Source organism: Cyanistes caeruleus, chromosome 12 (assembly GCF_971803275.1).
Source record: "Cyanistes caeruleus chromosome 12, bCyaCae1.hap1.1, whole genome shotgun sequence".
In the NCBI taxonomy this organism is placed as follows: domain Eukaryota; kingdom Metazoa; phylum Chordata; class Aves; order Passeriformes; family Paridae; genus Cyanistes; species Cyanistes caeruleus.
In genome coordinates, this window is record NC_141712.1 from 17,657,553 (window position 1) to 17,729,002 (window position 71,450).

Consider the following 71,450-nt stretch of genomic DNA (forward strand, 5'->3'; position numbering starts at 1 on the left):
GCTATTTTATGTATTTGCTTAGCAGGAATTTTTGCAGATGATCAGTTAATTCATTGTAACAGGATGGCTTTTGGGCTAGACCAACATAACATTTATATTTTCAAATGAGGCCTTTCTGTCCCTGCAGAGGAGAATTCATGGCCCTGCAATCACCCAGCAGCTACCAATGATGAGTGATGGACAATAATGGAGTCTGCTTTCCAGTCTCCAGGACTTTCTCTCAGCCCTTTCAGAGTTTGACAACACTGCTGGCATCTCTGGGAGAGGCAGCCCATGAGATGGAGACAGGAGCAGCGTGTTAGGGGTGTGATTATTGCTTGTGAAATGAAGCAAATTCTCCATCTTCCTAACTGGCAGATGTATGGGCACATTTTTCATCAAAGCAGTTACTTAAAATGTTCTATTTTTCTGTTAAAGCCTCTGTGAGACAAAACCATGCATGTAGAAAAGCCAGTTGTTCCCCTTGTAATGGAAATTAACTGAATTATGACCATTCATGTGTGAGAGATTCATGCTGAAACCCTCAGCTGGAAGGATCTGCAGACCAACGTGGTTTCCTTGGTCTACATTAACACCCTCTGAGGTGGTTTGTGTGAAAAACCTCATCTTGGCAAAGGAGATAACTTTTGACCCCCACCAGCCCTCAGAAAAATGCAATAGAGGAAACACGAAAAGCAAGATTTGGCCTCTTCTTCACTGAGAAAAAGCCAAGAAGTGTCCAGCACAGCTGCTCCCTTCTGTAGTGCCATGGGGAAAAGTTCCTGCTGGAGCTGCAGGCTCATCCTTTGGCTGGATGGACAACACCCAGCTGCACATGGTGGATGTTGAGGATACAAATCCAGAAAGACACGTAGCCACAGCTTTGATATCTGCAATTACATAAGGAAGACAATGAATGTCAAGCATGAGTGAGTTCTGCCACTATGAATATGTTTAGAGGTGTGAATATTATTACCAGTCTTGGATTAGGGCAGCCTGCATCTATCAAATTCCCTTTGGAAATGAAAGGCAAGAGCCAGACACTTGGCTCAGAGCTCAGTAGGCTCTGACCTCATGTAAAAGTTTAAGATGAAGACTAATTCCATTTAAAACACCTCAACTGCTTTATTACTTTAGGAGTCTATCTTTATTTATATGTATAGTTTGTATGTTAGACATCCTTGTAATAATGTCCTTGTAATAATATAATATAATATAATATAATATAATATAATATAATATAATATAATATAATATAATATAATATAATATAATATAATATAATATAATATAATATAATATAATATAATATAATATAATATAATATAATATAATATAATATAATATAATATAATATAATATAATAACCTTAATTTTTTATACAGTGTACCAGAGAGCTGATTATAGAAGGGACCAGACACTTGACTTTCACCTCAAATAGGGCACCCAATGCTTTTATTTCCCCAAGCAAATATTGCAGCATCTAATGCTCCATTAAAGCAGGGAGGGAGAGATATTTGATGAGGCCTCTCAGGAGAGTCAGGATGAGAGAAGGATTTCAGTATTCAATTTAATGCTGTCAGCAGTTTAAATTTATATAAAAGTGAGTGCAATTACAGTGAGGATCTTCTGGAAAAATCTCAGCCAGCTCTGGCTCCTGCCAAGGCTGGGAAGTGGCGTTTCAGTGTCCAGGTGGACAGCAGTGTCCTTTCCAAGGACATTCCCATTTCCACACTCCCCCTGTGGTTGTTGTGTTCCCCATCCCAGCTGGCCCAAGCTGGGCTCTGCCCTTTGTGGCTCCTGGGGACAGGTGAGGGCACCTTGTGGCCATTACCCACAGCTCTCACTGCAGTTTATTGCCCCACCTGGAAATAGCCCTGATGATCTGGTAAGGCACTGAACAGACTCCAGCAAGGCTTGAGGCTCAAGATCAGCCTTTCCTTACCTTTAGCATTCCCTGGCTGAGCTTTGCCCTGTGCTGGCCTTGGGCACTCCTGGGGAGCTCGTGGTTGCAAAGGCTTGGCTGTAAAATGTGCATGAAGAAAAAGGAGAGTGATGCAGGGTTGTGAGCTGGGATGAGAATTTGAAAGACGTGGAAGAAATTCTCAATATCAGATAGGTTTTAGGGAGAAGAACTGAGAAAAGCTGAGCATCAAAGTACCAGGTAAAATGGGTTTTACTCCTCCTGGGTCAGAAAACATCTGTATTTATAAACTGGACCCCAAAGTTCCCTGGCACTGACCCTGAGCCAGTTCACATAAGGGAAATTCTCTGGTCAAGGAGCATGGATGGGTCTCCTCACCTGTACAGAGACAGGTCCATGGAATTTCAGGAGGGTTTCCATCAGGACTGGGATCTGCCTGCTTGACTTTTGGCTTCTTCCTGTCAAAATGAGGGTTCTGTGGGAAGAAAAGATCAGTAAGATTCAGACAGGAGCACAAACTTTCTCTTTGTACTGATTTGGATCTGCCCAGATGAGTCTGATGAGAGCAGGTTCTCCTTTCCCTTCAGCATCTTGTGGCTTGGGTTGTCTCTTGTGAGGTCACATATGGGCCACTGATGGGATGATAAAAAGCCAAATTTTGATATGGCAGTGGAGCTGTGTAATGGGTTATCACAGACATCTTAGTTTCATCTGATTTATTATCCCTGCTAATTATCCCAATAAATCAGTGTTTGAATGGAGCTTGGCATTGACACTAAATGTGAAGGACTGGAACTACTGTCGGGGAGCTAACAGGGAAGATCCAGCTGTAGATGTCAGGGAATGAATCAGACTTGACAAAATGCAAACAAAATTGGAAGATACAAAAGCAATATGAAATACTCTGAGAGGCTGGAGCTCCCTATGTGTTAATACTTCATAGTCATCACTCTGCCAAGAGCATCTTCACCATCAACATCATCTGCAGGCGATTCCTGTGGGTGAAGACCAAAGGATTCACACTGCTGGCCCAATACTTTCTTATATTCTATGAAATTTGCTGTAATAAAAACCACATGGAAATCACACAGAGCAAGGGAAGCAAAGGCAGCACTGAAGCTCCTGAGCTTCAGACTGGGGTAAGCAGGTTGCAGGCGCAGCTTACTGTGCTGAAATCTTGCTGTTCTTCAGAAACAGTGTCAAAACCTTCTCAGACTGAATGCATGCAAGCTTTCCTTCCCCACATTTCCAAACAAATAGTAATCTAATGACTGGGAGAAGAAAACTGCATCACCCGAGTACATCCAGCAAGCTACTGAAACAAAACCATTTTGGTGACAGCCTGAGCAGGCCCCTGCAGGCAGCAGCAAACAAGTGAAAATGTGAAGCAGCCTCTGCTCTAACAACAGCCAGGTTTGCACTGCTGCTGGCCTTGCTGGCTCGCTCCAGCTCTCACGCTCCACCCTTCGGGGTGTTTCTTTTCCTTTTTTTTTTTTTTTTTTCCAGCTTTTGCAATCTGACAGAGGCGGGTGAAAGCAAGTTGAAGGAAAGGACATTGCCCTGAAAAGCAGCTGGAAAGCAGTCCTCAAACCCTGTCTGTGCTAAGCAGAGGACAGCCAGCCACGCCACTTGCTTTAGCCTAGAACCACCCCAAGCCCTGGAGGTACACTGGCGCTTGAACTGATTTTCCAGGTAAGTCTTTTTCTTAACCCCTGGATCTTGGTAGCTGAGTGCTCTCTAACCAGGAAGTTAAATCTGGCTGGGGACAAAGCACAGCAGAAATGGTGTAAGGGCAGAGCAGGGAGCTCAGCTGCTCGGCGTTGTAGATACGCTGGTTTATTTACTCAGTTGTGAGCCTCAAGCAACTTGGGCATTTGTGCCATCTGCCTCATTTCAGCAATCCCCATTAAAACAGCCCTCTAAACACCCTCAAGGGATGGACAGACAGACAAACCCACACCGACATCTTCACTCTAAGTAAAATGTTCTGCTTGCTGTGGCAGAGGGAAAGGAAGGGAGAAAAAGGGAAAAAACATCTCATTGCTGGTGATGCTGGTTTAAAATTCACACAACAAGAACTAAGCTTGTGCCAAGTTTTCAGAAATGAATAGAACTGTAGTTCTGGGAAAATCCTGGGAACAGCCAAAAGCTGAACAAAGAGAACCTCCTGACTCTGATGCTCTTAACCCCGTCGTGGATGACTCAGGCCTGCTCGGATGTTGAGACACGGTGGTGGCCATGATGCAATAGTCAAAGTTTTGTAAAGGTATCCCAAAGGTTGTGTGGGGACCCAAACCATGGCCCCCTCTGCTTCTGCCAGGATATTACACCAAATGGGAATTTTTCATGTTCATTGTTTTGTTTATGTACTGACAAAATTCCCATACAATTTTGGGTACACCATTTTTCGTCAGATTGGGAATACTGTCCTGTTGAACAGTTGGATATTTTTGTTTTGATTTTACTTTGGGAGTTGCATACAGAAACCTGAGAGCATTTTTGGACCTCTCAGGTCAATAGTGAGAACAACATTGCTCCATACTTACAGATGTCTGAAATTTTGCAGTGCCTGGGGAGAAATAACAAAAGTATTTGGCTCCATCAAAATCCCATCAAGGGCTGGGAGGGCTCGAGCTGCTTTCCACCCCTGTGTTTGTGAAATAGCCTTGCACTGAGCCCTGTGCCATCCCAGAGGAGGGCAATGCCTTCTCCCTCACCCACAGGCAGCCACCCACCAGTGGGAAGACCACGAGCAGAAGGAGCAACTGCATCCCAAAAAATGATCTCAGAAAATGCGAGGCCTTTGAACCTTGTGGTTTAGGCCCAAACCTTGGTTTCCTCTTGGTGCTGGAGGAGGGTTGTGATTAGCAGGACTGGGGAGCTAAGCTGTGCTGTGGGGAAGCAGCTCACAGCAGATACAGCAAAAAACCTCCCACAGCCTTTTCTGCCTTAAAAAAGCCTTCTGCACTCCAGGTCACATCTGTTACTGCCGAGTAACACAGAGAGCAGAAGCAGGAGACCAGCTCATGCCTGGCTGCCTAAATAATGAACAAAACCCCATGGAAGGATAGATTTGCTTCAGGTTTGGTTGCAGAAGAGGCTCTGGATCGCACTGTAAGAGTAGGAGGGTTTGTTTTCTGCTTCTGCATTGCTGAGTCAAACCAGGAGCAAAGCAGTTCAGATCTGGAGAGTCTCAGTTCCTATAATTTCTAGCAGGGAAACATCGCTGCTATTGCTTTCGTTCCTTCCTACAGAGATTTGTAGTTTTGCTGGGCAGGAACTCTGCTGAAATGTGCTTACCACAGCTGGAGCCTCTCATCACAGCTGTAAAAGAAGCAAATAAAAATAACATTTGTACTCATCAGCAGTGTCCCATTGGCTTCTCTCAGCACTATTACTCAGCTGCCTTTGATACAGACATTAGTCAAATCCTGCTCTTCTTCCAAGCACCCCATTATAAGGGATGGGGAACAGCCTTCCACCAGTTCTGACACAGCCTATTATTTTTTCCCACCCTTCTCTCAGAGGCAGCATGGACATCAAGGAGTATTTTGCCAGAATTTCTTACTGGGGCTCCCACAATAAGCCAGACCTGGCTACCATGTCAGCTATTTTCCAGCACCACATCCAAGCTGTCCCTTTTGAAAACCTCAGCATCCACTGCGGAGAAAGCATTGAGCTGAACCTGGAAGCGACCTACAACAAGATTGTGAGGAATAATCGTGGGGGCTGGTGCATGGAAAACAACTACCTTCTGTCTTGGGTCCTGAAAACTCTTGGCTACAACGTCACCCTTCTGGGATCAAAAGTTTATGTCCCAGAGCTCGACAGCTACCCAGATGAAATTGATCATCTGCTGCTACAAGTGGAGCTTGAGGGAAAATCCTACATTGTGGATGGGGGGTTTGGGATGGCCTACCAGCTGTGGCAGCCAATGGAGCTGATTTCAGGGAGAGATCAGCCTCAGACTCCCGGGGTGTTTCGTTTTCAGGAGGAGAGTGGGACCTGGTACCTTGAGAAGGTGAAAAGGAAGCAGTTGGTTCTCAACCAAAGCACCTCGACTCCCCAAAATGTGGAAAATGAAGCTTGCCGTCGGATTTATCTCTTTACCCTTCAGCCACGAGACATTGAGGAGTTCAGGGGCTGCAATGCCCACCTGCAGACAGCTCCTGACTCGCTCTTTGTGACCAAGTCCATCTGCAGCCTGCAGACTGCCGACGGCATCCGGGCACTGGTGGGGTGGAAACTCACTGAGATAAAGTACAATTATAGGGACAATACGGATCTTGTGGAAATCAGAACCCTTGCAGATGAAGAAATAGAGAAAACACTGAAGGAGAAATTCAATATAACACTAGACAAGAAATTTGTACCTGTCAATACGAGCAGGTTGTCTCTGTTCTAACTCACTGCCTGAATTACAGTTCAATTCAGTGGCATTACAGGCAATTCTTCCCTCTCTTTCTGACAAGCATCCAAAGGTTAATCTTTCTCCTTCCACCTACACCAGTGTAAGGCAGAACATACTAGCATGGATCTGAAAAATAAATGGATTTTCACAACTATTCCTGCATTTCTTTTTAGGTTGGGTACAAATAATTTCTGCCTAGCTCAATCAAATCATTGCCCTTCTGTTTGTGCTTAGTGGGAAGCAGACTCAGCCCATTCCCTACTCCTTTAGTCTCTTAAAAGCTTTTCTAAATGCACCCAGTGTAGCTGGGCAGAATGATGGAGCTGTATATCTTTGTCTTTATTACCTGGTGCTTCCACCTGGGGAAAATCATACCTGCCTCTTAAATGAATACTATATTATTTTGGGAATATAATAGCCAAAAACCCACAAAGACGTCCTGTGCTGAGTTTCTCCAGTTAAGCCACAAGCCTGTTCTTTTTGCTCTCACATCCACAACACCCTCTCACGTGGCAGTCAGGCCAATCTCACACCTGTGCAAACTCACCATGTGAGTGCTTGAGGACAGGTTATTTACCATTTAGAACTGATGATAAGAAATGTGTTGTTTCAGACTTTGCACAGCTCCTGGTCTCTCGGTGACATAACCAAAGAGCAGCATTTCTCTGAACTGAAAGCATCTCCTGAGCATTTTGTTTGCTCGCACTCAGCAGCAGACTGCTGGGAATACACATTCCTCTCAGCAGACTCTACTCCGGGTGTCATTGCACCTTAATTATTATGGCTGAACCCAAACACATGCACAGAATGATTTTTCTGAAACATATCTGTTCTACTCAGGATGTGTTTGCAGTGATATTAATTATACTGATATAAGGAGAAACTATGAATCTTAATCACATACCTAACGGCTAAGATTTCTAGTAGGAGAAATTACTCAAATGTGACCATTTTGCCCTTTGAGAAGATGCTTGATGTTCCTTTATGTACAAATCTTGGAAGCATTACAACTATGCACTTATAATTAAGCAAATTATATTAGTGAATTACAATTAAATAAAAAATCAAGCACTGTGAACTAGAATTATTCAGATGTTTTTTTCCCCCTAAATTACAGCATGTATTCCCAAAGTAAAAAGAAAAAGTTATTAATCACTGAAATTGTCCTGATTATTTGTATATGCTAATATTTTCCAGCTAAGTCTTTTAAAAACACAATAATTCACTGAACCTTTTTCACTTTCTATGCAGCACGTGCAGCTTTCTAGAACTAGCAGTTTAAATTTAATAAAAGCTGCTATTCTGCATGTTCAAAATGTATTTCTTAGAGACACAGCAAGCTCCTGACACGCCTGTCTTCCCAGAGTCGAATTCACTTACATGTGCTTGGCTGCAGGGGTGCAATAGTTCTTTATAGCACATGAGGCCCTCCCATCCTATGAGAAAATGAAATGTGGTTGTAAAAGAAAGAGAGGCTTCTTATGGTGTGGACCAGCAGCTTGCAATACAAATGCTCAGAAGAAATTGTCCCAGGATCTGGCTTGTTTATGACCTGTGTTTTTCTGTGGCTCCCAAATTTGTGTGAGAGCTGATGGAGCTAAACTCAGTGGGACAGCAGGGATGAAGCATTGGGATGCAGGTGAAAATCCAGGCAGGTCTTGCAAAGCTGTGGGGCAGGAGAAGATCCACACACAGCCAAGAATCTCCATCCTTTGTGGGAACAAACATAGGAAACACCTAAAAAGGGCTGTGCCCACTCCTCTCTCCCTGTGTCAGGGTGTTTCCTGGACTTTGTGGGGTTCCATAGGCTGAGGGGAATGAGTCCAGAGCTGTAAAATCAGACCTTTAAGATCAGAGTAGGGTGTTATGTCCACTGCCCCTGAGATGCTGTGTGTGGAGGGCAGGAACAGGGAAAGCCGCTTTTCCTCCTGCTGACTTATTTTCTGGAGCATGTGCCCAGGAGCTGCCCCTGCACAGCCCAGCTCAGTGCTCCTGCTCACCTACAGAGGCACAGTGTACTGCTGACCAATGCAATGAAACTTGCTGTTGGAAGGGAACAAAAAAAGGGAAAAAAATAAAGAGATTTTCATTTCAGATTGCAATAGTTCATTTTTTCCTTATCACTAATTTTGGAGGCAAATACTTAAAGGCACAGCAGGTTCAGGGAGCTCAGAGTTCTCTTGAGAGTCCATCTTTCCTTTTGAAGGACAGGGCTTCTCTTTGAACCCAGGGGAATTTAGACAGCTATGTGCCTTGGCAGATCTGACCTTGCTGCTTTGCAGGGGCTGGTGTCAGCCATGAGGAACAGCTCAGTGTGGTGTGATTAGTTCAACAGCTGCCATCCCCACCAATAAATCAGTGCCTTCCTGCCCTGGATTACACTCTGTCTATCATAAGTCACTTCCTACAGGGATCCAGACCACATCAGTGTCAACAAAGTAAAATCTGCATCATTTTTGCATGACTGCATTGCTGCTTTAGCATTGGAGCACCCACCAAGGTGCCCCAGACACTGAAGCCTCTGGATGACCTGCAGGGTTGAGGCTGGGTCTATAGGTTATAACCACTTAGAAAAATTGCTTATGATACCCATGCTTTTCACTCCTGCAGGGCTTCAGCTGTCATTCTGTGATGTGGAAGGTTAAAATCTCCTCAATATTATAAGCAGGTTGGGGACTGGATCATTTTCAGGCCTTCTGTGCAGCACCTAACACAACAAATTGCATGACAGGATGTGACAAATTTCCACACATATGCCAATACAAATAAACCAATAGAATTTAAACTGCTATAAAAGAAGAAACTCTTTCCCCTCTTTGGCTGCTCTGCTGGAGGATAAGGCTTCCCTGCCAGGCAGTAAAGGCAGCCTGGACCTTTAAGAGCAGCAGTTGCCAGTGCAGCTCTTCCTGGGAACTTTGGAACAGCCCAGGGTGAAAGCCTGAGCTGACTGCCTGCGAGGTAAGCACTGCATGCCTGATCTTTAACTTCATCCTGAAGCTTTGGGTCAGCCCCTTTGGGAAAGCCCACCCCTGTGAGTCTGCATACCCTGTGCACAGCACTGCAGGTGTTTTAGCAAAGCATAAACTACAGGAACCACAGGGCTGGTTGTGAGCGAGCATTGCAAGGGCATTTTCCAAGCGCAACATCGAGTGTTTGAGAGTTAAACTAACCCTTTACGCCGAGCCAGAGTGTATGAAAAATGCAGCTATTGACTCACAGTGTAACTCAGAATCAAACAAACAGTGTAGGCATGTGCAAGAGGACCCAGCCTTGGAAATCCCTCATGATTTTTAGCAGAGGAGAACTGATCCTAATATTCAGCCTAACTACAAAAGGACCCAGCGATCCCGGGGGACACGTGCAGACAGGCAGAACTAACATCTGAATCTCACTACCCACGGAGCCACAGGAACGCTGAGCAAAGCTCAGCTGCTGCAGGGGCAGGAGCAAACAAGGCTGAGAGCCGGACTGGGGCTCGGGATATTTGGCAACTCAGTTTTGGAATGCAAAGTGTCCCCGGGGAGAGAGCTTGCTCACTGCTGCAGCCTCATCGCTCGCGCAGAGGGAACGGCTGTGCCAAGGAAAAATCTGCCTCCAGGACAGCGAGGGAGTAAACACTGATTTATGTGGATGCTCCCTAATGTCAATGATGTTGTAGTGCAGCTTTATTATACTTAAACCTCTTTAAGTATTCATTGAGATCAGAGCACATTTTGTCAGCCACCGCAAGGCTGACTCTGAAAAAGACTTTAAATTGATGGGGCCAGAGAAGGGGCAGCTGGGGAAACTGAGGCATGGGCAGGGAATTTCCCAAAAGGTTTTCCCAATTATTTTCCCGAGGCCTCATTGCCAGTGCCCCATGGGGGCTCTCCAAGGCTGGATGAGGGGAGCTGGTTTTAACTTGTGCTTTCCCCATGTCATGGGGACACCCAGACCTGGGTGCAAAATTGTTGAAAGTGGGAATAGAAAGAAAAAATGAGGCAGAGGATGAGGATGAGCCTTGCCAGTGAACATGTGTGCTGTGTGTTGGGAAGGAAATGGCTTTCTACAACTGTTTCCAAGGAGATCCTGCCAGAGATGAGTGCCCTTGTCCTAAAAAAGAGATGGAAAAAAAATCATGAAATGCAGTATCAAAGAGACATTACTGTTTTTTCATGTAGACTCTTTGGGTCCTTTTGAAGTGAAAATGTTTATTTCTTGTTCCCTTATTGGGATAATTCTCTATTCTATCACATTTTCCTGAGGGTCTGCATTAGTCTGAATGTTGGTACTAGTACCAGCAGCAACACAATCAAGTCATGTGAGTTGTGCTGCTGGCATCAAGACTGAGGTTAAAGTCGAGAGATTAGGCCATTGGATCTGCTCATGGGATGGGGGCACTTCCACCTATGGACTTGAGGTGGGATTTTCACAAGTTTCTGCCATGGACATAGGGTCAAACCCCTGGGGGAAAACACTTGGACTAAAACTGAGAATATTCAGTGGAAGGTAAGTTTGTCCCATCTCATCCACATCAAAAGGTTTTTGGAAAATCCTCCCAGGGAACATTCAACCAGTTGAAGGAAGCAAGAAATCCTCAGACTTTTCGGAAATTAACACAGGCCTTAAGAGATTGTGAATTGCTCTGAACAACAAATATCCTTGCATGGAAAAAAGCCAAATTAAATCTAAACTAAAGGCAAAATAAATCCATGCAGAGAGAAGATGAGACACTGAATTAGAAGTCTTACAGGGAGCCTTTTTTTATCTTGGCCACACAACCAGTGCCAATGACAGTGTCTTTCTGCTAATGAAAGGGGATCAGAGATACAAATACACAAAATATTTCCAATAATTTGATCTGAAACTAAAGCCTTTAGTTTGTAAAAGATGGTCAAAGAAACCAAAAGATTATGAATATGCCTTGTATGTACTTTTAGATCAATTCCTTTTATCCTTAGGTTAGAAAAATTAAAGTCCCTTCCTTTCACAGACAAAGCCCTGTCTAAACTCCCCAGGGAAATTTAAGAGATTAAGAAAACAACTATCTACTTCACATGGAAACCTGTCTGAAATGGTGGCACACTGAGATGTTAATCCCAGTTAACTGAATCCATGAATGCAAAACCTTCCAGTTAAATTACCTGTGGGATAAAGAAAGAATTGCTTACCTGGTATGGTAAAAGAAACAGTTAAGATCCTACTGTGACTTTTATGCTGGTATGGTGTGGCAGCTTTTCTGCAAACATGTTATTTCTTGATTTTCAAAAACTTTTGTCATGTGGGATCCTCCTCTGTGGCCAGATTCTGTAATGGCATGTGCTGTATCTTCCCATGGGAAAAACATCCACCTGGTTTGAAGGCAGCCCCTGAGAGAGGGAAAGCATTATTGCCACCTGTTCCTGTCCTTTTCTCTTTTTAAAGAAATACTTAAAATTCTTTGAGATCCTCAATAAAATGGCCCAGACTACATTTGCAGGCTGGTTAACTTGTGCTACAGAAACAGGAGTGAACCCCTTGACAGCTGCACAGCAGTAACTGGCTACTTTTCTGCTCACACAGGCAAAATGAACATTCAGGAGTATTTTGGAAGAATATCTTACAGCAAGCCCCATAAGGATGCAGACTTGCAGACCCTGACAGCCATCTTCCAGCATCACATCCAGACCATTCCTTTTGAGAACCTCAGCATGCATTGTGGGGAGGCCATCAAACTGGATTTGCAATCTACTTACGATAAGATTGTGAGAAAGAAACGTGGTGGATGGTGCCTGGAAACCAACCACCTCCTCTTCTGGGCCTTGCAAGAATTAGGGTATGATGTCTGTATTCTTGGTGCAAACAGTTATGAGCCAGCAGAGAAGGGATACACTGCTGAGATAAACCATATCCTGCTGAAGGTGGTGATCAAGGGAGATTCCTACATAGCAGATGCTGGGTTTGGTGGTGCCTATCAGATGTGGCAGCCACTGATGCTGATTTCTGGAAAGGACCAACCCCAGGTCCCTGGCATTTTCCACTTCATGGAAGACAACGGCATCTGGTACTTTGAGAAAGTCAAAAGGAAGCATTATATTCCTGAGCACAGTAAGAGTGACTTCCCTGATACTCCAGAACTGGGGAACATCCGAAAAATATACAGATTTACTCTTGAGCCACGGCATATAGATGATTTCCAGGAATTAAATGCCTACCTCCAAGTGTCTCCAGATAACATCCTTTGGAAGAAGTCAATCTGCACTCTCCAAACTACCAATGGGTTCCTTGCCTTGGTTGGATGGACCTTCAGTGAGATGAAATACAACTACACAGAGGACACGGACCTGGTGAACATCACAACCCTTACAGATGAAGAGGTTGAGAAGACACTGAAAGATAAATTCAATATAGTACTGGAGAACAAACTAGTACCAGTAAATGTTCGTGGCTTGCCACCTAATTTAGTGGATAAGATCTAACTGTAACACTGTGCTAGATAGATCTTTAAATAGCCAGGAGAAAAATTCTAAAATTAACATTAATTACAATAATTGCATTTTTAACTCGAGCTAGTCATCAAGCTTGGTAAATTCTAGTACATTGCTAATTAACTGCATATATCAATTGCATATTTTTTATTAAATCTCTCCTTCTTTAGAAACCAAGACATCTTACTAGCTCAGTTCGGCTCATATGGAAATTGCTTTTTGACTACTTAACTTTTTGTTCACCTTCTCAAGAACTCATTTTATTGCAGATATATTTTGTGGTAAATGAGGCCAAAATGATGCAGAAGGAGAGGTTGTGTTACCATTTTACATGAAAGACCTCTAACCTTTTTTGACATTATTTCCCATCTTCTCAGCAACTTTTACAAATTATTCACTTCCCTTAACAGTCTTAAAGCTGAGCTGAATTTGGGTTTTAAAGACTTTGTAGTAAAAAGAAAGGTTAAGACTTTCTCAAAACAAGCCACCATTAGGTGCTGAGTAACAGATGAAAAGTTGAAGGACTTGAGCCCTGTTGCCTGTTCAGAAATTGACTTAAAGTAAGATATTTATCCAAGGGTACCTAAGCCCTCCCCAAATCTCTCTAATTTTGAGTACCCACCTTTTCTGAGTCTGATTTATCTGTGTCTCTGAATTCAAAATCAAACCTGTGGAAGATGAGATGATTCAACACTTCTTAAAAATCAGGCTTTTGGTATCAAAACTGGAAAAAAAAGCTAGGTCAATCTTTGCAAAATATAATCTAAACTTTTGGGACCAAGCCTTCATGTGATGTTAAGAGGACATGACAGCATTATAGATAAAAGTCTTTGTATTTACTACAAACAGTATTCTGCACAAAACCTGCCTTAAAAAGTGTGGATGCAAAAGAAAGCCCTGGGAAGTGAGGACACGTCACCAGTGTGGTTTCACAGCAGGATATCCATAACACAGAAGCCTTTTAGCTGATGATACCTGTGGTACTGTACAGGGTGTGCCATGAAAGAGGGCCACAGAAGAACATCAGCCAAGGAAAAGACTTTGATACTTGCTTTAGTTAACCACACAGACCTATGGGGTACCTGATGGTTCCCCAGGTGCAGTCTAATGTGCTCTCTGCCTGTCCCAAAGAGGCCTCCTCTGATGTTCCACCTCCATCAAATGAAGGGGAGGCAGACTTGACTGGGGGAGAATTAAACAAAAAGGCCACGTTTTAGAGCAGAAATGCAAAGAAATATTTGCCATGGCATTCATTAGGTGTGTCCACAATAACTCTCTGCTGCAGCTGAGGAGTTGAACAGACTGAAAAAGTTCCTGTTAGGGCAAAGAAAGGTCATTTGTGCATCCATGGAGCTCAGAGACACAGCCTGCAACACCTTGGCACCTCAGTGTACCCATCAGGGCACAGATGAACATCCTCCACTGCAAAGTGCTGGCTTGCAAAATAGCAGTATTTAATTTAAAAAAGCTACAACGTCATTGGCAACATCCTACTGTAATTATTTTATTCAGAAAACGAGTTCATTCTGGTCTTAACTAGGTGAAGGCATAAACATCTACTAATAAAGAAGAAACAAAGTTTAATTTGCTCACGGATCAGCGAAGTCCAAAAATGTGAATTCATTTTGGGTGGACTCTGCCCTTTCTTGGAATTTAAGATTCAGGAGCGAGGGCCAGCGGAGCTTAGAAAGACAGCCCTCACAATCTGTATCCACTCCTGGCTTCACTGACTGCTGCCCCTGTAATAAACCACTCAGAAACTGAATACCTCAATAAATAAAAAGGGATCTCATAAGAGGTAAGTTTATTTTCTTAAAAAGTCCCTCCAAAGAAAGATACAAAAAACCTGGTTTCTTTATGATGGTAAAGGTCATGGACAATAATGTAAGCAACATTCTGCAGGAGAAGTGTTCTAAAAATGTATGGATATAGAGCTAAAATATCACCTGCTAAACAGGGGCTCTTAAAGAGGGCAAAAAAGTGATATGAAATTTCAATTCTTCTACCTTTCACACTTCAGGAGAAGCCTCACTTCACTATAAAATATATTCTTTTGTTTAAGAACAATAGTAGATATGAATTTAGAACTGCAACTTCTTGTTGGAAGTCATGCTTTTAGATACTTATATTTTTTTAAAAGTATTGCAAGTGCAAAGGAAGAAAAAGTTCAGTCTAATAATCAATAGATTCTGCTTTAAGGGAATAAAATTACAGCTCTTTAAAAACAACTTAAAAAAAAATTATAGACTCTGGGCTGTGCAACCCAGAAAGTCCATGTGCTGATATATTAGGATAAAGGAAGACAAATAACATATTTTCAACAGTGGAATTGCTGATACTATGTATAGTCCTGGTAAGGAATAATTTTGTATGAACACCTTCATTTGCACCTTTAAAATTCTTCTGCTGATGTTTTTCTCCGCATAAATCATAGTCACATTTGTGGGACGACTTTTTCAGTACCTGCCTTTTCATCTGGTCTGCTCACATTTCAAAAGAACAGTGGCTTTCATCTCCTGCAGTCCAGATCTAATGCTGATCAAGCATATTATGGAGCTGCAGAAAGAAATTACAAATAATACAAACTTGAGAACCAGCTCTGTACTGGATGTGATCCTTTTAGCATTCACAGTAGGATCAGATATACTCAGATTCTGCAAATCAAAAGTGCTGGGATTTTATGTTACACTTAACAAATCTCACATTGAATGTATCCTCCAACAATACACGTAGATATCACTGGAAGCTAAATTCCTCCCTGTAGCAGGTAATGTGCAGTTTTTGCTGGTGCTCTCCATTCACCTGGGACAGCTGTCTCTACACCAGGAATATGCACAGCATGAATCTGCCACTGAGAACTGTCCTGAGAAATTCTAGTTTGCAGTAAACATTCAACAGTTCACTGCTGAGTTTAAGGATTGGTGAATTTTGAGAATATTTGGGACCAGAGAGAGTAAAGCAGCCCCTGTTCATTTTTAGGGTGGCCTGTGAGACAGAGGGCACAGGAGAGAATGGAGGTGTGCTCCTTGTCTTTTAGGCCACTCACCTCCATTCAGATCCATTACTCCAACACCAAAATGAGTTTCTACAACACCCAGAGGAGACACAAGACTCAGTGGTCTGTGACTCTTTCAAAAGTCAGCGTTTTCTCACTTGCAGTTATCTGAATAAAGCTTGTCACTTTACTTTTCATGTTAACTTTTTGTCAGTGGTTGAAGACTACATGTACTGAACGAGTGATTCATTTACTGTCACGTCCATCAGTGGCAGACTCATGAAAAGAGCATGAGAATCCTGGCTCAGACTGTCCACCCTCCCACTGGCAGGTGAGACTGCCTCCCCCAGTGACAGTCCTGTCACTGAACAGCAGCTTTAGACCATTTCTCATGAACCCTTGTACACACTCCCCAGCATGATCTTACCTTTCTTCTTAACCCCGCTGCTACAATGCAAATACAGCAATCCCCATCTCGCAGCCGCCTCGCATGAAACTGAAATGGCATCAGCTGTTTGCCAGAGGGATGACTCTAAGACAAAAGCAAACCCTCACGTGCACTGCTCTTTGCTCAGGGAACCATTTGATAGGAATACCTGTTTCCTTTAAAATCTGTTCTGATGAGGTTGAGTAGATTAAAGAATCTTTGCTGGCAGAGCTAGGGCAGCTTTTCACAGCATCATAAATCACTGATGTAAAGAAACCAAAACACAATTCCTTCCTTTACAGGTGAGATGAACCTTGAAGAGTATTTTGCAAGAACTGGCTATAAAGGCTCCACTGAAAAACAAGATTTGGAAACCTTAACTGATATATTCCAGCACCACATCCGTGCCGTTCCCTTCGAAAACCTCAGCATCCACTGCGGGGAGAAAATTACTTTGGAGTTGGAGCACGTTTACAACAAGATTGTGCAGAGGAAGCGGGGTGGCTGGTGCATGGAAAACAACCAGCTGCTGGGCTGGGTGCTGAAGGGCCTGGGGTACGACACCAGCTTCCTGGGGGCGTACGTGTTCAACCCCCACCAGAACGCCTACGCCACCCTCATGACCCACCTCGTAGTGAAGGTCGTCATCGATGGCAAAGCCTACATCGTTGATGGAGGCTTCGGGGTGTCCTACCAGATGTGGCAGCCCATGGAGCTTGTGTCAGGGAAAGACCAGCCCCAGGTTCCCGGCGTCTTCCGCTTCACGGAAAAGAACGGTGTCTGGTACCTGGAGAAAATGAGACGGAAACAATACATCCCCAATCAGAGCTTCTCCAACTCTGACCTGCTGGAGAAAAACGAGTGTCGGAAAGTTTATATGTTCAGCCTTGAGCCACAGACAGTGGAAGATTTCCGTTTCCAGTGCACATACCTCCAGACCTCTCCAGATTCCCTCTTCACAAAGAAGTCCATCTGTGCCCTCCAGACCACCCATGGATTCCGAGCACTAATTGGGTGGACGTTCACTGAAACCACGTACAACTACAAAGAAAACATGGATCTGGTAGAATTTGTAGCTCTCGAAGATGAAGAGGTGGAAAAAACCCTCAAAGAGAAATTCAACATCACCCTTGAGAAAAAACTTGTCCCCATTAATATTAAAGGATCTTACACAATCTAGATGGCCAGGAAAACCTACAGTAATGCTACGTGTGTACAGCACCTTCCACTGTCTGTGCAATCCCTACTGCAAGGTTATGGGATTCTTTTGCAGGTGACTGAAGGATATATACATTAATATGAGATTAATGTGAATTTCACTTTGGGAAAAATCAGGAATTTAAGACTCTCAAGTCAGGTAAAATGATTTGCTGGGAGATGACTGCTGTTCAATTTTTGGCACAAATGTAGGATTTGATTTGAATCTGGTTACAAGCTTGGGTAAGAAATATGGCTTGGGAATTTTGGACTGCCTGTAGCACATGAGTATGGATTATTAATTGTGATATGCTGCCAACACATTTTCTAAGGTTATTATAGGGAGACAAGTCATCTGTGAGCATTTAGACAATGAAGTACACATTTGAAACTTCATTTTTCACAAGATCCAACCACTCAGAGCCCATCTCATTCCTCTACCCTTAATATAAGTAAAACATTGTCATCTTGGAAAGGAGCATTAGGAGGCATAATTCTTTCACCATCATCCTTAGACAAACCATAGTACAAAATGAAAATCATCATCATGTGCATCCCTCCGGCCATTGCTGCAGTAAACTGCCCCAAGTAATTTTTGGTATGTAGCTATTCTTCTGGTGATGAAAATTCTATATATTGCAGTGTTTTTGTGGCTGATGGGCTCTAAGGAGATAACTGCCTAGCTTTGTTCCTGAGATATAATCATCCTATAAACTGTGACTGGTACTTAAATGTCACAGCTGGCTTAGATTTACTTTTGTCCCAAAAGGGGTGGAAATTCTGTACTTTGAGGACTGCATTCTATTTGTATATGAAGCTAAGCCCACTATACCCTTAATTTTGTCCTGCAAACATGAGTGTCCATATGGCTGTCCTGAGTGGACACGCAGCACAGGAACTTTAATGCCATTAGTGTTCATCTGTATCAAAGTGAAAAAAAACAAAACAAAAACAAGGAGCCAGCCAAATCCAAAGGAACCCTTTTCTTTTTTCACAATCATGTTTCCCCATTTTTCAGAAAATGTTGTTCCTTCTACCATGCTTCTCTGCAAAAAGCCCAACCAAGGAAACCACTAAGAAAGGGGAAACATTCTTAAAAGCATCAAAAAATATCTGAAATGCTGAAAAACACTCTTTCTCCCCAGTCCATAATAAGCCTGAGTATTGGTCAAATGTTGATTCCTCCCACTGAATAGTCTTTTTACTCAAAAACATCATTTGATCATTAATCTCACAAATGCTGTAAGTGTATACCTGATAATAAATAAAAGGAAAATAAAGATATTACGAGTTGTTTTAGGTACAGCTGGCCCTGGCTGCACTGACACCTGCACACACCATCTGCCAGGTGAGGGCTGTTCACTCATTCTGCTGATCTGCTGGCCAACCCTTCCCACCTCAGACTTCTTAGGATCACAGGATCACTGAGGTTAGACAAGTCCTTGAGATCATTGAGCTCAACAACCAACCCAACATCACAACCATGTTCACCATTAAACTCTGTTCTCAGGTGCCACTTTCAGGGATGGTGACTCCATCACTGCCCTTGACAGTCTTCCAGTCCTTTCCAACCCTGTGAAAAAATTTTCATAGCATCTAATCAAAACCTTCCCTGACATAATTGCACCAGCAGTGGTGTTGGAGATGGTGAGTTCCTACAGGTACCTGGATGAAGAGGTTGTAGCTGAGGAAGATGATCACTGAAGAGGCCTAGGAGTCATCAGCAGCTCTGGACTGGCTGTGGTGTGTGCCAGCTCTTTGTGTGACCGGCTGTGGTGGCAGTCATGGCCTGGGTACACAGGGATAAGGAATTGAGAGCCAAGCAAGAGGTGACAGGGGACACTGAAAGATCTTACTGAGGCCAGAACACAGCTTTTCTGTTAATGGAATTATGGAATTTGTTCAGTAATTTGTTTTCAGCTTATTCCCTCATATTAATATCCCATTAAGGGTTTTTACCCCTTTCTAAATAGTTGATCATGATAAGGTGCTCCCCAAGACCTCAGGGAACATTACAAGCTTCAAAACACTGACCACCTTCACTCCATCTGATGGGATTCTCATCTACCCAGCTCACCAAACCACATTTCTCCATCTGTGCCATCAACCACAGCTGTTTTCTTGTCTTGAGGAGAGCCATTAACAGAGTGGCTATTTTGCTTCCCAATTTCCCTAGAGGTTTTCCTGCTGTTACTCCCAGATAATTGCTTGGATTTTGGTATGCAAGGGTTTCTTGGGCAGTTATGGGCTTCTATCAGCATTTAACTGGGCCTGCAGTGATGGGACTCACCCAGCTACCCTTTCTACTGTTGGTTCTTACCAAAGATCTACAGAGCTGCTGGTGACTGACACTCCAACCATGCCCCTGACTCCCATCTGTTAATAACCACTCTCTAAGAGGGATTTTTCATCTCAACCTGACAATAGTAAGCAGATCCTCACTGAGACACATGAAATCACAGGAAGAAATGTCAACACATACAGCAAAGGAACAGTTTCACAGTTTAACTAAAACTCCCCAAAAGCTGATGAAAGCAGTTTATTGAGGTGTGAATGCCAGGTCCAAAATGCCTGAGAGGTTTGAGAAGAGAATGGTGTAAAACCAAACAAAACCAAACAGACCCTGAGGCCTCATGCTGGGGCTCCATTAGCAAGGCAGTATTGTAGAAGCTGATGTTCTCCCAGCCTGAAAAGAAAACAAACCACCAAGTCCTTAAAGCATCAGCTCTCACAGAAACTTGAATTCACATGCAGTAGGGAACTGTGGGATGTCTGCCATCCTTCCCTACCACGATGCTTTATTAGCACTCTCAGAGAAAGGTTTAATGAGAGCCTAAGTGATTTTGCTGTTTTAGTTGTGGACTGTTGTTCAAATGAAGCAAAACAAATGCTGAGAAACCGCCCCCCCTCCACCCCCAGACACATCCAATTCCAAATACAATTTAAAAGTATGGTATTCCAATCAAGAGAAAGACAAGACAATTTCTTTTAAAGTCTGAATGCTGGATGAAGTCCCAGAATCCCAGCCCAGCTGCCCATTACACACACAAGCAATGCCCAATGGCAACGACAGCCACTCGTGGTTGTAGCATTGCATAATGGAGTGTCTCATTAGAGACACAGAGCACAAGAAACACGGTTCAAACTCCACAGCACCACTGAACATCCTGCCCCTCCCCAGGAACCAAAGTTTAATCAGCTCAAGCATTACTAAATTCACACCGGATGGCTCACTTCAGTTGGACTCTGGTCCTGGGCTTTTTAAGATCCAATACTAAGCAGAATAGAAGTAAAAGAGAAACATCAGCAAGAAAGATGAAGGTTCAATACTTCCATATTTTCAAGCCCAGCAGTTATTACAAAAAAAGCACCACCACCCCGACAAAGAGAGGGACCAAACTTCACATGACAAGGGACAGATGTGAGCTGTCAGAGAGCACCACCTCCATCCACAGGCACCTCAGGGTCACAGGTACAAACACTGCTGGTGTCTGGTAACACTTCACCAGTTTCATTTTGCAGGCAGCCATTTTCTGTAATAAAAACACTACTTACCCAACTTGCTTCTGTTTTCAAAGAAGAAACACTTTTCATTTAGAAACATGACCACGTGGGAAAGTCCTACAGCTTAGGAGCTTGCACATAAAATGTACTGGAGCTTTTGTCAGAGCCAAGAAAGCCTGAATCAATGCAGGTTTGCTTTATGAATATTTCACTGCTATGCTTACACCTCTGTCAAGAGTAGTTCAAGCACAGATTTTATACAGCAGAATGTTTCTACCTCAGGTAGGAAGCTTGAGTCAGACTTAAACCCATCCATCCATACATGTATTTATACAATTGGAAATGCAGACAGGTATTTCAGATCTCACCATGTCTGCCTGTAACTCTGGATGCAAAGTACATTGAAAAAGTCACACAGGGCTGAGTTTTGGTTTTGTCTTGCTCACAGTAACACACTATGGACTGTGCTTTAAAAAAGCACATTTTGCAAATGCCCTATGAATAAAAGATTGTGCTAAAAATAAGTAGCTGGTTTTACTGTATCACTGAGCCACCAGCTGAATGCGAACAGCAAAGCCCCCAGGTTTAAAGACATTAAACTAAAATCTACCTTCTCTTCACAGTTGGTGTTGGGCATGTTTAGGAAAGAGAACCAACATTCCTCTGTCCAAATTTCAAAATCATGGATTTTCTAGAAAGTTCTTTAGCTTCCCATGTGCTTATCCATGTACCGTGGACTTGTGTGTCCAGCTATCCCTCAGGAAATGCCATGAAATTAAGGAGGCAGAATGCCCTTGGATGAGAATTACCCACCCTGGACACAACAGAACCCTGCAATGCAGGAAAATTTGCTGCAGAACCCTGAGAAAGGAAGACTACACATAGAATTCATCTCAGCCACTGCTGTTATCAAAATAACCAAATCAAAATCACCCAAAAGCTTCTTTACATGGCACTGCTGGAAACTTCCCCAACCCATGGTCTCTCAGGACATGCAATTCCAGTGACATCTCCTGGTGCCTAGTGGTTCACCAGAACACACTTTACCCCTCAACTATTCAGCACAGCTATGCAGAAATTCACTCTCCATTCAAGAAATGCATTCAGAGAGAGAGGAATCATTTTCCTGCTAATAAGCAAGAAAGAATAATGGGATATATTCCAAGTTTTTCTTGTGATGACCAACAATAAATCATTTCTTAGCTCAGGTCACATCTTCCATGGGAAGAAAAATGTCTTGCCATCATTAACTCCTTTTCAGCTAGCAGTAATATATGATCAGGTTTTAAGTAATTGAACCAGTAGCATTTAATTAGCTCTGAAAAGCTATCTCAGATCATGAATCACAGCCTTTTCACCTGCAGGAAGTCCCCTTACTAGGTTAAAAGTATATTTCTCTTTCCATGTGTGATCCATCTTGAATATCTAATTAGGTGATCCTGATATATGGATCATAGTTCATATATCACATGCAAAATACAGCAGACACAGTGTGCCCTTCTTTAAATAATTGAGTTTCACGTCTTGCTTCACTGAGCTGTTAAAAAAAGACCAAAAAAAGCTTCATGCCTATGGCAGAATGGCCACTCCCTGCTTCAATTAACAAATTTCTCTTTCTCCAGAGAGCCAGCATTAAGGATGAGTAGCTTGGACATCCTGAAGAAATGCAGCAATAGAAATATTTCTTGTTGAAAGGCCGTACACAGATTATCGCTCTGATATTAGACAAGACCACATTGATGTTTTTCAACAGGCCCAGAGCACCAGGTGACCAGAGAATTGTGTTTCTATCCTAACACAACTTGAGATGGTTTCATCACATGCTAAATAAATCAGTGCACTCAGCTGATGTTGGGGGACATCTGTGGCCAGCACAAAACAAGATCACTCCTTGTATCAGACTATATTAAGCATAATTTTTTTACATTAAATAAGCTAATCCACAATCATTAACACAAAGCCCCACAGTTTTTATTCAGCTTTCAAGTATGTTTCTGAAAATGTTATTATGCTTTTGTGACAAGACTTACATAATTACAAGATTGGATTTTTTTGCTGAAAAAGGCAAAATTAGCAAACTTCTTTTGGAAGGCAGAAACTAAGACTCACAATCTGCTCAGATGTCAAACTGTAAACGTCGCCCAATATTTGGCTTGCTGAATAAAAAAATGTTTCACTACAAAATCCTCTATTTTAAAATAAACTTTATAAAAAATAAAATTCAATAAAGTGGATTTTATCTCTGTTCTTACCATCTTATTTTTAGCAGAGTAAAGAAGCTCACAAACCAAGCATGTTTCTGCTGACTTTTTTCAATTTGAAGAGAGCGCAGGTTTCATTTTTGTAATAAAGCAAGCAGTGAAAGCTGAACTGCCTTACTGAATTGGACACAGCTCATCTTTACTCCAAATACTTCTTTCAGGTGTTATCCTAAATTGAAAATAATGTTGCTTTTGATTGCATACAACACTTAATTTAACTATGCAGAACATTTAGAGACTGACAGGACAAGTGCCCCACTCATGAAAAGCTGCTGAGAGAGGAAAGGATGTACAACATCCATTATATAAACACCCACTTTGGAAAGTGTCTGTCCTGTGGATGGTAGAAATTTCAATGAGAACAGAACAGATTTAGAAATCCACCCTTTACATTAAATAGCAAAAACTCCAAACAATCTCCAGTTCTTGGTACTCTGGTAGGCATTAGGTAACAAGTTCCACTTGTGCAGTTGACATTAATCCTGAGGTTTTAAGAACATTTTCTTGGCTCTTTTACTAGGTCTTGTGTTACTATTCCCCTCTTCAATCTCATCATCTTCATCTTCGTCATCATTCTTGAGTACACGTTGGTCCCTTTTTCTCAAAAATTTCTTCCCTATTGTTCCCACTAATGTTTCATATCTGTAGAGAGAATAACAAAAATTTACACCTTTTACTAATATCAGAGGAAGAATTGTGGAGCATACCCTAAACCTAATCCACAATTTAAGTGGTGTAAAAAACCTGGTCATTAAAAGCTTGGAGAAGCACAAGTACTACATGACTTATTACACTGTTATTCACTCTGATAGTTTCAATTTGTTAGCAACTGGTAACAAGGAGGGAATTAGCATGCAATACCTGGATATCAAAGGGCAGAAAACCCCTACAAGTTATTTTACCCCCAAAATGTGATGGAGATTCAAGTGAATATACACCAGCATTCCTGGAAAATCAATTTGGTCCAGTTCCATATTTATTGTGGGCTTTTAAAATTTTGTTTGTTTCCTCTTTGGGTTTTATTTCCCCACATATAATACAGTAACCTATCGTATTACTAGATAGTACTGATTATGTCATAAAATGTAACTCTGATTATGTCATAAAATGTAACTTACCTTCTGGCCATTTCTTCATCTGACACATCAGCCTCCATTTTATCATCCTCTTCAATTTCTTCTTCCTTGCACTTAGAGTTCATTTGGATCATTAACTTCTGAAAATGAAGTGACAAACAGCTTAAACATGTAACCATGACACAATGGCAACAGTGCTGAAATTCACTGCTAGAAGAGCACAAAAGGTAAGAATACAATTTAATAATTATTTTCTGTTCCTTGTTATGCTATTGTTATGAACTCATGAAGAAAAGGCAACATGCCTGTCTGTTGCTAAGCTGAGCTTAGAGTCTGCCTTTGGGAAAAAAGGCAACAGAGAGACAGTGTTTTCAGTGTATTGTCCTACTCAAACATCCTAAAGGGCACTACAAACATCTCCAGGAGACCAGAGAGTTAGATCATAATTAATTTTTCATCGTGATGTTAGCACACAGACCTTGAGATGGTTTTGTTAACAAGAAAGAGTATCTTCAAGGATTTACAGTAAAAGCCATGAAGCAATCATATGCTGAGTCACAGGGGCAGCAAGTTCAAAGTAACTAGAAGAATCCCCTAGTAAATTACCTTGCACAGCCTTCTGCAAATCTCTTAGCCTTTACACCTTCATCCTCTGCTTCAGTTCAGTGGTAACCTTTTTATTACTGTCCCTGTGTACTTCTATCAGCATGAATCATGACAGAAAGAAATGAAAGACTCTCCTGCCTAGCATTTTTTACTTTGGAACTCTAAACCATTACTTATACAAGTAAGTGCTGAATAAATAGCGTTGAATGTTTGTAGATTGGACTCTGCATTCTATGTCAGGAGGAAAAGTGAGCTTTTGTTTTGGTGAGCAGCATGTGGGATGGTTTCTCCTCACTTCAGGGAGGGAAAATCTGCAGGAGTCATGCAATTACCGACCAACAACACAGGAAGGTAAAAAGATTCCATTTACCAGATGGGGCATTGATCAAAATTTAGGGTTGAATGATGGAGTTTCTGGACATGGGAGGATTTATGGAAGGTGCTGGAAAGGCCAATAAGGCTGCAGTATAAACACTCAAATCCCCAATATGAGACAACCCCAAACCAGGACACTGAAATGGTACCTCAACTTCTGGATTGAATCCTTTGAAGGACATTCGGCCATAAACGAAATCCTCACATCGCAGAAAGCTTCTCTCTTCTATTATACAGCTCCTGCATGAAACCCCAAACCCAGCACTTTGTCAAACCATGCACTTTAAAATAATCAAATTAAACAAATGCAAAAAGGATGTGCTGTCTTCCCCCCACACAAATAAACAAAGCCACAATGTATTTTAAACCATCAACTACTTTCTGCGTAATTGCCCTGATAAATCTTTCAGTACAAGGAGCTTGGAGTGCAAAGGAATCCTTTTTACCAGTAAAGCTGTGCCAGTTCCACAAGCAAAATTAACTCTCCTGACAAAAAGCACTCTTTGCTGGTATGGTTCCACCTACATTAATACTTTTGCCAGAATAAAAATACCACATAAATATCACTCCCCAGGTGGCACTACTATACCAGCAAAAGCTTCTAATTAATTTTTCATTGTGCTGTTAGACCTGGCATTAGTTGAGTCTGTCAGGGTATAAAACACTGTGTCACTCTGTTCAGCACACAGATTTCCCCCTTCTCCCTCCTTTTTTTCCTCTTTTAATGAGCATGGAGTGAGAAAAGAAACACGACCCTGAGGCATTCATAATACACGTGTCAGATAAAAGTACTTCCATGGATTGTTCCATCCTTTTCCTCACACGTGTGTACCAGCTCCCTCATCATCTCCCATGTAAGTCAAACTGTCATGATCACAGAACTTAGGCTGAAGAGATTGAGCTCATTGTCCTGCCTCAAGGCAGTATCAGTTACATGTGTGCCATGAAAGCAGAGGTCCAGCTAACCTGTCCTCAAAAGACTTCCCACGATGAAGAATCCAGTGTCCCCTCAGGCAATCTACTCCAGAGCTTCAATAACCTTATTGTTATGAAAGTTCTCCCAATGTCCAGCTTCAACACACCTTGCTGCAACTGAAGCTCAAATACCTTTTTGTCATATCCACCAAGAGTAATGGAAAAGAGTTTATCAATGGCCTTGTTCAACTAGTTAATTCCTTGAGTCCCAGCTTTTTCAAAATTATGTATGTTCTCCCTCAGTGGAATTTTTTTCAGTTTTGAAAGGATGAAACCCAAGCAATTTCAAAAGTAGTCCTCCTGCTATTTAAAGCACCTTTCTAAAGAGCAGGACACAGTTTTCCTTATTAGCTAAGCCTTCCTTTATTTTTGCCATTATCTCTCCTATTTCAGAACCAGGATTTGAAGTGAGCTGGACACAAGATTACAGAACTGTCCTGAACTGACTTTACCATGTGACTGGAGCTGAATCTACTAACACAAGGTTTCAAACTTCTTTTTCCAAGTGAAGGGGAAAAGCAGCAATGAATGAATTGGATCCTGACTGAAGGAAACTAATTACATGCATCTAAGAAGAATGTGAGTGAAAGAAAACAAAACACAGAAGAATTGAAAGTAGGTCAAACTACACTAGGCAACCTCAAGAACAGCCATAAAAATAAGTAATAAAAAAAGTTGTAATGCCAGTCTGTCACTATTTTTGCTTCTGTTAACTGGTTACTTATAATACTTATCTTACAGGAAAAAATATGGATATGCTATTTCCATTTCAAAACAATACAATGATGATCAGAAATACAAAAGATTACAAGCTTACTCTTTTTCCTTTAGATCTGGTACATCAAGATACCAGTGTTCTTCACTAATTATCTTCTTCTCTTCTTCTTCTAGTTGTTTTTTAGTTTGTGAATCCAAACCCCTTTGCATGAACTACAAAGAAAGACAGAAACACACAGCTTCAGTTTTCTGCATCATGAGTATCTTCTGAATGTGCAGTAATTACATGGTGGCAATTATCCATTACATAATGTTTAGCAGTTGATAACAAAGTAATATTTTTTTTTGTGATTTTTTTCGCTGAGTTTGGTCAAAGTTTGGGCAAACAGACAATGGAAAATTAAAACAGCTGCTGATCACAGCTGTCTACTGAACGTCAACAGTCAGTCACACCTGTACTTACATATAAAGAAACAGACCTGTCCTGGCTAGTTTTGATGGCTTGGAGTTGTCACAATTCCCTAATTTTACTAAGGTTTTTCTAATGTTTCAGCAAAGGCCAGAAAGAAGCTAATGGTGTTGAAGTTATTCAACAGTACATCAGGAACCAACTCCACCCACAGACACTGGAGCTCAGAGCTAGAGGTCATACCAGGCTGGCCATTTTTTGAAACATCTATACTTTCAACCATCTTCTTCTTTTCTCAGATTTAATGAACTGGATTGTGTTTGTAGCTCTGAAGGCACAAATCTTCCTTTGGAAGTGGAAAAATGTAAGACTTTGAAACCAGACTATGAAGCAAAGTCCTCTGTATCCAGCTGTGCTAAAGGAAGATGTTCCCAGCTCTTCAATTCTCACTGACCCACTGGTCCAGAACTGTATTTAAGCACCTGCTAACTCACTGCAGGAACAGTCTGCCAAAATAGCTGAGACCAATAACGAAGTTCAGGGCAAGACTGTTATTTTTTCCTAATACAAGGACATTCCTGTCACTTGCTTCCTCAGTGATAACCTCTGTCAGATGATGGGAACAGGCAGGTAGGAACAGTAACCTCTCAACAGCTGGGAGTAGAAAAAGACATCTGTCACAGTCTATAAAAAACTGCTGAGAGCACAGAACTACAGACCTGAGGCCTGTGAAACAGCATTTTAATTTCCATTTGTCTTAAGTCAGGTGCCTGAACTGAGTGACAATTAAGTCTAAACAATGTCAACGAAGCATGTTGGGGAAAAACAGAACTCTTCAAAATTTTATGGTGATAATCCATATAGTCCTACCTCCTGCAAAAGTTGGGACTTCCCTGAGGAAGTGTTTGAATAACCTGCCAGAGGTCAACATTTACACCAACCTAACTCCCAGACAGAGGCAAGGCTAACAGTCCTGTAAAAATATATAGGTGATATAGGTGTGCAATAAATGTACTATAAACAACCCACACATTTTTTTCAGTCTTTACAAAATGCCCATCCAAACCAAACTCAGAAGTAGAAGCCAACAGAGCTAGTGTCTCATTTTCCATTTCTATTTCTATTTGCATCCACTGTACAAGATCTTTAATGAAAGAAAAAACTGACTTCCATTTTCTGAGTCGGTTCAGAATATGTCAAAGCTTTCCAATTAAAATTACAGTATCTTCTTGAGGAAAATAAGTGAATCGATCATGTGGAAAAACATATTGCTCAAGGAAATTGGTTAGCCAGTCAGAAATCTCAACATAAGAAATTCTTCTACAAGAACCCAATTAAATAATCATTTCACACTCCATTTTAAAGATTATGTTCCTAAAGATTACTACAGGAAAAACCTAGATAAAAATTATGTGATCAGGTTTCTCTCGAATGTAAACACACACTGATAAATTAAAAATATACCCATTGTGGTAGGCACAGAATATGTAAGTCAGTAACTGAGGAGTTGTTTGGGTGAGACCCAGACCAAATGGTGCAAGATCTTAAAGTCTGTCTCCATGTGGCCCAGGATCTACTGCAAATGGTCCTTCCTGTTGGAACCACCAACCACACGTCACCTCTGGGTGCCACTTCACCCATCTGCTGAACTCTGGTAATCCATTGGATCACTACCTGCAGAGGCAGCTGCTAAAGGCTTAATTAAAACATTTGTAAACAGGAAGATCTGCAGAAACAAAGTGCTAAATACAATATCTGCATATGATCTTTTCAAAACCTACTGATCTCTTCAAAGCTGGTTAGTACTGCTCGGACTGTGAACCTGCAAATGTCATGGCAGCATATTCATGTGGCTGGTTCTGCACGGCCTTCCACAGAAAAACAGTCTAAAAACCTGCTTTTGAAATCTCCAGGGGCTTAGTAAACTGGCAAACAACAGAAAGAAAATTTTCATTTAAAAAGTGTATTATATAAAAATAAGGGAAAAATAATGATGCTGCCATCAAGGTTATGGGAGTCTGACTGTGTCACACATTGCTGGCTGACTCAGTTCAACACCTACTCCCTTTTGAAAGTGAGGCAAGATGTATTTTGTTCCTTCTGTGTACAAGTTTTAGATTTAGCAGCATCTGTTAATTAGGGTAAATAGTCCATCATCCAACTGTAGCAAAGTGCACTTTACATGAAAAACTGAACTTAAGTCAGCTAACTCTTTTCAGTCAGAATGTGAAATATAGGCCCATATAAATACGTGGGGGAAAAAAAATGGCTAAATAAAACATCACAAACAAGAAGGGCCACAAAGGCCCCATCATATTCAGTTAGAAAAATTGAATACTAACATTAAAAAAAAAAACCAAAAAACCTCAATTTTTCCTGCTTGTTTTCCAGCAATAAAGAACCATCAATCAGAGGAGGACGTGCTCTACTGAATTAGGAGTTGTAGTACATGGTGTGAAGCAGAATCCATTAGCCACTGAGTAGAGACTAATTTCACACTGGTGACATGAGATTCACAATTCCAAGGGTAACAAGCACATCGGGATGTTTCTAAGATCCCTGGCATTTATGAGCTGGGAAAGTTGGTAAATACTGGATATTATCCCCATTCAGGGTTGGAATTTCCTTAGCCAGCAAGGTAAACAGGAGTAAAAATGGACACAAACCTAAACTTTTTTTCCTCAGTACTAAAAGCCCCACCCTCAAGTAAAGCAAGCAGCACTGATATTTGCATTTCGATGTGCTGTTGAAATCTTTAATTTAATAGATTTAAATTCACAATAAGCAACCCAGCTGCAGAGGAGCGAGGCGGAACGAAAACCCTCCGAAAAGGTGCGCTGGAGCTGCCTCTTGAGGCCAGGCTTTTGCTGGAATCATGAAGTTGCTCTCCGAAGCTCCGAAGGGTTGTTGTGCACCGAGCCCTGCAGTCTGTAACCCCGAGCCCGCTCGCCACGTTCATCAGCTCGGTGCCGGCAGCAGCGATGTCCTGCCCGGGGAGCTGCCCAGCAAGCCCGAGAGGGCCGGGGTGCGGACCGTGGCTAAACACATCTGTACCCACAGCTCTGTGGGGAGAGCCAGGGCTGGCGCCGCGTGGCCGGGGATGGGCACGGGGATGCCCCACACGAGCGCTCCGGGACGGCCGCGTGTGGCCGGGGCCACCCATCCCCGCCACGGGTACCGGCACGGCCCGGCCCAGCCCTGCCGCCCCGGCGCCGCCGCTTCCAGCCGCCCCGCAGGCCTCAGGCACGCCCTCCCCTCCTTCCCCCTCACCTTCATGCGCAGCAGGTTCTTGGACAGCTTGGTTTTCACCTCCCCGGCCATGGCGGCCCGCAGGCCGCGGCGGATCCCCGCGCTCGCGTAGCGCTGAAGCCGCGCACACCGCGGGAGGAGCGGGGCGAGGCGGCGGCGCGGCTCCACCCTCCGGCCGGGGGCGGCCGCGGGCACTGCACCCTGCCCACGCCCCGGGAGCCTCCGGGGCAGCGCTGGTGATGCAAAAGCAGCGATAGAAATAAACTTTACGGCTGTGCGGGGTGAGGGAGGTCGGGGGCGTGAGCAGGACATAAATCCGCTTTGGTATGAAATTGTAAATCAGTAGGGGAACCTACATGCCTTACCCATGCTTGTGTGTTGTGTAGTACTGCCGGCTTACAGCTTCATCCATAATTTTCTGATATTTCAAAAAGAGTATAAAATAGATCTCACACTGGCATTTGGGGACTGCTTGACTTCATAAACTTCTAATTTTTACTGTCTGCAATGACTTTTATTTATAAATAAAATCACAAAAGGGTCAAATGTCATTAAATCTGGAAAGTACACAAATTCAAAGATATTACAAATAGCCTCAAAGCTTTGTTAGTCCTGAACTGTGATTTGTAAATTCAATGTTGGCAGCATTGTTGTTGCACTGCCACGCTGGGCACTGGGAGCTGAGGAGGAAATCCTGATAGGGAATTGCCAGCTGACTCCTAGTCAGAAGCATGTACCACAATTTCTCTAAATATCCTCATAAATCAGATTTCTGATGCCTGCTTTGACACTTGGCACATAAACTGGGTGATAAAGCAATGAGAATGAGGGTTCAGTGTTCAAAACTTTAATAAACTGGTGTGCTCCAAAAGACAATTTAGGGAGAAAAGTTCCCGTATATGCGTAAAGCTTGAAGAACTCTGTAAAGATTTATGCTCTAATAGACTCCACAGAAAGGTATAATGAAGGACAAAACCTGATTGCAGCGGGAAAGGAGGGAGAATTATCCATATCCAGGCATCCTTATTACACATTTAAGCTCAGTGGACTAAAATGACCACAAATGCCAATGAAACATGGAGCCACAAATGCTTCAAGGCAAAGTCATAACACTGCATGAAAATATTTAATTTTCATATAGGGAAGGTGCCTTCATTCCCAGGCTCTGTAAATGAGTTGAAGCTGTTCTGAAGTTCAAGGCCCCAGTGAGAAAGTCACATTGTTAGTGTGGGAGCTATGCTGTTTAGCTCCTTCTCTGTTCCCTTTCTCATTAACAGCTATCTTCCCTTCCCAACAAAAGAAGGCTGGGAAGAAATTTGCCATTTTCTGAATACAAATATTCATCAAAGAATGAATATGTTTGAATCTTAGTGAGAAAACCAACAGGGGAAAGCTGTTAATTAATGTAATGACACAGTACAGCCAGAATCTGTCCATTTTTGGTGTTATGTTCTACTTGCCATACATTTTAATAATGCATTTGCTTTTTGTTGATCATTGCAAATCAGAGTCCTGTGTTTAATTGCATGGCCTTCAATGTCAGGGCTTTTCTGAACAGTTTCAGTTCATTTACAGTCCAGAAATGTACTTTGAATGATTTCTTCTAAACACTGTGCTCTCCTCAGCACTTTGCAGCCACTGAGCTGTGCTAATGCCTGGCTTTGCTCGGTGGCCTTTGCAAGAGCTGTTTCTGTCCCTTCATCCTGCAGAACATCCCAGCTCAACAACTGCTCAGCAGACTCTGCTCACAGCCTGTTTGGGGTTTGGACACTGCACACAACAGCTTCTCTCTGCCTTGGTTGAGAAGGAACATCCTGCCCCCAAATCTTTGGGAGCTGCATTCTAATAATTTACACCACCACGCAGTGTATAACTGGGATGGGGAGAGTGCAAGGGGTTTTCACCTTATCTAACCATGGAGATTATTCCTGGTGCTCCCTGGTCCCCAGTGCACCCCGTGTTTGGTGCTGCACCCCAGGCTTGCACAGAGTTGCTGCCGCTGTCTGTTGTCAGCTAAAAACCCACCTCGATACAGGCAAGAAGCATTTTGCAGTAATAGCAGTATAGGTCCTGTGATGTTTATTTAGAAAAGTGGAGATTGTAAAAAGGCTGCCAAAGAACGTGATCTATTTTGGCAGTAAAAAAGTCCAAAGGAAATTTTTGGGTTGTATCTCCCATCACTTGAATTGGATGGGGAGGTTATAGATAACAATCAGCTGCCTTGTGGACCAGATTATACTGTCTGGTAAATGTGAAGACACTCCATTGATTGCAGGAGAAATTTTTATGATTTACTGGTGGTGGTGGAGGCGCCTCAGCCCTGTAAATATGCCTGCTTCTGAAGTGAGGGTGAGGAGAGTTAGGAGAGAAAAAGAATCTTTATTTAGAGAGGAATCGAGGGTCATTGTAAATGACAATTAGACACCACTTCCACACCTGCAAGTGCTGCACAGCAGCTCCATTTTCAACCTGGAAATCAATTTATTTTTCAAAACAAAAATACTCAAGGAAATAACTTGAGGGAAAGGAGTTCCATCTCATCAAAGATCGTACATTAAACAAGCAGATAAAAGATTTTTCTTCCTAGGAAATGTGGTCCCTTCTCTCTCTAGTAATTACAAAAGTCAAATCAAAGTTGTCATTAGCATTATTTAAGGAGTAATCTCTCTTGGAGCAACACATGTGGCAGCTGTGAAGTAATTTCAAGCCAATGGGATCTAATTTGAGGGAACTCGTGGCTTACTTTTTCATAACCTTTTATTTATTCATATTCTCGTAGTAGTGTGACTTTAGTGCAAAACGGGTATCTCAAACCTTACAGCAACCTAGCAGTTGATTTGTTTTCCTATGAGCTGTCTTTGAATTCCAAAGCATCTTTTTACAGCTCTCAGAATACCTGAAGCCTTTTCCCCGCCCTTGCAAATATCAAAATTCTTAGAGTATGACAGGCGAATCATTAATTTGTGTCAAACTCCTCCAGTGTGTTTTAAGTAAGGACATTATGTGTTTTCCTCTGTGAATGAGGAGAAGCAGCTGAGAAGCGGAGCTGCCGGAGGTGTGTTTGCAAACCTGGGAGGAAGGTGTGAAGTGCTGCGTGCTGCTGGCTGTGATCAGGAGAGCAGTGTTGTCCCCTGTGCTCCCCACGGGGAGAGCGTGAAATCCTCCACGTGGCAGAGGCGCCGTTTTCACGGGGAGGACTCGTTCTTCATCTCCCCTGCTCCCACCCGCCTCGGAGCCGCTAATTCATGCGGTGTATTGACAGCTGCTGAGGTGCTGCCTGCCGGGGGATTTGTTACAATATTCATCACCTTTGATGCGCTCATGTACAGCCCGCGCTGCTCATCCCGCTTTGTACCTCATCCACCGAGGATAAGGGGAGCTCCAGCTCTCCTTCACACCGCCCTGAATCACCCTCCTCGATTCTGAAATCCGCTTTTCTGGTATTGACACCGGTTTAGGTGGCAGCTGACACACAGAGGATGTTCTAAATCTCTGCCCCCTGTTCCTCAGCTGATTTTCCTGTGGATGGGGATGATATGGAAAGAATGCAGCAGGAGCCAGACTCCTGAAATTTGGGTAACAAATATATATATATATATATATATATATATATATATATATATATATATATATATATATATATATATATATCAATATATCATATATATATATCAATCAATATATCATATATATATATATCAATCAATATATCATATATATATATATATATATATATATATATATATATATCAAACTATGCTGTAAGTACAGTTAATGTTGCTGACTCTTTCCTTCAGCAGTTCACAATTTATGCAGCATGGAAAGGTGTGTTTTAAAAATGTGCTTGTTTCAAAACAGAGTTACAAAATCTCCAGAGCAACTAAAGATGTGTTTTTGGATAAAATGCCTGGTGTCAGTTTGGGAGAGGACAGCTCATTCTGAGTGCTTTTGGCTGGTCCAGTGGCAGGGTGACCTTTGCATGAATAAATAAAGTAATTCCTTTTTGATTACAGAAAGAAGCAGCCTCATAATGGTAGCTCCCTATATTCTGCTGTCAGCTGAAGTGGTGGAGAGAACACATGCTGGTCCGTCATTCTGCTGGCATGTGGAGAAGCCTAAATATTTGAAATTATTTGATAAATCCCTATGTTAGTAGTCAGAGTAAAGAGAATGACTGCAGAATGGCGTGGAGCATCTTTCTCTTTGCTTTCCTTTAAAAATCAGGAAGCTTTTAACTTTCTGGATTTGATGGAAACACAATTAAAAGAGAAAAGGAAAATATCACCCTCCGCTTGTTAACTATAAAAATGCAATCCAGCAGTGCTGCTGGTGCTTTGCTGTTTCCCAGGTCAATAAATGGCTCCCCTGACTTTAATAAACATTGATGCTGCAGGCTTGTTCTACAGTGATTGAACATTTTTATAGTTTCAACCACTCGCATTGCATGAAAGCTTTAAGATTTTTTTTCTTTTTTTTTCCACCCCTCTTTTTTCAGGAGGGTTGGTTCTGATTGATTAAATTGTCATTTTCAGAGTTAGTTGCTGAATTATAACTTGGCATTTTTAACCATGTGATTTGTTTAAAGAGACAGCGTTTTGATATAGCAAAACAGCTGAGAATTTTTAAGCAGTAAAAGGAAATTTTGCTCACTTTGTTCTCAGCCTTTCATCACTGCCTGACAAAAATGCTCCTGAAAACAACATGATATGAAGAGAAGGTGCTTAGATCCATGCTGACTTCTTTATTCCATCATGGAGCTGATCTGTGCAGAACTATATTGCTAATAGTTGGATACCTCATTGTTGTTCACACATTTATCTTTCCAAGGAGGAAGGAAGGGAGGGAGGGGGAATTAGGGACATAAAATGAGTGCCACCCAATGTGATATGAAGTAGCAGCACTGTACTTTGGATCAACCCCTTAATACACACGGTGGATTTCTTTGCACCAAAATGATGGGTTCTGAGCCAAAAATGTGAATGGATTTCACCTAAATCCAAAATGAGCCTGGTTCAAAGGGACAAAGACCTCGTAATTCTTTAGAAACAGAAAATCACATCCACATGATGATGCATTCAGTTTCATTTAACCAGCTGCCACCTTCCTTCTCTATGGATAACTGCTGGGTATCAAGGTCTGCATTTTTTTTTACTTTCCTTCACTCCCCCCAGTTTAAATCTGTATTCAAGACAGTAAAGCTGAAGTAAATGAGACTCACATAAAAAACATGTGTGTTCAGATTGTGTTTGAAAAGAAAGGCCAGCAAAACTGTCCTCTAGAACATAACAGGATATCTTTTGCTTTTGATTTACAGTGCCTGCAGGGGACACGGGATAATCTAATGGCCTGAGTGTGGGAGATCTTACACTGCAGTGTTACCCTGGTCAGACTGAAACAGTGCTTAGCAGTGGAAATCTTAGGGTATCAATATGAAATACTGCAGTCCAATTATACTTCTGCTTGTACACTTTCCCTTTCTGGCCATTTCAGCTTCTGCTCTGAAATAATAACTTACAACAGCACAAAGCAGAATTTCAGCAGTGAATTATATCCCTGGCCTGTAAATTTAATTGCAGGGTATTGCAACTAACCCACTATCCATCTTGGTCCCTGGAATTCTTTCTGCCTCTTTTCTTCTGCTTCTATACCATTCATTTGAGACCCTTAGAAAACACAAAATAGGTGCCCAGAAGGGAGGTGAATTGTGAAGGGAATGTTTTAACTTCTTACCTGCCATCAATCCTTGGTGGTCTTTAGCTAAGCAGGGAGGTAGGGTTCACCAGCAGCGGGGTCAGGATGAGGTGCTGCAGGCTCTGCACGTTTCCCTGCAGTGCTGGGTACCTGGGGTCAGCAGGACAGTTTACAAGCACCAGGTTGGATTCTATCCTGCCAGTGAAGTGCTGGATGTCCTTTTCCTCCCCACATCATGTCTGGAAAGTGGAGCTGGGGCAGGTGTCAGATCTGGGCTCTGATTCAGCACAGCAAACCCGGTGTTCCTGACACCGTTGTTCTGATCAGCTGAAGGTTCCACAGCAAGATGTTGATGCCTGACCAAACCATTTATAGCAAAAGCAACAAAGATATTCTGTGGTTATCATAAATACAATATGATTACAGTAAGACAGTTACTCATGTTTGTTTCAAAATCATATTAAGGCCATTTTATAGGCTGGTGAAATAAGCTGTAACATGAAAAAGAGTAAAATATTCATTAATGCCATAATGATTTATATCACAACGTTATGGGGTGGCACACTTTGCCTCAGACCAGTTCCTCAATGAATATTTTTCTAATTTCCATAAGTAATTGACCTCTCATTAGCAACTCATTAGAAAAATTGAGGTGATGTGACAAAAGCAAACCCACTGCGACAGAAACTCTGCATATGCATAAATCATTGAAAACTTGAACAGATCCAAAATGAAGGACCACAGGAACCTTGCTTTCTCTGACACTAAAAGGATTTTGTTTACATCTGTGAAATTAAACACTTTTCTCTGAATATGTATATATATATATGTATATCCTTAAATCCATACTTTGGCTCATGACTGATTTTCAAACACTGAACATTCACTTCTCCTTGCATATAACTTCATAGGAAAAAGAATGTGCCAAATAATTCAGACACATGTGTAAATGTAAGTCTATGTCAGGTCCTGGTACAACTGTGGACACTGAGGTTGGAAAAATGGAATACAAATTTTGGAACATGGACTAAATATAAAACTTCATTTTGGAAGCAAATAAACATCAGCTGGTGCTTCTCACTGACTCCATCCTAGAAGTAGATACCTTCCAGAAAAGGCATTGTGCTGAATCCTTGTCTGTGAGCAGTTGTTTTAGAGGGGAGGGGCCTGCCTTTCCCATTTTATATCCACTGTTAACCAACACAGGTATGTTAACAAACCCAAGTAATAGATTTTTCACATATTGACGTATTAACTTAATAACCTTATATATCTGTCTTTTTAGAGATCAATAAATCAATGCTGAGCTAGTTCTTCATCACTGCAATATTGTGAAGAGTGAAGCTGATATTTAATGTAGTTTTATGAGTCCTGGAAGCTACTGGACAAACCCAGAAAAAATCCATTTCTTTTTAATATGTCCCTTAAAGTTCTGATGCCCATCTGAAACTTATTTGAAAGTAACTGGATTTATGGGTTCCAAGTTAGTGTTTCATTATGAAGTTACCTCAGTATGAGAGAGGAAAAAAAAAATCACTGTCTTAAAGTTTTTGAAAGAGAGGAGCTGAACTGATGATCCTCCGCTGACCTTATGCAATACTGGCTAAGAAACTGCAGGGTCTAAAAGGTAAATAAAAGCAGTGGAGCAATGTTGTAAAAGAATGGGGAAAGCTACTGGCTTAGGCCTGCCCTGGGAAAAAGGCCAGTGAGAATCTCATTTTTCCTCATTTAGGAAATGTATCTGTTGTCTGGCTACCCTTCATGCAGTTTGTTATTTTTATTTTTCTTTCTGAATTCTCTTGCAATGGACCATTGCATAGCACTGCTTTAATATGGGTGAATGTCGCTCTTGTTTTGCCAAAGGAAGCAGAGGAGTGATTACCAGAAATTTCCTATTAAGGAAGAAAAATTCATTTTTGAAGGCTCACTCAGAGAAATCAGACTGCTTAGCTTTCCATGACATTTAAAAGGAAAATATTGAAAAGAGATGGTAGACAAACAGTGAAGTTTTGTGGTATATTGATTGTTTCATGCTGTGGGACTATAGCAAGTGATTAATTTTGTGATGATGCTCCTGTGTCTTTTTTTTTTTTTCTGTGCTGTTGCAGGAACTGTGGTTGCATATTCAGAAAAATCTGATTTCCAATGCCTTTTAACATTGAGAGCACCTCTTCTGGAGCCATGACTGAGCTGATAGGAAACCAAACACGGTGCAACAGCAGAAAGCTGTTCTCCAAAAATCTGTCTCAAGTCCAATATCTGCTCTAGGATTTCCAGGACTGCTACAAAAATGGAGCTTTTAAACTCCTGGACATGATGGAATAAACCATCCTCGTCAAGCTACCTGTGCATCTCTCTGCACAGCACTGTCTGCTCCTTCAAGCCCACCCTTTCCCCTGCAGTTACCCCCTCCTACACTGCCAGGGTGTCAGATGGGCAGCATTTCTTTGGGATTTAGGAACACATTTGGATTTCAGCCAGACATGGAAGATATACATACATACTTCCTCTTATACCCACGCACGTACTCAATATATTCCTTTACATATGGAATCTGAAGCAGTAATACTAAAAGCCTGAAGTTGAAGGAAGGACAAATGCATTTATAGCCATGTTTCTTGATAAGGTTTTTGTCTTTTTTTAAAAATCATTTATTCGGGCATTTTGTGGGAGTGACATACTTGATCATTGCAAGGAGGAAATAGCACACAGCAAGGTAATTCTCCTTGTATAGATTGACTCTAAAGAAGTCCTAGTGGTAGGCTTAAAATTTATAATTTAACTGAACTAGTTAAAAACACTTCCTTTCCTTCCCTTGAAATGTAAGGAAAAAGTTCACTGGCTGTATCTCACTGCTTTATGCTGAAAGCTGCTCATGGGAAAAAGAGAGTGTTATGTATGATTAGGGGCCCAAACAGAATCTCCAAACCTGCAATATCATATCAATATTCCCTGGGGCAAGGAAAGCTGTAGGTATTCAGGAACCCACCAGATTAGCAAGGAAAGGCATCCTTAATGACATCAGCAGAAGAAAATAGCAGGTTTTATGTTGTTGCAGCATGCTTTAGGTTGTAGTATGCAAAGTGGTTTAATATCACCTAAATCTCAGCTTGCCATGTGAAAAATGACCCTGTCAATTTGAAACAGAAGTAGAATATTGAGAAGTGGAACATTTTGTCTAATGGGGAAGAGCTGACATAGACAGACTGAATAATACTTAAATGGATAAAACTGACTTGATTTTGAATTCCAAATGAAATAAAAAATATTACACTAAGATTTATAGGATATGTTTTCTGTCTTTTTTTTCCTGTGTGTGTTGGCTGGGCTTTGCTCATGTTGCCAATATTTCAGTTTAGCAGCACCATTCCATTCTTTATTGATAAAAGCCAGAGGCTAAATATTGCAAGACATTTGGCAATGCCAGTATAAATGGGAATTCTCACTTGTGTACAGCCAAATTATTGATGTTTTTATTTGCAATCTTTATAAGGGTGCATTCTCAGCACTGTAATGTGGACATGAGGAATGAGCTAAGCATGAGCCAGTTTTGATTGAACACATCTGTGTCCTGTGCCCAGCCACAGGGCCAGGGTGTTCCAGCAATGCCTTTTGCCCCTTTGCCTATCCATGACTTTTCTGCTGTCCAGGATATGGGAACAAAGCAGACTAATCTTCACCCAATGCAGGAACCACCATCCCTTATTTCTCCAGCTTTAAAGGGCTCTCCAGAACCCACTGAGTTCCTGCAAAATGTGTTATCATATCTATTCAGGGCAAGGCTTTGATCTGAGGACACTATAGGGAAATTCTTTGAGAAAATGAATTTCTGAGAATTTTCACTAGCCACTATAAAAAGTTTTATCTGTGTAATTTTTTTCTCCTGCTCTGCTGTATAAACAAACATGACACTTTATTCTACAAAGTGATTTCTTTCTGAATTATAGAACCATGGAAAAAGCATATAAAACCCACAAACCTTATTATTTTTTGTATTCTTGAAACTCAAAATTGATTTAAACCAAGTTCAGCCAGCAATATTTCCTCCCCATCTGAGAAACTATATCCTGAGCTTCAGACTTAAGTAAATTTTTATAGGCATTTTGTAATTATAAACCCTCAAGAAACGGATTTTGTAACAGGGACACGGGCACAAAGCTTACCTGTAGTTACTCTGCCGAGCGCTGATGCGAAGAGGCTGAAAATCCATCCTCCCAAGAAGGAGCTTATTAAAAGACTGCAGTGGTTTTAATGACATTTCTTGTGACATCAAAATTATTTCACTTAGAATCACAGAGCATCTCTGTTTCTGCATTTTTGAAGGTCCAGGGGGAAAATATTGCTGCAGCCTCATAGTGACTGAGGGAAGCAATCCAGAGAGATAAATCTGCTCAGGTGCTCATATCCTCTCATGATGGGAGGTGTAAATTAAGCTGTTTAATTAGAACAGCATATAATACTCATCACCAGGAAGGCAGGAGAACTGTTTGGAAAACACTCTGGGTTCAGCTTTTCCCTGTAAATTGATGAATAATGGCTGAAAGGTCAGTGATAACTGAACTCAGAATGAGGGGGATTGGCTCACATCAGGTGTATGTGGTAACTTGTGTTCTTATTAAACAGAGATCCTGGATTGATTTTCTTGCAATATTTCAAGCCAAATGGGTATTTTCAAGCAATACACATTTCTGATTGGACTAATCATTGTATTATTTTTATCATGTCTTTTGTGCACAGGAATTCAAGTCAAATGCTAGCAGGGTGCTTGGCCCAGATTTATCACACCATAAGAGATTAAATCCTTCTCACTTGATCAACCTTAAATTGCACTTCTCAGCTATACAGGTATGCAAATACTTTGCAAAGATGGATAAATAGCTTTATTGCCATTTTAGAGGCGTTCAAAGACAATAATTGTCCCCAAAACATGCACTAGCTCAGGGACAGAGGTCTGAATCATCCCTCTGCATCCTCATCTGCATCATCCCTCATCCTACATCTGCTGAAGCCTACAGCAACATTTTCACCTAGAATATCCAGCCTCTGGCAGTAAGTTCACTTGGCTTTTTTCTGATCTCCCAGAGTTTATTCACGGGAGGAAGGGGCTAAAGTCTGGCATGTTCTCAAAGGAGTTGTGTAAAACAAGTGGTGGATGGGAAGGAGGGGAGTTTGGTCAAACTGATGGACTGTTGCAGGCTGTTGAATGTGAAATGACACAGGCTGTGTCACAGCCATTGAATTTTAGGGATTTTTGGCATTGGCTCTTTGATCAGACAGACAATGAAGTGGGAAATGGAAAACCACAGAGCTCAACTTCATCCACAGAGCACGAGAGTAGCCAAAAATAGCTGATTGAATTGAATAGTAGGGCTGGGGAAGTTTTCCAAAGTTTTTCAGGATCTCCAAGGAATTTTTGGCCCATATTCTGAGAGAAAAATCATGTTAGTCTCCCTTTCCCTGAGCCAGTTCTCTCATCCATGCACAGCTAACCCAGACACGTGGGACTGAACCCAGCTCCTTCTGAAGCCAAGGGAAAGCTCCCACTGGCTTTGGTGGAGGCAGGATTCATCCCTTTGTGAGACAATCATATTTATATTCAATACCCTGCAACTTAAACTGAGGATTAGCAGAATTAAACTCTCCTAATTTGTATATCTCAGACTGCCAAACCGCAATTAACTTTTGTGCGTTTGAATTAATACGGAAAATTATTAACCACCCTGTCCTCATGCAATTATCATTTTACACTTCTGGAAAAAAAAATTCTTCAAAATATGAAAAGTAGCCTGCACCCCTGTGACCTTATCCCTTTTAATATACTTTAGTCAGTAGAGTAGAAAACAATTTTTCAGCCCACTGCTCCCATATGCAGGCGATGCTTTCCCAATGCCACTGCCGGGCCGTGCGCTCCGTGGATCCAGTGGCTTTGTGTGGGGCACTCCTCACAGCAGGACAGAGCTTTAAACTCAGTCAAGGACAACACCTGTGCGTGCAGCCCTTGGCAAAGTTTACATCCAGCTGCTTTTTTTGTGTTATTTTTGTTTGTGAAGTGTGCAGAATCAACATTGTCCCTTTTCTGCCATGCAAATCCAAGCAGGATATTCTTTTTTTTCCCCTGGGCTCAGAGCCACAGGTGGGCAGATCAGGGTAGAGGCAGCCTGATGCAGACAGAGATTTCTGCCTTATTTTCTGCCCTTCTCTTGCATGGGCTGCCTGGGCTCTGCCCTTACACAGCACTGGGAGGTCCCAGTTAGTTCCCAAAGCTGGCAGAGCATCAGTTTTCCCATGGGTTTTCCTTGTGCTGCACCACCCCTCCTTCAGGTGCTCATTTCCTTAAATTTAGTTGCCTTAGAAAAGTACAATTTTAAGCTATTTTTAAATTAAGCATAGGGGGAGATATGCAAGGCCAGATATATTTTAATCGGTGTATCCCCCTTTAATAATAAATGTGTTTGTAACAACATAATGAAATTGTTGAGCAAAAGTTCTTTTCCAGAAGAATAATTTTTAACTGGTGCAAAATGTCTCGCTGGGATTTTCTAAGGTTTTAATTTCAGTTTGAATAAATAGTGTGAGACACCAGGCTGCAGAAGATAAAGGTGAATTTCATCTACTTCCAGCTTGTCATAATGGAAATAATAACTACTTTAGCTAAAAACAAGTTTCCAATTAGTTTCTCTAAAATAATATTATCCCCTTTTTTAATAGATACTGCAGCTCATTTTGGAACCTAATTTTGATAATATATAAACAATTCTAAAATAACTATTTCCACCAAAAAAGTGACAAGCACAGATTTTGGCAGCACATGTTGGGAGCCTGTCTCTACTGAAAAGCAGTCTTTGCTTTTCTTGAGGTGGATCTTAATGAAAAATAGAAAAGCCAATTTAAAATATTCTTTAGGATGAAGACATCTTTCCTGAAAAACTTTATTTTAAATGGCTGGATAATGGTCATTAAACAAGACATTCTGGAATTATAAAAAAACCCCTTTTTTTGGAAAATACATAGGCTATTTATTTTAATATTGCTGTTATTTTAATAATAATTAATGTGCTTTATGGGGGGGTTTCAAGACACCGGAAAAGTGAAATAACACTGGCTTTTAAATGCAGCTGAAATTGGCTGATTTATATATAACCCTAAATTCAGAAAATAGCAATAACTTGGCTCAGAAAAAAGTAATCTCAGGTTGATGTGAGGATTCCTTGCAGGGATATAACAGGACTGTGTTCTGTCTGGTCCTACCCTGGATTTTCTGGGACAACATTCATCTTAAATACCAATAAAGTGTAAATAAATGGACTGTTACTATTTAGGAGGGTGCTTTTTTTGCACAAGAAGGAAACAAAACCTGAGCTCTGGCATCCAATGCAATGTACAGCATTTAGAGAGAGAACATGACTCTGTCAAAAAAGCCAAGATGTGTGGCTTTATTTATCCATCCCTGCCTAAGCAAAGAAAATAAATTTCACCAAAAAAAAAAAAAAAAAAAAAAAAAATCCCAGAATGAATTTCAAAGACTTTGTATGACAAGACAGCATGAAGTAAAACAGCCATGTTAAAACCCCCACATCTAATTTAAAACTGAATTTCATAATGCATAAACCTCTCATCATCACATGTACATTTGTGTGCAAAACTGTGGGAGAACAGATCCAGGAGACACTGATAGCTCCAGAGATGTTTTTCTAAATGTTGACATTTTGCAGTGTATTTTAGCTGTAGTTATGGAGCTGCATGGAGAGACAACTGGAAAATTATCTCATGATGAAAGAGTGAAAGACCAGACAAATAGCCAGTATCTATTTTTGATGAATGTGGCTGTCAAACTGGCTTGGACGAGGGTCCTTCTAACCCACTGTGCTGTCTCTGCCAGCAGCTGACAGGAAATGCTGTGGATGAAAGAGTAAAGATCACACAGGAAGCAAATGTGAAATAATTCACCCTTCACACTATCTTTCAGTCTTTTTTTTGTAAATTTTTGCTACTCACCTTTAATATCACTAAATTATTTCAGCAAGTAAACCCCAGGCTTCTGGAATGACATGGTGCTAACAGGAGAGTGTTTCAGCTTTTGTGATGATGCAAGAAAAGTCTGTCATAAAGTGCCATCAAAGAGCTGCTTCTTAACACCTGGGCTGCTGCTAGCCCTTAAAATTGTTTAAACAATTCTGAAATAAAACATTTGCAATCATCATGTGCTATTTGCAGATGCAGACCTCTGACCATACCTCAATGCCCACACAAATTGTAATAAATAATTAGATCAGCACAGGTAATTTTCTGTGAAAACAGGCTAAGGAAACAGTAGTAAAGCAGGGCAGAACCTGGAGGTTGTGTTGCTCTTTACATAACATGCAAAAATATCCCAGTTCACCTGGGGAAGAAAACCTCATTTGCATTTGCTTCCTGCTCTGTTGTAAAAGGAAAATACATTATCTCTGTGATTTACACAAGTATAGTTTACATAAATGAAAATATGGCACTGATTTGGCCAACCTGAGCATGGTGATTTTTGCAGTGAAATGCAGAAGGTTTTGTGAAACCTCTGAGATACCCAGTCACTCAGAGCCCAGCCAGACTATGAGTGACTTTTTGTAGCTGGTTTGATTTTTACTACCTGAATAAATGGACATTAGAGGGGAATTCTATAATGCAGGTAGCAGAAACTGATGTAAAATGGTGTTGCAAGGGACATTCACGACTGTATGGAGGCTTTTGACACGGAATCAGCTCCTTAATTACAGCATCTTCCTTGGAAATACAATGGGACCAAACTCAGCAGGAGCAGTAACCTTCCCAGATGGGATTAGCTCCTAGGTGTGGTATGCTGAAATCTCACCTTTTCCAGCAGAAAAAGAAGGTATTGTTTTAGAGACCTGTGTGCCAGTCAGTGCAAGGCAAAAGGAATCTGTTACTCCAGAGCTGGAATATGAAGTTTATATTCCATGAAAACTGTCTCATGAAACTGTGCATTAAATAGGTTCTTAGAAGTGTGCAGCCCAATAAATAAACCCAGTAATTCTACCCATACAATGATGAAACGAGTCAGTAAAGTTGTGGAAAAATGAAGGAATGACAGGGAAGGTTCATCACAGTAACATTACTCTGAGGGTTTGCCAAATTTGAGCAGGGAAGGGAGCTGTCAATTTTTTTCAAGCTTGCAAGTAGCAATCATTGGCTGGAGAGGCAGCGAAACTTATGCTTGATGAAATGGAAACTTAATACCAGCATAAACAGACCCACTCAAAAAATAATGAAATGAAGGTTTAAAAGGCTTTATGGCACTCCAGGTTCAGCCCCAGCAGCTGGATTTACATAACTGCAGGGGAGAAGCTGCAGAGGTGGAAGCTAAACAAGTTCTGTTAGAGATGGGAGAGCAGAGCCAAAGAGGTCCCAGGAGAGTGATAGAAAATTCAGAGTTGCTGAACATTTCAGGATAATCCTTGAGGATTTTGAGTTTCTCTCAGTCCCTTCCATGCAGAAAGAAAAGAGTTAACAAACATTGTCAGTGCCTGGGGGATTGTTCACAAGGGATCTTTTGGAAGAGTAATCTTCATATTTAGGAATATTTTCTCATTATGGGTAATAGGATGATGAACTGAGAAATGATCTCAGCCACTTATGATTCTAAAAGCCCCTAGCCTGAATAACCTATGCTGATCTAGAGATAATAGCATCAAAGGCAGAACTCATTTAGCACAATGTCCATTTACTTACTCCAAAGACTTTTACTATCCTGCACCTATTTTATAGACACTTAATAAAAGTTGATAACGATGTGAAAACAAAAATGTAATCAAAACAAAAATGTCAGTGTGCAGTGAGAAGTACTCTGTCCCAGCCTGTTCTACAGACCTACCAAAACTGCTCCTCCTGAAGAGCAGTTTTCAAATGCTAAGAGAGAGAAAAAACAGAGAGCACTCCCACTGTGGTGGATCACAGCTTCCTTCAGGCATCCACCTGCTCTGCTGTGGGGTTCTCCAGGCTCTGCAGGTGGATCTCTGCTCCTTCATGGGCTGTGTGGGCACAGCTGCCCCACCATGGGCTGCACCACCGGCTGCAGGGCAATCTGCTCTGATGGCTGGAGCAACTTCTCCTTCTCCTTCTTCACTGATCTCAGTGTCTGCAGAGCTGTTTCTCTAACAGATTCTCATTCCTTTATTCAGCTTCTGTTGTACAGCAGCTTTTCCCCCTGCTTAAATATGTTATCCCAGATATGCCAGCGGTGTGTCTGCCTTGGCCAGCATTGGCTCTGTGGGACACAGGGAGCTTCTGGCAGCTTCTCCCAGCAGTGACCCTTGCAGCACCCCTTGCTACCAGAACCTCACCATGCAAACCCAGTGCTGCACTCTTTAGAACAAGCTGATGGAGAGGATGGTTTTGTGTGTGGGATGCTGCAGCAGCACCCTGAGGGTGACAGTCACACTCTCAGACCATCACGGGCATCTGCTGCTTCACTGCTGGGTTTCACTTTGCTAAGGAAATCTTGGTTCCACTGCTGCCCCAGCTTAGGCTTTCGGAGGCAGAAGTCCTCTTTGATCAGCTCTCTGTGCAGATTCCAGAGCTGCCTGTCTGCAGCAGGCTCTGCATTCTCCTACAGCACACATTAGCCCACCAGCACAGGCAGCTGTCCCTAATTGCTCCGGATCACAGCCAACACTTTCCCCATTTTGCTTCCAAGTCCTCGTGACTGTAACATCTTATTTTCAGCGAGAGTGTTTTCCCACGCACGGACAGCAAATATTCAGGCTGACCTGAGGTGCTGTTTTTTCCCACATTTTTTGGGTTCTCGCTTCTTCAAAAGGTGATGATGAGCTCTTTCAAACACCAATTAGATCGTCATAATTAATATTTCGCTTTGTTTTTCTCACGTCACAGAGATTGTGCTTGCACATATCTCTGGTTTTAGGCAGTTTTTGTATCTCCTGAGGTGATCCCTGCAGGGATTTCTGAGAAACTGCGTCATCCTGGCTGACTTGGGCTCAGGCATTTGGACAGTGGAGTCAACATTTCCCGCACTGCAGCAACAAAGGACAAGTGTTGGACAAGTGTTTGACTCAAGACAGGAGGATATTAAGAAAGGAGACTGTAATTTATGTCTCTGCATTGTTTTAGGACAGAGCTGATTATATAGCTGAGCCAGGACAAAGCTGGTTGTCTCTCAAAGGGGCACTCCTCATCCCTTCTCTCCTACACTCCCAAATGCACAACTCCCAGTGGAAATATTAATTTTTGATATCAAGCTTGAAAAATGCTATTTTCTCTTCCAACTGGTTCTTTCAGTGGGGATTTTTTGGTGTATTTCTTTCCTCTAACCAACTCTTCTGTTCAAACAGAGCCTTACCCCTGCAGATCAGAGGTGGAGCAAGCTGGTGATGTGGTGTGTGTAAGGGCAGCTGTCCACCTCCCCCTCACCTCATACCCTGAAGGTTCTGCATTCTTCATTCTTCATTCTTCATTTCATCTTTCCCTCTGCTTGTCTCTTGTGCTGAGACCTTCTGCAGTTGGATTCCTGTCTGATTGTATAATAAACCCATGAATTATTAACAGTATATAAAATATTGACAAACTGTTCTCTGAGATAGAACAGCTTTAAAGTATTGATTATGAATCCAGAGAATTATAATTAGTTTCTGCATAAGAGATAATCAAGTTATTATTGTTTCTCTTTTCTCTAATGTAGTGATGGATAGAAGGCATTTATACCAAACTGTATGTAATCTTATTAAAATTAAGACAATAGGTTTATGAGCACTCAGGATAATGGGAAAATAAAGCATGATGGGGAAGCGTTTACAGTTCCAAAGAGCTCAGTTGGAAACATCTTCATGTGGAAAGAAATAATTTCAGGTTTGCTCTGAGGAAACTCCTGGGCACAGAGATGTGATTGACTTCAGCAGAGTCAGAATCTCATTTCCATTTGGTTTTAGCAGAAATCAAACCAACACTGCAGTGCTTTGTGTGCTTGTGAGCATTTTGAACCCAGGGGCTGACTTGGGTCAAATTTGGCTGAGGGGGACACTCTTAGATATATTTTGTTTCCTCACTTTTTATACCGGCTTGCTGGCAAAGCCTTTGAAGTGTTAGTTTAGCTCTCATTAGGCATCAGAAAACTCACGCCAGAGCTCAATTTCCAGACAACAGGATACTGGTAACGAGTTTTTATGGATTCTGCTGCTCCAAAGTGATTTGTGCATCCTTTAAGTTAATGCTTTTGCCACGAGGCTGTGCCTTACGGAAACCTGATTTTATTCCATGGATTACAGTACAGGCAAAGTGTTCCCAGGCAGAACTGGGCAGCAGGGACCCATCCTGCCTGCTTTAGCTTGTCTTCCAGTGCTGTGCTGTTCAGCCCTTGGCTCTATTCCCTCCACAGCAAACAGGGAGAAGGGTTTTCTTCCAAGGTATAACTCATCTGAGCAAGTTTGGGAAGAGAAAAATCATTGTAGGCATTTAAAGTTAGGCAGGGTGAATCCCATGCTCAGAGTGTGATGCTGCAGCAGAGCCAGTATAAATGTCAGGAATGCAAAGCTGTGGGCTCTGCCAGAGGAGTGTGGCCTTCAGAGGATCCCTGCCTGCTCATGCTTCCTCTGCCTCTTCCTCTGCTGCTCACAAGGAAAGGAAATGCTCCCGTGCTGTGCAGTATGCCAAATCCAAGAACTGGGTGAGAGCAAAATTAACATTTCCTGAATACTGAGGCTCTCCTGGTGCTCTTTAATACATATTACCTGTTCCTAGGAAGTCCCTTCTCAGGCTGGTGTGTGGCTGGCCACTGAGAAAATAAGGGAGAAAGAGAATTTAGGAAAATGATCCTCCAGCCCTGTGCACAAGGGCAGGATCAGCAATGCCAGAAACCTTCATTAGACCATTTGCTCCTTACCCTCTCAGAGGTGAAGGTTCCCCACCTCTCCTCAATCAAGAATTTCATTAATTATCCTTATGATTACATTTCCTAATGTATAACCTTTTACAGTCAGGAGCCCCAAACAAAGAGAAATTTCAGACAAATTAGATTCACAGGGTGAATTAGTGCTACAATTTATCTTATGAGAAAGCACAAAAGCTATAACATACCAGGATACCTGCAGCATCACTTTGGACAAACATTTGCGAATCCTGGAACTTTTGTACATTTTCAGCTGCTTTTCATCATTTTGAGGTTATGAACCTCTTGGAATTTCTGCTCTCTTGCACAGCATCATTGGATTCTCACAATCAAAGAAGACCTAAAAGCAGAGCTGAAGTGACTTCCTTCAAGACACACCTTTTTTTCCTAAAAAAGAAAGGAATCTCAGACAGCAACAGGCAGACAGCACTGTCCTGACCCCAGCACAGTGCTGGGTGCAGAGACTGCAGCTTGGCTTTGCTGAATGGCCACTTTCCAGTGCCTCTCACCACAGCAGCTCATCCAGCCCTGTCCAGCAGCTGCCTGACCTGCTCCCCTGCTGGGCTGGAGCCCAGAACCACGCTCAAATAGCTGCTTTAAACAGCTTCTCATCTCCCAGCTTTCCCATGGCTTTTGGTGGGGGCAAATTGCCTTGCTAGACTTCAGCTGGAGCTGCACTGCCAAAGCCATGTGGGTGACAAAGCCATGTACAGCCATGCTCTCCAATTTAATCCAAAGAAATACTGCATTAAAGAAGCTGGGAATAGAGGCAGGTAAGGAATTTATTTGCAGATCTCAAAAACTGTGTTGAACAACTCATAAAACAGAGGAAGTCTATGAGGGAATACGCTGTTAGAATTTCCACCAAGTTTGTAACAGCCAACTCTTAAATCCCACCTTCTAGGCCAAATCCACTCTAAATCTCTGGTATCTACGTGCTAATGGCAAACAAGGCTTGGATCCAGGTGTTGCTAATGCAAGAGGAGTCTGGGGGAGCGGCTGAGTGATGAACATCTCCTGAATTGTGAGATGAAGATGAAAGTGCAGCTGTCGGTCAGGAAAGCGGACACAACAGAGCTCCCTTAGACTTTAATAGGCTTGTGTGGCTGCTTTCATGATTTAACATTTGTTTGATAGTTCCTCTCTCTTTTGCTTTTGGATGGAGATATGAGCATCCTTGCAGAGGGCACTTGTCCTGAGCAATCACTGTCTGCCTGCGGAACAGATGAAAATGCCTCCCCACCCCTGCCAACAAAATAGGGCACCTAATTGAAAGCCATGCCGCCAGTGCTTCTCCATTCCCCTCCCTCCCCAGCACTACATCTTCATTGCATCTTTTGTCTGCTCTACATCAGATGCACCTTTCTTGCTTGCTCTGAATGAAAACAATGCCTGCCTCCCCATGGTGAGGATGACAGCCTCTTCCACGAGCACGAGCGCTAAATGAGAGCTGCACTCGCTCTGTGTACTTTGGGAGGCAGGAATATTTTGAGAGACTAAATTAATCCCTCACATTTTCAAAGTGTGTGGCACAGATCTGAACTTCAGCTCCCACGGTGGTTAAAGCAAAGGAGAGGAGATGGGGTCTCCTGGGTTTAATTCCCACCGAGCCCCAGCAGGACGAGCAGAGCTCGGCTCTGATGTGTTCAGCACTGCAGGCAGGGGTGGCAGGTGTCTGTCCTGTGGGATCTGTCCTCCCACTTTCACTTTGGGGAAAGCTTTCTCCCAGTCCTCCAGCTGAAACATCCAAGCTGTTGGGAAAAGGGCTACAGGGGAAAAGGAGGAATTGTGCAATATGACAGTTTGGGAGCACACTCTGGCTCTCTCTCCTCCGAAATGTGTCGCGTAGGCAAAGCGTGCAGCTGTGCAGGGCTGGGAACGGCCTCTCAGTGCTCCTGCCTTCGAGCCAGCAGCATTTATGGGCTCAAAGGACAGAAGAGGCAGGGGCTGCCTTGGCTCTGGGAGAGCAGCAGCCAAGAGATAGAGACATGACTGTGAAAAGCAGCTGTGCCCCAGCTTTGCCAGGCAGTAGGTGCCTGTGTGGAGGCCAGGAGCGAGCTGGAAAGCCACCGGATCAGCGGGGCAGGGCTTGCCAGGATGCCTCTTATGCAGGCTCTGTTTGCAGATGTGCCAGCCTGGCTCCCTCCCTCTCTGCTGTGAGCCTCACCCACGGTTTGGTGCCATCAAGGGTGCGTGGTGCCCCAGCTCAACCACCATCCCCAGGGAGAATCTGGGTGTAGAGTTTCTTCCTGGCTTTGCTTTCTCTGGCAGCTTTTTCTTATATGGTATTCCTTGCCCCTTCTTTCAAAGCAAAGAAATGGCAAAGTCCTGGCCATATAATTAGAACAAGAAATTCTAGCTCCCAACTCCCAAATGGTCTGAATCTACTGAAATCGACTGAAAATCAATGTCCCTTATCAGCTGCAGAATTGTTGTAGCAGGAGGCAAGTCATGAACAGCTGCTGGTTTTGATGAGTCCCTCGTACCTGGCTGTTCACCTGCTGGGCTCAGCTTCTCACTGAGGGGGAATGGTTTTATCCAAAACAGAGGTGAGAGCACCGAGTGCTGGTTCAGAGGAGGTTACCTTAGAAAAGAGAGGGAGAAACTTCTTCTCCAAAGGCAAAGAGGGAGTTTTTGATCCGACAAAGACTTCTCCCCAGGCTGTCACAACAAGCAGCTTCTAATCGAGGTTGCCCTCGCAGAGTGCAAAGTCTCTTGACAGCAAAAAGGCAGAGTTGTGCTGCTTCAGGACAGCTATTATTTGGAGGCAACAAGTAACTCTGTGTCTTGCTGTGTTTTTCCCAGTTTGGATCCAAGCAGGGCTTCTTCTGTGTCTGTAGGCAGAGGACACCCTTGAACAGAAACCCTTGCATCCCACAGGGCTGCATGATGTGCCTCAGATCATTAGGAAGCCCCCCAGCTCTCGCTCTAATTGCAGTTGTCTCTCTGGGGGTGAGTGATGTGAACCACTGGTATTTTCCCAAGGCTACAATGTGCAAGGGGTACACATACTCACTTTAATTTCAGAATTGAAATTGCAGTGTGTCACTCATCCATCGGACCAGAAAAAATACTGTCCCTGTTGTAGAAGGGGTAGACTTGGCTACATTGGTAGGAACAATTGGCCACACTTTTTTTAGTCACATTGTAGAAATGAATAATTTTCTATCATCCCTTCCTTTTCAAAGATGCACAGATGCATTTGTCTTGATGCTGTAGAGCCAGAGCTCAGTTAATTACTGTGCCTAACAAATAATGGATTTTTGATGGGCTGTTTTTTATCAGATTACTCACCTCATATAGCTTTACCATGTCTAAATTCCTTAAAAAAACCTTCCTGTACCCTTCCTTAAAGCAGTATACAGCAGCCACAGTTGCCACCTGTGTTTTACCACGAGTTATTTTTCCTCTCTTCTTTTCAAATGTTTGACACAACTGGGCAGAGTCAACTTTCCATTTTCTCTGTGTGTGACATTGCTCAGTGGCAGCTGCTGAAAGAAAAGCCCCATCATAATCAGTGTGTTTTGCCTGTAGCACAAGGCATTTCAGCAACATTGAAAAGCTGAAAGGAAATAGGAGATAAGTTGGAAATCATGAGATGAAATGTGCATTTCCATTTTAGAGATTAAATTAGAAAAATATATTATCGTGAATTTAAAACAGCATCATCAGCCAGCTTGACAGTTCATCTGGGCTCACGCTGGGTTGTTATTGAGGGAACTTGGGCTAACATCCAGCCTCAGGATCCTGATCTCTCTGGTGTTCAAAGGCTGGATGGAGCTTTGGGGCGGTGCTGCTCAGTGGGGAGCAGAAGAGGTTTCTGCTGGAGTCAGAAGCTGCTGACTGAAGCACTTTGTGAACTCAGTGACCTGCCAGCAGTGCCACGGGAAAGTGCTGCTGACCCATCAACAGCGAGGGGGAAAAGGGACATAATGGGGGAAAATTTGCACAGCTGGAAGAGCTGAGATCAAATAAAACAGTCCTGTAGAGAATGTAACAGGCAGGTAAATGAAGAACCATTTCCTGGCCACCAGGAGCATGGCAGTCCTGCTGCACAGGTGACCCAGCTGCAGTTGTACAGGTTTGGATGACATTCAGACCATCCCGAAGTAACAGCACACAGGAAGAAAACTGGAGGGTATTTTCCATGTATCTTCACAATTAAACCAGGCATCAAACACAAGGCTCCCCAAGGAACACATGCACCCCTCCAGGAGGTTGGGAGCTCTCTCAGCTTTGCTCCTGGTTTTGTTCTTTTGGTGGTCCCAAGGCAGGGACTCTCAGAACAGCTTTGTGGAAAAGATTTGGGAAATGTTCTGTGTCCCATCCTGCTAGTGGTAAAAATTAGGTGTGAATCTGTTCCCCTGCCCATATTCCTGCCCCACAGAAATTCCCATGTTTTCCTCCTTTTACCATTTTCTCCAGGTAGGCATTGGAGTAGGTGAATAGACTGCTATATGACACCAACCTCAGCCCTTCTTTTTGGTGAAAGAAGAGGAAAAGATGCAGAAAAGCTCTGTTGTGAATGAGATTACAGTGAATTTCACATGTGGGAAAGGGTCCAGCCTTGACTGATAGGACATCTTCTCTATGCAGTGCTGCTTCACTGGACCTTTTGAAATATCCAGTTTTTGTGTGGAGTGCTGAAGGTCCTCAGGAAGAGGAATTCTGCATTAATTAAACAATCAAGCTGCAAGTTGTGTAAAGAAGGAAGGTGACACCTTCAAAAGCAGTTGCAGCACAATTTATTTACCATGGCTCAACAAGTTGTTAGAGTGCACCAGTAGGAAGAGCTGAGCCAGCCACACTCTTTGGCTACTGTGTGTGCAAGGGAAAATATGTGAGCTTAAACCTCTCACTTCTGAGAGTCCTTTCCTCCAAGCAGAGAATTAACGCATGCAGAATATCAAAATAACTTCTAGAAGTTGAGCCAGAACAAAGAAGTGTTACCCAGGGAAGAAGCTGCTTCACAGCTTTTTTGGAATGAGATCTGCTCTTCAAGATGGTTTAATGAAGAGGGAAAGGCAGGAGATATCAGCAAGCTGTGCATATGGAATAGGGTTAGTTGTCTTGAGAGAAATTAAAAATAGGTAGATCATTGTGCCAGTTTTTCCTGTCTTCTGTCATAAATGGTCTCAAAATCTAGCAGGGAAATCACTGGGAGGGTGCACACACTGGAGGAGCAAAGCAGCACAAAAAGTACAACAGGGTCACTGGGTGAAATCCACACTGAAGGTCTGAACCTCTGAGCAGGGAGCAGAGCCTGGGCAGAGAACAGGCAGGGCTCAGGTTTCATTTCTGTGTTCAAACACAGGAGCAAGCCTTTGGCTCCACAGTACAGAACCACGAGAGGTGCTGTCCCTGCAGGTCTGGGGGTGGCAGCTGGGTCATGTCACAGGGGGAGTGTGGCACCTGCCAGTTCTGTAATACTGGAACAGGCACTGATGCTGCTGAGGTGTCTGTGCAGGATGCAGGGTCACACACCAGCTCCCTGACAATAAACTGAGGTTCAGCTCTCACAGAAGAGTCAAGAAGAATGTGAGATTCATGTGTGGTGTGAAAAAAAGAGATGCTTCAGGCTGCAGTGCTGAAAGGTCATCGCCGCAGCCAGAAAGGGGAATGCATTCCCAGAGACTTACCTGTTGAGAGCTCATTCTATTTTTATCTCATTGATCCCACCAAAGCCAGTGTCAAGACTTGCTAGGATGACAGTTTCAAAAGAAGTTGTGATGCCATGTTAGCACGAGCAGCTGAATTTTGGCTTTTCACAACCCATAGGAAAATTCACTGAAGGTCTTTTCTCATCAAGAAAACACATGGAAAATCCACAGAATGTTCTATCAGTAGCCAGACCCACTGAAAGAATCCTGTAGGAGAAGATTCTGGCCTTGCCAGGGTTTTGTTTGAGAGCCTGTGTTGTCTGGCTCCATCACCAAACATGAGGACAGACTGCTGGGGATTGGAACTTTACAGCTGGAAAATATCACCAGTGCCTGCCCATGTGTACCACCCTGTCCAGGACACGTGCTTTTGGGCACAGTTAGAATCAAGAATACAGGGGAAGTGGAGCTTAGATGAACTTTTCTCCTGTATCAGAATAAACACACAGTTTGCATTAATTTGTGCTGATCTCTGCATGTCTCCATTATATGGTTGTATACATCTACAATTATTTCTGTATAAATGAATGAAGGGACATTTCTCTCAGAATTGCACATTGCCATCAAGATGAGCTTGGCTGGAACCACCCACACAGCCCAGAAATGAAGTGTTTTCTCCTGTCAGCTGTCTCCTGAGTAAAACCAGCACTACATCTTTGGACGAGCTGATCCAAGTTGGGGGTCTGGCATTCAGCAGAGACAAGATTGAAGCAGGGGGTTGTTGTACAGGCTTGATTTCACCAATTCTGGTGCTCTAGAACAGGAAGTCTGGTCCCTGCCATCCTCTCTGGTGGGCTGTAGTGCTAGGCAGCACAAGGAGAGGGATAAGGTCTGGCACCAGCTCTTACTGCACACACCAGGTGTCCAGCATTGTTCTTCTTGCAAGGAGCTCCCACAGACTAATTACAGCTGTCATCTGATTGATTTTTCTTTGACCATTTCATATATTTCCATATTTAGGATGATAAAACCCCCTGGCTCTTTGGCTTTCCTGATCCAGGTGCATCCTGGGCTGTATTCAAAATTATGATACAATCCCCAAAGCTTGAATGTGAGCCAGACTCTCTCTTTCCCAAACTGGCAGGCTGCAAGGAAAGCAATGAACATATTTTTCACAGTTATGCATCTTGCATCTGACTCAGGTTGTTGTTATTATGCAGTAAGTGTTTCGCTCTGAACATTAAAGAAAAGAAAAAATGTTCAGGTCCTAAGGGGAGAACAAAAATCCACTAATCCTACATAGGCTTTATTTGCTTGTTGACTACCAACTGATGTTGAGAATGGTGGTACTCCCAGAGCTTCCAACAAGATTAGAGAGTAGGAAATAGGACATTTATTTCAACTCAGATACTTATTTAAGTCTTCATTCTAGCTACACAACTACGTATTTGGACATCTGGCAAAAATGCTTGGCAGTGCACAGGTTCTGAAAATGTTGTTAATTTTTAGAATCAATATTTCACTTTGGAAATTGCTCACCTGCCTGCATGCTTGTGAGAGCTAATGCATCCAGATGCCATTTCTAAAGTCACTGATTATGCAGGAAAAGGCATTCCTTTATCACTCTTGGACAATTAATCCCCCTCTATAACCATTAATGTATAAAATACATTATTACTATTTATTCATATCAGTTGGAAAATTTTAAAAAATGTCTGTACATGGTTTCCATCTCTGGGAATATGTGCTGGTTATAAAGTACATGGACACCATGTTGTGCACACCCAACTCATGTGACTGGATGTTGGGCATCCACAAGTTGCACTTTGGTCCCTCTGACTATGAAAGACTGGTTGTCCCAGCTGTAATTAATGCTCTGAATCTCATACTATTAAAATACTAAGCTTTGTATTCTAAGCTGAGCTTAGAACCTTGCTTTGCATAAGAATTAGGCGGCTTGAAATAGAGACTGTGAAAGTCAAACAATGGGGTGGTTGTAATTTCCTGAAGGTGCTGTATTTGATTTGCCTTTAACTCAGTTAAGTGTCTTGGCAAACCTTTAATTTGAAATCTGTACAGGCTGAGCATCACACCCTGCTAGGCCTATCAACAGATGGAGGAATTACTGGAGGCAAAATGTATATCTTTATGCTACTTTTTTTTTTTTCCCACATCATTATACTAATCATGCACCAAAATGATCAGTAACCCCAGAGAGTGACAGATTTGTTTGCAGCAGAGGATGACCCTGGAAAAGCATGGGACTAACAGACACACAGGTGGTAGGGGTTTTCCCAACATGGGCTGACTTTTGTTGTGGGAAACTTGGGAGCTGATGGTAATAAGGAAATCAGGTTTGCATCCCAGAGAGTTTGGAAAACGTGAGGGTGTTTGGATTGCCTGTGTGGAGTTGTGCAGGAGCTGTGACTGAGCTCTGCCCTGCTCTGAGGCCAGGGGGGAGCAGCTGGGTGGGCAGGACCAGGCATGGGAGCTGCAGGGACCCCGTGCCTGGCCCATGCCCTTTCTGGAGGGGATGAAACGTGTCACATCCTTGTGATGCTCCAACACTGAACCCTGCAGGCCTGGACCACTGTGGCAGCCCTTCCCATTCCCACCGCAGCACTTAGAGGAGATCCTGAAGACACCAGGCTCAGTCAAAGTTTTGCAAAGACACAGGAAAAAAACCCTTAAATTCACTCAGCTGCCTTCCAGTGTGCACATAGTGCCCACATGGACTGGAGGGAAACTAAATAAAGAAGCCCCTGTATTTTCTCTTTACTGAGCTTGCTAACATTTTCTTCATTAATCATTAATCATGGAGCTAACCAAATTACTGTGGGAGTGAGTTTTCATTATTCCCCCCGCACCCCCAACGGGTTTGTGCAGGTGCTCACACATTTCTGGAGTACCCAGTGCTGGCACTAACTGGGGTTTGCTCCTGCACCCTCAGGGAAGCTGCCAGGACTGCAAACTCTCACATCCCACAGGAAAAGTCCCCTGGCTTCCCTCTCACAAACTGTATTTCATCTGTCATCCCCAAAAAGGATGACAAAGGATAAAAAAGGACAATTTTATTTACAAGCAAAGCTCTTCAACAGAAGGCACATCCCAGAGAACTATTTTCTCTGGTTGCCCTCAGGGTGATATTATTTTATTAAAAAAAAAACAACAAACCCCAAACATTTAAAAATAATCCGTGGTCTTAAAAAAACCCCAAAACTACAGGTGAACCTTACTATACAACCTAGATACGAAATGAAATTCAGTCATGCAGAAATTGCCAACAGCTTATTATAGATGAATGGGGTGGGAAGTGCATTTTGTCTAATCCCAAGGCATTTTAAAATAACTATTCAGCATCCTCTCACCTGAAATGTATCATCTTATTGATTTTGAGCTGACTTTTGCAGATTGAGTCTGGCTGCCTGTTTGGCTTTCATGCTTTCAAGTCCTCAACTGCCCAGAAAATGGTGCCACTGCCATTCTTGAAGATGTTTTTAGTGTAACAGGCTTAAGGTGAACTAGAACAATATCTGGGAATGAGAAAAGCTGAATAATAACTCCAGCCAGCTGGGAATAATGAGCACATAGCCACAGCTGAGCTCCTCCGTGATGGGATGGAAAATCTGGGTGTTTTTAAGGATTAAGCAGCTACACAACCAGGAGAAAATATTTGCAGTTGGAACAGGTTTTTGTCAATTTTCACTGTGCAGCATGGTCAAACGTGAAGGAAATGTCAGGTCACTTGTAACAATGATTTATCTGCCAGCTAAATTGTTCCTCCTCAGACCTCCTAGTAACATTCAAGACCTCCTAAGATATCTTCCAAGTTGCCCCTGATGTTCTTTTGTCAAGTATAGAACTTTTTGCAATGGAGAGCAAGCCCAGTCAGGGCAGAAACACCAGGGCAGAAAATGTTAAAAAAGGATTTTAAAAAAAAAAAAAAAAGCAAGCTCTGCAGATATGGGAGTGAAATGAGAGCATATCTCACTTTCAGGGTTGAAATTGCATTTCAGGCCTGGTTCACTGAATCATGAACTTGGACTGAAAAGGTTCCTGAGCCTGAGCACTTAGCAAGTCCATTCGAGTGTGCATGGCTAGGAGATTTCCCTCTGCAAGTTTCTTGTTAATATAATCTTCAGTCCTGACAAATTTATGCAGAGTCAGAACATTTCAAACACAGCCAACTCAAATGCTATCCAAATACCTCACTGTTCAACAAACACCATGGGCAGAGGTCAAATACGTTTTGGAGAAACAGAGAAGTGTGAGGGAGCATCAGACACCAGAGCTCGTACAGGGTGTCCCTGGAGCACCTGAAACTGGTGGGAAGCTCCTGAAACTGCTCAGCATGTCCAAGTACCATGGAAATGTGGTTGGAGAGCAGGAGAAAGAATCTCAGCTTTCTTCCAGCACCCATCTTTGCTGGGGCACTATCTGGGGTACCTGTGTGTCTGAGGGAAAGCTCTCAGCAAAAAGGCCAAATTTCACATTTCTGTGAGGCTATCACTCACCCAGGGTGTGGATGGAGCCCCTGGCTCTGAGCACAGACCTGTGCCAGCCCTCAGCCACCTCCTGCTCAGTGGTTTGGTGGGTGGGGGGAAGAAGATGGGTCCAGCAGGGCTTGGGGTGGCCGTGTAGTTAAACTGGTTTTGGCTGACCTGGCCATCCCTTCCCATCTGAAAGCTCTCAGCGAACACCTTCCCAATAGTGGAGGAGGCAGAAATGACTTTAGCACCTGTCAAAAGGAAGCAGGTGACTCTGAGAGCTCGAGCAGTGAAATCCCAAGTACAGATTCCCCAATTGTAGCTCCCTCCTTTCATCCCCGCTGGAGAGAATCCAGAGCTGCCCAGCAGCTCAGCAGAATGACAGAACAGCACGCCAGTAATTCTGACATAACAAGAATGACACATTAATCTCACAGCTGGGCATCACTAGCAGTGGCCAAAACTCTGTGCAGACAGGCCTCAAAGGAGAGTGGCACCGTTTCCAGGTCTCACAGCTCAAGGGAACCCAGGGTACCCGTCCCTCAAAGGGGAGCCGTGGTTCTGAGCACAATGTGGTTCGTGGGATGCAGAGATTAACAGTGGAGGGTTTCTTTAGTCTAAATTGTAGCTTTGGTTTTTGAAAATTAATCACAGCAGGTTAGAGGGCCCAACATGTTTTTAGAAAGATACAAAAGCGTGGTAATCTTTGTTAAAAAAAAAAAAAAAAGAAAAAAGAAAATAGTGTGTTGTAACAGCAACACTGCTAGAATTGCATCTAATGTGGAACAACAGGGGCTCTACTAAGCAGACATGACTTCCCCTTAAGCATTCTGCTAATTCCCAGGTACCATCAGGAGACAGCTTCCCTGTCAATCACTTCTGGGTGCATGACAGCTTATGGCTTAACTGCTCCTATCTTGTATCATTTAACCAGATATTATCTGTTTTGACATTCATGACTGAGATACTTGGCTGGTAATTGGGAATGAGTACAACAGAGCAGAACAGAGTGATTTCCTTCCCCAAGGATGGTTGTTAGGGTGATGTGGCACTCTGGTGCTTGACTCACTGCACGCCAGAAACCCTCCCAGCGACGCTGCAGAGCAGAGCGAGGGAAGGCTCACGTGTGGCTGAGAACAGGGAGTTATCCTGGGGGTGCAAAAGCAGGGGGACCCTCGCCAGGTGCCAGTGGCCTCATCCATGCTTGTGTGTTGGGCTCTGCATCAGCAGGACCCCAGGGCTGGCACAGCCCTGCTCCCAAACCAGGGCACACGCAGCTGGGGTGAGGCCAGAGGGGTGCCCCACTGCAGGGCAAAGCACCTGGGTCTGAGCTGTGTCCTCTGCTTGAGCAGTGTGTTATCTGGGCTTGATTTAGACTTTTGGGAGGATTCTGGACCATGGAACCCTGCCTGGGTTGTTGTTTGGAGGGCAATCTGCAGATGCCACAATGAAAACTGAGGTGGTAGATTCTGCTGCTTCTGAAGGGGGAAAGTGTCCAGTGCTCAAACAAGGGGAGCCAGTGCTGCTGTTTCACACCCACCAGACCTCCGGATTTTTCCCTAATTCAAATAAGTCCACACAAAAAACCTGATGCTGATTTTCACTTAGATCAGAACCAAGATGGAGAAAGAAGGGATTTTATGCTGCGTGTCAGAACAACAATATTTTTCTTCCGGAATATGTATGACAGAAGAAAACTGATAAAGCTATAGACAGCACAAATCAGAAAGAAATATGAGATGAGAGGAGATTGAGCTCCTTGATCTGTTTGATGTAACCATTACTGTCAGGTGAGTATCCTAATTAATGCAGGTATCTCGTTCTAACTGCATGGATCAGGCCACTTTGTCTTTTCAATAATCTATAGAGCTGTGCCTGGCATTAATCTTATTAATGGAACTATTATACTGCTTACAAATTAATTTCCATCTTGAGATTATCTACTGGATGTGCTCATGTGCAGAGGGATGACTTTCTTCTGAACTGTAAGGATGGGAATCCTCCCCAAAGTTCTTTGGATTTGAAGATTTCAAAATTGACTCCTGATGTCAAGAATTCAAATGTAGTGTTCAAATTTAAGTGTCCAGATGCAGGAAATGTAATCTTTCATTTCTGCTCTTTAAGATAGTGCTGCAGATTGTATCACATGGAAGCAATCTTGTAGGTTACAGTGTGATGATTTCAGATTAAATTTTAATAATGCTGCTGGGTGGAAAGGATTTATTGACAGGTGTCTCTGAAAGAGGAAAACAGCCTGTGGGGACCATTTGTTGAAACCAAAAATAGACTTTTAGTTTTTATTCCAAGAGAAAGGAGTCCAAATGGGAGTGAAATTTAGGCTTCCAACCTCTATTTAGTCATCTCCCTCAGTGCAGTCCACATTTGTCAAAATGGTTTCCTTTGATGAAGTTTCCCCTTCTCAAAAGAAGACTCTTGAAGTGCAAGTGGCTCTCAAGGGACCAGGAAGGAGGAGAAAGAGCTCTGGAGTTGAATGTCACAGCTGAGAGGAAAAGGACACATGGAAATGAACTTAAGAGTATGAAGGAAAACTCAGGAAATGACTGATGATGTCTCCTGAGCATGTTTGAATGCATGCACCCAGGTATCTTCTATTCAAAAAACAAACAGAAAATAGTACATTGAGCTCTACTATGTATCTGTTGATTGAAAAATGAAAAAAAAAAACCTGCAGCTGTCAAGTGTATTTCTGTATTTTTACAAGTCTGTGTTTACATAGGCCATGTGTCTTTTCAGGTTTAATTAAATTATTTCATGTAAGCTTTATATGGAGGACATTACTTTTCTGGAGGGGATTACACCTCAGATGCTGTTTTTCTCTGTGGATTCCTGTATGTCTGGCACACTTGGGGGAACCCTGTTCCTGCAGGTTCTCACCTCCCTCTGCCTGGAAAAAAAGGCTGCACTGGGCTCTCCTCCATGCAGCTTGGGAGGTTCAGCTCAGGAAGACCCTCTCTGCACAGATTCTGCACTCACAAGGCTGCAAGAAGAGAAACAGAGCAGGAATTAGGGGGTAAAGTCACTCAGGGGTAAACTCACAGCTCAGCCTTGCTGGCAGCAGTGGGCTGGGCTGCACAAGGGCCCAGTGCTGGCACAAGCTGAATATTCACCCCAAAACAGAATAATAATCCATCCATCCTGCTCTGGAGATGATCTGCCCAGTGAATGGGAGAACCATCTCAGCCAGGGTGAGGAGAAGTCATTTAACCCAACAGCTGAGAGACAATCCCCTCTCCAAAAGGGCCCTTTCCAGAGTGCTAGACCTTCATATAGACAGCTGTATTTCTTCTGCCTCATGCTGATGGAGCATGAAAGTTAACAATTTAGATTTCTATTAGAAACACAGGCAAAAATGGAAGTGACAATATTATAATAGTACTATGTTTTAGCTACTCTTACCAGCTATGTTTGAAGCTTAAAGCTGTCAGGAAGTCTAATAAAATGAAACTGAAGTGACAAAAATAAACAATTCCTTGTTTAAAGCCTTAATTGCTGCACACCTGCTTGGCTGCAGCCGGTCTGTGCCAAAATGAGAGGAGTTAGGGAATGCCCCATCGCAGATGTGCTGAGACCCCTGTGCTTGGGGCAGCTGGTGCCTCTGTGTGACCCAGGGATGCTGAGCCTGGCTGCAAAAACCCCCTTGGACAAACCCATGTGTCACCAAGCCCATAAAGAAGAGGTGGGCACAACCTGAGGAAGTGCAGGCACTTAATTTCAGCCTGAAAGTCACGGTGCAGTTAAGACATGTATTGATCTGCATCCTGTGTGAGCACTTTATGAGTGATTTCTTATGTAAGTGTCAGGTGAGAGGCATGAATAGAGACCTAATTAAATTGTATACAAAGTACATGCAGTAAATCTCCCTGGCAATGCCAGCCTGCCTTGGAGCAGCCCAGGAGAGCACACAAGATGGCATAAATGAAAGATAAAGAAATACGAACAGTCTGCTACAGCTTGGCTCATGAGACTATAACGTGGCACAGCTGGGGATATCAAAGGAGAAAATGTGCCATTCCTGGGACATGTTCCACAGTCCTAAACCACAAAACAATGGAATTTTCCTCTTAAATAAAATTTTGCTCTTAAATAACGGCCTTGTGTTTCTCCTCTGTGTCATAGCCGTTATTCCATCACTGTTTTAAATTAATGCAGTCTCTATCTGTGATCCATCCTGGCAGCTTTTATACCCACTGTAACATTGCAGAGACAAGGAGAGTGCAGAAATAATAGGGAAATGAAAAAAAAAGTTATTATTTTTGTATTAGAGAGCCATCAATATTAGGACAATGAGATATTGTTTTTTTATGACATTGCTACTGTCCTTTGAGGAGGAGTGGGCCCTGCTCACGATGAGCTGGGTGAGATACAGGATCTTCACATTCAGCTTTTGGATGGGCTGAATATCTCACAGCTACAATGAATTAACAGTTTTATGACAACATTTTCAAAAGCAAAGTGATTTTGGATGTGTCTATCAGGGTGGATGAAAACAGATGCAAGTTTTTTCTCTGCCTTCAGTCCTGGCTAGTTGAAAATTCTGGTGTGGAAGTTAGACACAGCTGCTTTCTGCTTTTGGGAAATACCACAGCCAAGGTAATAAATACTAGTGGAAATAAATACTACAACATATTGACTTGGGCATAGCATGGCACTAACTTATCTCTACAGCTTTTTGGACTGGAGCTGGCTTGTGTTTCTGCACAAAGGAGCTGAGGTCCAGGTCAAGGTATTAAACACTGACACCCCCAAATGACTACCCAGAGCTGAATTACAGCTGGCTTTGTTTGGGAATTTGGGGCTGTTGTTTTCCTTAGCTTTTCCTGAAGATGGGACTCGAGAGTTTTTCCAAAAGGCATCGCTTCTTTCCTATAAAAACCTGGTCCAGAATCTGCACTGTATTCCCTCTAAACTCCTGTGGTGGTCCTTGGACAAGGAGAAAGCTTTTCCCAGCCTTTCATCTTGGCCGTGTGGCCTGGGACCTATTTAAATGTTATTCATCTGTTCTCTTCATTAAGTCTGCATTGGGGTGAGAGTCTTCTTTTTACCTCTGGGTTTCCTTACATCGTGCCCATGCTCCTCCTGGATAATGTGATGGAGCAGGGCACGCTAAGGAAATCTGCTCATTTGCAAAGCCACTCATTAATAAGAATCAAGATGGCTTTACCACAGGGGTGCCAGCATCACTTGGCTGACAATGTCCCTTACGATCCTGGAGAGATTTTAATGGCTTGAACAGGTTGATGTTGTCATTTCCAATTTGCTGAACCATCTGACAGTGTTCCCAACAATTAGCACGTACAAAATACAGAAATGTGTTATCTTTTGCATTAAAAAAAGAGGACGGGAAGCTGCCTGGTCTCTGGAGTTGTATAACAACTTGTTATTCTGAAGTGCTTGCTTTGACTTTAAATAGATTTCAGTACAGCAGAGTCACCCTAACCTTGGGATAAATTTAGCTGTCGCCTGAGTCAGAAGCGGGGTTTGGGATCATTAAAAGCCGATCAGGAATTAGCACGCGCTTCCTGCGGTCGGAACTGCTGGAGGTGCTGGTTCTGCTCCTGCAGCCCAGAGTTGGGCAGTGCTGGCCACACAAGGGGACAGGGACCACTGCTGACACCCCCAGGCACGGTGCCAGTCATTTCAGCTCCTCCACCTCTGCAATCCCCAGCCCAGCAAAGCACGGGAGGGAGCAAAGTGCCTCACCCAAGGTCACACAGAGGGATGGACCCAAGCTCCAGGCACCTTGTCCTGCAGGGGGACAGAGAGACAAGAGGCAAGCCAGGACAAATGAAGGCTCATGAGTCAGGAGGTGCTTCCAGGGAGGTCATCCACTCTTGGTTGTTGAGATGAAAAGGTTGCTTTTGTTTCTGGAGTAGACATGAGATCATGAAATGCAGCTGTCAGCTAAGGAGAGACTGAAAGGAGCACCTCACATCAAAATCCTAAAGACAGCGGAAATATATTTTTAGTGTGATGGCTGTTGCAGTCATTTTAGACCCACCATGTCTTGTGTTAAGAAGAAATACATCTCCTGGCTCCTGACATGGGGCTGTTGCTTGCACTGCCTGTGACATGAAGTCACCTTCTCTGACAGTGGGGCAGATTGGTTTTTAGCTCTCCAACAGGATGAGGGCTTTACATTGAATTCTGAGTGCAGAGCAGCAGGAGACTGTACTCAGGACAGTCAGGGTTCATCCCCAGGTTTTTCCTTCCCCTCCCTCAGTGATCATCTTGCACTGCTGTGTGTTGGGATGTGCCTGTGCTTTTGGGCACATCCTTTCTTTCTGTCCTGCGGAGGGGGAAAGGGGATTTGGGGAGCAACAGGAGGCTCATTCAGAGTGCACATGGCTTTTGTGGGAACCACAGATGAAATCTAGCTTTAAAGCAGCCAGGCTGGGCTCCACGATGTGTTCCCACCTAGCATGAGGGCAGGAGTTAAACCTTCCCCTGCCGACCCCTGTCAGCAGGGAAGTGACCCTTATTTGTCACTGTGTGGCAACAGATGATGAATAATGGCTCAGGTGTTGCTGCCTGAGGTGAGGCAGGTCCTGTGACCCAGGAGGTCAAAGCCCTGGCAGGCTGCATCCGTCTTGGAGAGCAGCACTTGGTAACCAGCACCAAACACCTCATCTCTCCTGTGCAACCAGGGCAGGGGGACAAAAACGGGAGCAGGGAGCCCCAAAACTGCTGCCTGACCTTCATGAGTGCATTCAGCAGTGCTCTGGTGGCTGCAGCTTTCCACGATGCAGATTTCTGTATTTTTAACCTCTAGTGACTCTTCTGGGACTTTGGTGCACTCGCTCACGGCTTGTAGGAAAAGCAACTAGCAAACATTTGAGCATCAGCATCATAACCATGCAGGAAAGGAAGGTCTCCTCCTCAACCAACCAAACCCCAAGCCAGCAGCGTAGGAAGATTTTTGTTTCTTTGCAGGTTTTCATGCTGTTTTTCCTAGAGACAGTTTTGAGAAAGACTGTCAGAATATCTTCAACAAAATACTAAAGAAACACACTGGGAACTGCAAAAGCTCAGAATTGAATATAAATATGAACTGACAAGCTGCTTCATTTGGTATCATTAAACTTCACAGTTAGACTTTTTTTGAAGACCAAATTATCATGTAAAAATATGCCTGTAGTGTTAAACTTGAGATGAAAACTGCTTATTTTTGTGTTTAGTGTGATAACTAGTAGGAGGAAAAGTTTCTGTGGTCTGATGTTTCATAGGGTTTTGATTTTTACATTCATACCAGCTCAATTATGAATAATATTCATGATGCTGCAAACACATGGGGGTTATAAAAGTGAAGCAAACCAGGATGATTTTAAGATTATTTGATACTCTGAGGTTTAAGCCAAAAGCTGAAGGCACAGACTGATGTAGCTGAGCGGCTGAGTTAGAACATCCCGAGCAGGAGGAGAGAGCTCTCTCCTGGCTCAGCGCCTGCTGCTGCTGCATAAATACCCCGACTTTTAAAGAAGAGAAGGGACCTTTGGAGGTTTCCCGGTCAGGCCGGTGTCAGAGGGACCCGAGTGACCGCTGGATGTCACTGTTAAGTCACAGAAGCACCCCGGGCACCCCGAGCGATGCCCCCAGTGCTGCGGCCCCGGAGCGCTCGGAGCCGGGACCGCCCTGGGCTGCGGGAAGGAAACGCCGCTTTTGCTGCTTTCACGTTGTTTTTAAGAGTTCTGCAAAGTTCAGAGTGCTGAGGCAAAGCTGTTCCGAGACAGGGTGAAATGTAGGGCAGCAAGAAGAGCGAATGAGGTGTGGCTTTCCCCTTCCTTTCAGACAAATCCCTGCGCCCAAAGCAGTGGCTGGGCGCTGCCTGGGACCTGGGTTTGTTTGGGTATTCGGGGTGTGAGGATTTGCAGGCTGCTTGGTTTTCCTGCTATTAACGCTGCAGGAGTGAAAAAGAAAAGTGATGTCATTCACTGACACAAGCAAGCCTGATGTTAAACCAGAGCCATGAATCCTGCTGTGACCTGGGCGTAGTCATCAGGATTTTTCTCCCAGTAGGTGGATATAGGGATAAATTCCTTCCATATCTAAACACGTGCTCAGTCTTAGAATCAGAGAGCCATAGAATGATTTGGGTTGGAAAGGGACCTGAAAGCTCATCTAGTTCCAGTCCCCCAGCCTTGGGGCCACTTTCCACCATCCCAGGTTGCTCTAAGCCCTGTCCAACCTGGCCTTGGTCACTTCCAGGGATGAGGAGCCACAGCTTCCCTGGGAAACCTGTGCCAGGGCCCCACCACCCTCACAGGGAAGAATTTCTTCCTAATATCCAAGCCAAACCTACCCTTTTTCAGTGTTAAGCCATTCCCCTTTGTCATGTCCCCTTTGGCCTGAAAGGCCACAATTAGGTCAGCCTGAAGCCTCCCCTTCTTCAGGCTGAACAACCCCAATTCTCTCGGCCTTTTCTGATAGGAGAGGAGTTCAGTGGGTATTTAGGTTGTGCTCTCCTAAAGGAGTCTAGAAATGCCTTTCTCCAGGTGTCTCCTATTTCCCTTCATTCCCAGATATGACAACACATCTGTTTTCTGTACAAACTGTGGACAGTTTCTAATGCCAAAGCCACTGGAACATGGGCTCGTATTATCAAAGCCTCACTCAGGAGCAGGCCTGCTTGATGGCCATTTTTTACTAGAAAGTAACTTGTTTTTTCTTAGTACACCATCACAGAAATTTCCTTTGAAAGAAGGACTGTTCTTGAATTCACAATGGGCTGTGACAAACTGTGAATTTCAAACAGTTCCACATTTCGTTGCAGAAGTTTGTCACCTTTTTTCATATGAGGATGTCAGTGTAGATGTTTGCTTCAGCTGTTCTAACTTCCCATTGATCCCCTGGGGTTGATTCTTGGGCTGTTCCCACTGATGCCAGCCTAGGGGAGCCTTTGGGACCAGACTCATAACTGCTCAATCTTTTATGATGAACAAGGCCATGATTTTTTCCCCTCTAACACCAGTTTTTCATGACCTTGGCTGTGCCATGAAATCCCAGGAGTGGGGGTGGTACCCAGCACTCATCCTTGCCACAGCAGCTTGCAGTCTTCCTTGCAAAACAGCCCATTCTTCCCAAAGCTCGAGGTGTTGAAAAGATAAACCCTTTCCTGGGACTTACTTACCCCTTCCTTTGAACTGTGAGTCCAAATTCAATTTACTTATTCCCTTCATTTCATGGGTCCAAAATCAAAAATCTCACTTTTGTCCATTTGCCTTGATTGGTGTCAGCTGCAGTAAAACATTGCTGTGCCTCAACCCACAGAATGCTCAGCAAGGTGTTTGAGGCTAACCAAAGTGTTTCATTCTCCCCAATGGCTGTCAGCTAAAGGAAGGACAAAATAATTCTGCAGAAAGGAGAAAACAATCTCAAGCCCTGAAGTGTTTTGAGTGTATATTTAAAAACAAAAGGTATGAGGAGGGCTCAGATTGCAGCTCATCTCGCTGTCATCTCACCAATTTCTTTTATCACAGAACTTCCTCCCTATGGCCCTGGCTCAGCTCTGCTCATTTCAGCCTTCTTCTTCTCCCTCTGATCTCTGACATTGCCATGGATAGTTCAGTCCATCATGCTCAGGGAAAAAAAAGTAATTTCCTGCTATTTGGGCATTGAGAGCAGCAGTAACTAAAGTATGGAGAAATGGTTCATTTTAAGTGTAGGGTATGAATATCTGATCCAGAACTTTTTCCAGATCTGTGTGAAAAACTGGGGAATTTCACACTGGACTGGTGGGACTGCCTTGAAAACTGGGAGGAGGTGGGAAAGCAGCTTGCTGGGGAGATAGCAGGGGACACAAATTTACTGAAAGAAGAGCAGGAGCACATGCTAAGCAAAGGTTCCAAGACTGCCCAAGAGGTGAAGAGGAGATGGAGAACAGAACTGTTTGGCACTGTTTGTTAGTGACTGGAAACTGCACTGTGATGAGAAAAGATGTGGTCACTCACAGGAGATGTTCAAGGGGAAGGCCAGGTTCCCCCATGTGGAAATAACAATAAAAGAAAAGGAGTGTCATGGGAACAAGGAACAGAACAGAAAATATCCAAATCAACCCAGTGGTGGTGAAACATGAGCAAAGCAAACTGAGGAATAGTAGACACTCCAGAATAGGAGTGATCAAAGCAATCACCCAGCCCAGCTTGCCACCACTGCAGAAGACATGAGCTCAAAGTTAGAGCCAGAGGAGTCTGTAACATCCTCCCTGTACCTGCAGCTGGGAGCTCCCCCTGGACAAACACCCACAACTGTAAATTGCCCAGGCAGAGCAGGAAGGAGCCCTTGACTGGATGCATTCAACAGCAGAAAGAGATTGCTCTGTTTCCATAAGGAGTGGGCAAGAAAATAAACCAGAACAAAATACCTGTTCTGGGGGGCAGCTCCAGGTCAGCTTCTCCTGGGTGCCCAAAGACACACCAGGCAGGGACCAGCTCACCATAACCTACACTGACTGCAGGACTAAGAAAGACAAAGATATTCTTCAAATTAAGATTTCACAGACTGGGGAAAATGTGGTGAAAGACAACCTAAGATTAGCAATTTTGATGAAGATGGCAGACTAGCAGTGGGGAGGAAATCAGGTACAAGAATCTGCATAGATGGAGACTATTCAGGGTCTTGCTGCTGCTGTAGAGGTTTGGGGAGGGACCTGCTGCCAGGCTGGTTTGTATTTAATACCCTTGGGGAACAGAGGGAAGAGATGTGAATCCTTTAAGCACTCAAATGCTTTCAGCCATATAATGTTTGGATTAGGATCCACTCGAAGGTGCAGAGAGCTCACTCGCTGAGTTCAACACTGGCAGAGATGTGCTGGTGCTTATTATAAGGTAAGAAGGAAAGAGGGAGTGTTCTTAGCACTCAATCAATTACCTACAGGTAGAAGAGGAGATTCTGAATGGGGAAATGAAAATTATTATTATCTGTACAAAGCCATTCCTCCCCAAATGACACTAAAGGCGATAAGATACGTCGGGCTGCCAGCAGGAGGAAAACAGACTTTGATTTAGCATTAGGAGGTGTCAGAGGGGCAGGTGGGAGCAGCACAAGGAAAACATGACTCCCTGGGGCTGGATGCTGAGCACCCCTCAGAGCAGGAGGCTGCAGCACCTGCCAGGCTCCAGTACCTGCTCCTGCTCATTAGTGGCACAGGGACAGGAGGGAGCTCCTGGCAGAGCTGCTGCACTGCCCTGATTAGGGGCAGGAGAGATTGATTTGTGATGAATGAATAAAGAGGTGAGATTAAAGCATGGCTAAATGGCGAGGAAGAGGAAAGAGTCTGTCAGCGATTCAAGGGCGTTAGCAGAGAGGAGGGATGAATTAAAGTGGAACAGGGGGTTTTAGCTGTGGGCAACAGGATGAAATCAAAAGGGGATATTTAGATTTTATATACAGGGGTTTACCTATGTAAGGGAGCAGCCCGGAACAGCTGCTCCTCACTTGCTCCTGGGAGGGCACTTTGTGCTGCACAAAGGCTGCTTTGAGCCCTCTGGATGTGATGGGAGTCTTGTGAAATAAGAGGCATTTCTGCAGAATTGACAGTGCCCTTCGCACTCACTTCCATTTATTCCTCACCAGCCTCCCAGTGTAGACAACAAGTATTTATCAGTGTAACTTTCTTTTTTTAGGAGTGAGATTTAAGCCTGCAAAATAATCCCCTCATTGGACATGCAGAAGGAGCCTCAATACTTGGCAGATGTGAAAACAAATTGGATGTCAGAGAAAAGGATTTAAACAAGAGATCCTAAGGAGGGTCAGCTCCTGGGGTGGCAGCCCCAGATTTACCACCCTGGGGCAGCCCCCCAAGCAGCCTCGTGCCTGAACACGTGTGGGCAGTGCCTGCACACTGCCTGCCAGCCTGGGTAGCTGCCCAGGAGGAGTTCATGGCATTTCCCCCAGCATTTCCACACCAAGGTAAGGTTTTTCCCTTGGGAGGGCAATATGCTCCTGCAGGAGTTAGAGAGAACAATCTTGTTAAGGATACACAGACTTAACTTCAACTCATCCATCTTAATAGGAATTATATCATTTTCCTTGATGGTTCTGATTTTCTATCCCATTAATAATAAAAAAGCTTCTCTGCTTATATATAATGCAATTCAACAATAAGTCTCAAAGGAGGATCAAGATCACTTTGGCTTTCCATCAATTTGATACTGACGCCTCTCCAGTTAAATAACTCGAGCTTGAGGAGAGCAAAAGGGACCAGGGATTCACC

The 71,450-nt window shown here is 43.1% G+C and overlaps 4 protein-coding genes across 4 annotated transcripts; 3 read left to right on the top strand and 1 right to left on the bottom strand.

The window, feature by feature from the left end:
• Positions 1-5,435: 5,435 nt before the first annotated feature.
• On the top strand, positions 5,436-6,468 carry LOC111934451 (arylamine N-acetyltransferase, pineal gland isozyme NAT-3-like). Its single transcript, XM_086847226.1, has one exon. The coding sequence runs from the start codon at positions 5,436-5,438 to the stop codon at positions 6,306-6,308; it is 873 nt and encodes a 290-aa protein (XP_086703352.1). The 3' UTR covers positions 6,309-6,468.
• A 5,392-nt stretch (positions 6,469-11,860) lies between these two features.
• Positions 11,861-18,661, top strand: LOC111934448 (arylamine N-acetyltransferase, liver isozyme). Its single transcript, XM_023934523.2, has 2 exons — positions 11,861-14,558; positions 16,485-18,661. Exon 1 carries the CDS (start codon positions 11,861-11,863, stop codon positions 12,749-12,751), a length of 891 nt encoding a protein of 296 aa, XP_023790291.2. The 3' UTR covers positions 12,752-14,558; positions 16,485-18,661.
• Positions 16,490-18,661, top strand: LOC147650887 (arylamine N-acetyltransferase, pineal gland isozyme NAT-10). The gene has a single exon (XM_086847225.1). The coding sequence runs from the start codon at positions 16,490-16,492 to the stop codon at positions 17,360-17,362; it is 873 nt and encodes a 290-aa protein (XP_086703351.1). The 3' UTR covers positions 17,363-18,661.
• Positions 18,662-22,832: 4,171 nt separating this feature from the next.
• On the bottom strand, positions 22,833-33,457 carry MPHOSPH6 (M-phase phosphoprotein 6). The gene is made up of 5 exons (XM_086847227.1): positions 30,573-33,457; positions 26,994-27,106; positions 25,351-25,441; positions 24,263-24,360; positions 22,833-23,786 (listed from the first exon to the last, which is right to left on the bottom strand). Exons 1-5 carry the CDS (start codon positions 30,861-30,863, stop codon positions 23,621-23,623), a joined length of 759 nt encoding a protein of 252 aa, XP_086703353.1. The 5' UTR covers positions 30,864-33,457; the 3' UTR covers positions 22,833-23,620.
• Positions 33,458-71,450: the final 37,993 nt, after the last annotated feature.

Excerpts from the sequence above, each read along its gene's own strand:
- LOC147650887 (XM_086847225.1), top strand. The coding sequence starts at position 16,490 with ATGAACCTTGAAGAGTATTTTGCAAGAACTGGCTATAAAGGCTCCACT.
- LOC111934451 (XM_086847226.1), top strand. The coding sequence starts at position 5,436 with ATGGACATCAAGGAGTATTTTGCCAGAATTTCTTACTGGGGCTCCCAC.
- LOC111934448 (XM_023934523.2), top strand. The coding sequence starts at position 11,861 with ATGAACATTCAGGAGTATTTTGGAAGAATATCTTACAGCAAGCCCCAT.
- MPHOSPH6 (XM_086847227.1), bottom strand. The coding sequence starts at position 30,863 with ATGTCCTGCTCACGCCCCCGACCTCCCTCACCCCGCACAGCCGTAAAG. Across the intron at positions 24,361-25,350 it reads GATTCAATCCAGAAGTTGAG|AAGTTAATGATCCAAATGAA; the intron begins GTACCATTTCAG and ends CTTCATTTTCAG. Across the intron at positions 23,787-24,262 it reads GATGAAGAAATGGCCAGAAG|ATATGAAACATTAGTGGGAA; the intron begins GTAAGTTACATT and ends TTCTCTCTACAG.